This window comes from Papaver somniferum, unplaced genomic scaffold (genome assembly GCF_003573695.1).
Source record: "Papaver somniferum cultivar HN1 unplaced genomic scaffold, ASM357369v1 unplaced-scaffold_21, whole genome shotgun sequence".
NCBI classification, from domain to species: domain Eukaryota; kingdom Viridiplantae; phylum Streptophyta; class Magnoliopsida; order Ranunculales; family Papaveraceae; genus Papaver; species Papaver somniferum.
The window spans coordinates 3,867,987-3,933,576 of NW_020631041.1; the positions used below are offsets into that span (position 1 = coordinate 3,867,987).

The 65,590-nt window shown below is 36.4% G+C and overlaps 2 protein-coding genes and 1 long non-coding RNA gene across 3 annotated transcripts; 2 read left to right on the top strand and 1 right to left on the bottom strand.

Moving 5' to 3' along the window:
* Window positions 1–4,811: 4,811 nt before the first annotated feature.
* LOC113339456 (ABC transporter C family member 10-like) lies at window positions 4,812–9,876 on the bottom strand. The gene is made up of 12 exons (XM_026584723.1): window positions 8,961–9,876; window positions 8,515–8,894; window positions 7,986–8,306; window positions 7,814–7,900; window positions 7,077–7,673; window positions 6,812–6,976; window positions 6,407–6,701; window positions 6,023–6,237; window positions 5,629–5,934; window positions 5,442–5,505; window positions 5,124–5,363; window positions 4,812–4,918 (listed from the first exon to the last, which is right to left on the bottom strand). The coding sequence occupies exons 1-12, from the start codon at window positions 9,874–9,876 to the stop codon at window positions 4,812–4,814; spliced, it is 3,693 nt and encodes a 1,230-aa protein (XP_026440508.1).
* Window positions 9,877–37,394: 27,518 nt separating this feature from the next.
* Window positions 37,395–38,829, top strand: LOC113339979. The gene is made up of 3 exons (XR_003355219.1): window positions 37,395–37,472; window positions 38,514–38,583; window positions 38,685–38,829. It is a non-coding gene; the product is annotated as an uncharacterized LOC113339979 (long non-coding RNA).
* A 3,793-nt stretch (window positions 38,830–42,622) lies between these two features.
* LOC113339977 (indole-3-acetic acid-amido synthetase GH3.6-like) lies at window positions 42,623–44,672 on the top strand. Its single transcript, XM_026585191.1, has 2 exons — window positions 42,623–43,869; window positions 43,956–44,672. The coding sequence occupies exons 1-2, from the start codon at window positions 42,642–42,644 to the stop codon at window positions 44,534–44,536; spliced, it is 1,809 nt and encodes a 602-aa protein (XP_026440976.1). The 5' UTR covers window positions 42,623–42,641; the 3' UTR covers window positions 44,537–44,672.
* The last annotated feature ends 20,918 nt before the right edge of the window (window positions 44,673–65,590 follow it).

Below are 65,590 nucleotides of genomic sequence, written 5' to 3' on the forward strand. Positions count from 1 at the left end.
TGGTTCCTCCAACCAGGATTATAGGTTTCTGAATATGGGTCAAACTTCTGACGATTATCAAACCTAGTGTAATTATATAGAGCATTGGCTTGCTCTTCATTATTCTGGCCTTCCCAAAAAGGCTCAAATCTACCACTAGTGTTACCCACTTCTAAATCTTCTAACCTTTTCGCTATAGCAACAATTTTGGCATCTGATTCATAGCCTCCTTCTACCCTATTAACGTTTCATCTGCCGAGAAGAATTGTTTTCTGGGGTCCCCTACTACTTTCCTATTGTTGGGTCTTTTCGGAGACTTCATGCAAATATGTCATCGCGTCATCAACTGTTTGGTTCTCAAATCCACCTGTACACATAGATTGTACTGTGGTTGTGGTGGGATAATCTAAACCCTCATAAAGGATTTGAACTAACCTAACCTTCTCTAAACCATGATGAGGACATTGGGCTAATAGATCATTGAACCTTTCCAAATACCTATACAAAGTTTCTCCCTCATGTTGAGAAAACGTGCAGATTTGCGTCCTAATAGACGATGTTTTGTGCCTAGGGAAAAACTTGTTCAAAAAGGCAGATGTAAGTTGTTCATACGTTTCGATTGACCCGGAAGCCAAACTATATAGCCACGATTTAGCTTTATCTTTCAGGGAAAAGGGAATAACCTAAGTTTCAAAGCATCATCATCTAGGTTTCTAATCCTGAGGGTACTACAAATTTCCTCAAAGTCCCAAACATGGAAATAGGGGTTTTCATTTTCTTTCCCTAAAAAGATTGGGAGCAGCTGTAAGGTCCCAGGTTTAAGTTAATAAGTTACTTCCGTCTCATCTAACCTGATACATGAGGGGTGAGTAGTCCTAGTTGGATTCAACAAAGCTTTAAAAGTTGCCATTTCTGGCGCTATCGGAGCAACAAGGATTCTCTCCTCAGTCAAAGGACGTTCATAAACAGACTCTTCAAAAGTCGGCCTCTCTAGATTAAGGTAATCGAGACGCTTCGAACTACTAGGTTTATCTTTAACAAATCTACATATTGCGTCTCTTTTACGTTCATGCATACAATAGAATTTTCTAAATTGGAAGGGTAAGCAAACACATATCAAGGACGACTCAACCAAATCAAACCTATTGATTTCTAGCAAACAAAAAGCATGATGGCTCCATTTAGATTGTTTCTAGACCAGCTTCTAATCCTTCGAACGGGAATTCGTTTCAATTTAAGCAAACCCCTACGGAAGCAATCCGAGTTAAAGTAAGTTGAATAGAGGCGAGGGAAGCTCGGTAGAGCTTTGATACCCAAGGCCTCATCGGTATTACAAGACGGCGCAGTCACGCATTCAACTTACGGAAACCGTCAAGAACTTCGAAGTATGCTTAAAAGAGTAACCAATATTTTTCGAATGACTTTCTTATTAAGCTCGTTACCCTATCGTTCTCGTTCTATTCAAAATTTTAGGCTTAGGTTCGCGTAGGTTACGTGTTCCTAAAACGGGCAAGAATAGAACGGTGATGAAATCCGAACCCTTATCTTGTATGGCCAGGCCTTGCTCTTTACTAGAAAAATAAATGTTTGTATTCAGTCCTCAACATATATGCTTACGAAGGAGTCCAGTAACTCGCTGACAGGGGATTCACGAGTGTTTAGAATCTTACCTCCCGTTCCAGACGGGGGATGGATCGGTTGTAGTCGACTCGGGCCACTGAATCCGATGTCAAGTGTACGAACCCAAGGTGTAGAGACAATATCGTAATTTTCCTCCTTCTCGTAATTTAAAGTACCCTTCCGTAGGGTAATAAAAAAAATAATGTCCCAAAGTCCAAAAGTCCAAAAGTCCAAAAAGAAAAGAAAAATTACAAAAATAATAAACCCTAATACAATTTTTTTTTGTTTAAAAGAAAATAAACAAACCCTAAACTAAAATTGTCTAAAATAAAATTGTCTTCTTTTCTGTTATTTTTGGTTTAATCTTTAGCTCGAAGTCTTTATGAAATCACCAAACTCTTTGGCTCAATTTTCTTTATGATCCGGAACCTGTAGACACAAGATAAATACCTAAAAACATAAAAAAGAACAAAAATAATAATAATAATAAAAAAATCTAAAACCCTAAAAACAAGTCCGCGTCGGCGGCGCCAAAAACTGATGTGATTTGTAGATAGTGGTAAAAGTGGTTCGATTCTCAGACTTGCGGAAGGATAAAATATAGACTTAAATTCTAAAACTAAAATAGAAAACACTCTAAAAGTTGTAGCAAACTCAATCAAAGATGATATCAATATTAAAAGAATACTGAGGCTAAGATTCCATTATTTTCCAAGTTTAAAGTGATTTAATCCAATCTTTGTATTCATGTAATTTTCTAGTTCAATTTGATTCTTACTATTGCAACAAGTAGATTCTCAAAAACAATAATTGTAAATACCAAGTATGAAGCATCAAAAATCTTAAACTAAGCATACTCCATCAAAATAGATCACAATTACTCAAATAAAAATCATATTCGATATTAGTTCAAGGCAAATAATCATAATAAAATTGCAATAAATAGATAAAAGAGAATATACCACTTCTTGTTGGAAAAATAGCATCCTCTAGCGCCTCAGCAATGGGGTTTAGATCCTCATATTAACCATGTTCTCAAAATATGTTTTTATATCTCAAAAGTGTACAAGGAGGTGAAAAAGTGATAACACAGCCGATTCGCAACAGTGTGAAGGTGTTGCAGAATCTCTGTTACAAAGAGGAAACAGTAGCTAAAGACCTAATGCAATTACTGTTGATAAACGATAGATGGGTTCTGTTGTTGAATATCGATAGTGTTCTGCGACAGATACTTGTGCGTCAATGTTCTTCGTGTTCTTCCTCTTCAGCAGCAGCAACAGAATATTGTATTTTTCGTGCAACTCGATCTCTGGAGCTCTGTGGTGTTCTAAACTTCTCCTAAGGTTTCGTACCCCCTATATGAGACTCGAAACAACTTATATATACTCTACATGTGACGATATTTCGAGAAAGATTTCAATTATCTTCCCGTTCTTTTCTCTGCAAGTCACGGACTTTTCTTCACATAAAGTTACGAATTCTTTCCCTTTTCTTCTCTGGTTTCCGTCGTCAACCCTCTTCTTAGGATAAAATCAAATCCAACAGGTGATATTCTCTTCCCTTTCTGTACGTATTTACTAAAAATAAATCAACTTCCCATAATTTCTCTCTTTCCCTGTTTTCACGAGAACCACATCACAACTTCTCCTGGTTCGATTCAAACTCTACTACCACCCTTGTTTAGTAGCAACGGGCTAATTCGAGTCATATCCATGAAAATATCCAGCATAATCCACATAACTTTTCAACAGCAAAAAACCCGAGATTATATCACTTTCCTGTTTTGCTTCATACTAAAAATCCATCCCAAGTTCATCGAATAAAACACCCATACACGCCCTGTTTATTCCACTGAAGCCTAACCCAAGAGAATTCAGCGGTTGAATCTCTCCATAATCGTTCCAAAATCAAACCCTAAAATATGCTCCGCTGTAAAAATAATTCCTGCCAGAACTTGAATTTGAATTCTTGAAGATGACCTCCCCTTATCCTCTGATGGGGTGTAAATAGCATGCGGCAGCAAACAGTAACAAAATAGAAAATCGAGATCAAAATAGACACATAAATCCGTCTATCATCCAGCCATAAGCTTAATCCGAGAAAATCACACTATTTTCCCATGTTTTCATCATGGGTTGTTATTAAATTTTTGTTCTCTTGTTCTCATACACTTCTATCAATCATCTTTTGATGAAATTCCAAACCCTAAATTTTTATTTTTTTCAGAGCCAATTAAATTTTTATCAATCATCTTTTGATGAAATACCAAACTCTAGATTTTTTTTTTAGAGCCAGTTAAATCTGGATTGTAAATCTAATCCAAGGGAAAAGAAGCTTTCATGATTGAACGGTGTTCTTCTTGTTTTTGTTTCAGTACAATAATGAACCCTAATCTACCATTTCCCCATCTAATTTCCTGATTTTCGCATGTACTAATTAGAAAACCAAATTGGTTTATCAAAAAATTTCAGCACAAACAGATCCTGATTTCAAACGATTCACACTATCAGAAAAGCTTTGATTCTTCTTATCTCTTTTCATGAAATCCTGCTTTCAGTAAGAACTAAGAACTATGTCTTAACCTTATTTTTCACCTATTCAATTTTGATGCCTACAAAGGCAGTTGAATTTCTAGGTAGTTGGTTTTCTAGGTTGTTTGAACTAGCTAGAAGTTGAACTCCACTTGTGCCAAACGAACCCTTATATATTTTATGGGACCCACAGAAAAGTTTCAATTTTTATTAATTTATAAATTTGGAAAATCATTAGTTTAGCAAGTTGTCCATAATTGGGAACGGCAAAAATTTTATTATTTTATTTTAACATAACAGTTGATTTATCGGGATTATTTTATAAAGGTTCTGCTTATATGTTAACAATATCTGGATCGACTATGTCCAAGATTAGAATTGCAGGAAAAGCAATATCGGTTACTGAGTTGGACCTTAAGAAATATCATTTTGAAAGGTCCAGTTGTTACATAGTTTTTCGCTTGTTACATAATGCTAAAAAACGTTATTCTTTCAAAAATGGGAAAAACAGTTATAATGGTAACTGTCTTTTTGGTAAATAACGGCCAACCTTAAGTAAGCCACAGACGTCCGTCTGAATCTGATTCGGTTGAATCTGACTCTTTACATCCAAGTCAGACATAAAAAAAGCTGAAATCAGTTACCGAGACAGATTAATGTGTTTAAGAACCCATTTTATCATTAATATGCAGTGTGGCTGTGAGACCAGTATTCCTTCACAAGTTGCCCAAACAACGATCCTTCATCCGCGATCAACTTCACTGGTTCATCATACTCCACAATTTTCCCTGTACAACAATGGAAAACAGTTCAGGTGATCAGTTATAATCACATTACGAATCTCTGATCATCCATTACTGCTATCCCGTTGGCATACGGGTAGGATTCACCGGAAGAAGGTACCTCTGTCTGACTTGAACTGTGAACATTCTAAAGAAAATTCACTTAATGTAAAATTGTATTTTGCACACTACAAGAGTGTATAAAACCCACCATCACTTAAGCCGAGAACCATCGTACTGTCCATAACCGTAGGTATTCTGTGGGCCACTGTAATAACAGTACAATTTTCGAATTCTGTCCTTATGGTTTTTTGGAGAATGTAGTCTGTTGCGCTGTCGATTGAAGCAGTAGCTTCGTCAAGCACCAATATCTGGCTTCTCCTTAACAGAGATCGCCCCAGACAAAACAATTGCCGCTGTCCCATGCTCCAGTTTACACCGTCTTGTTGAACTGCACATGCTGAAAGATCATAAACTGAAAGAAATGAAACGAAATGAAAGAGATTGATATTTTGCTCTCGATAAATACCTGAACTATCTAAACCCTCATCTGCGACTTTTACAATCTGTCGAAGCTGACATTTATCAAGAACCTGCATACATGTATCGGAACATCCTACTAGTCATGTGGTTTTCGAACTAAATATAACATCTCCTCCAATTTGTAAAGAAATAAACACAAGCAATGTATACGTATAAGCAGCGACAATATATACCTCCCAAATTTCCTCGTCCACATGTTGAGATAGGGGATCTAAATTGTATCTGACAGTACCATTAAAGAGTGTAGGATCTTGAGGGATGATCCCTAACCGTGATCGTAGATCATGAAGCCCAATGGTTGAGATGTCAATGCCGTCAATGATGATTTTCCCCCCTACTGGTTCTACGAGTCGAAACAATGCACCTATTAGAGTTGACTTCCCACTTCCTGTTCTACCAACAATCCCAATCTTGTGGCCTCCTTCGAATATGCAACTAATCCCTTGAAGAACAATTGGAGTATTCAACCTATACCTCATCTGCATCAGGTTTCTTAGTATACTGATTTTTCAATACATGTGAATTTGCAAATTATGGACAAATTTAAGATAATTTTACGTCACGTACCTTCAGATCGTGGATCTCCACTCTACCTATCGCAGGCCAACTGGGCATGGGTCGGTTTCCTTCAATGAGTTCTGGAGCTTCACTGAGAATGTGCATGTACTGGTTTAGCCTTTCTAGAGAAACCATATAGTTTGCTAGTGTGCACTTGTTTTGAACAGCAACAACTAGGAAATGGTTCAATGAAAGACCATAAGACAGTGCCATCCCGATAAATCCTGCCATAAGAAAGATTGGTCATGGAAGTGTTTCACAAACTCCCATATAAGATTTTGTAGTTGAATTAAGAATCTTCATTTTTATTGAATAGTAAAACGTTCACCATTGCATTAATCATGTACATAAATGTGTGAGAACGACAGGCATAAAAGGTAAAACCAAACCTACCCGAACCGAAAATTTTAGTAGGAAGCAGAACTATCACCAGGGCTGAGCAGCAAAGAATAATGGAGCAAAGTGTTTCCAAACGCTGGATCAACCACTCATTTGCCGAAAATATATGAAAAGATGGACCACAGTTTTTGTCAATGAGATCAAGATTCTCTGTGAAGAATCGGTTTTCCTGCTCAAAAGCTCTAATTGTCATAGCTCCTGCTATAGATTCACCCAGATGGCTTGCTAGCATTGACTTGGTAGTTCCACTCATCCGCATGAACTCTTTTGCAGAAGCAGAATAGTATCTCTATCGGGTTTAAGGAAACATTCTGACATAAGTTACTTATGTACCAAAAACAAATGCATTCAGTCAAAATGTAAAAAGGATTTATGAAGAGAAATTTGTTGGATTTTTACCTGCAACAGAATCACCATATATACCAACGGTATAGAAACGACTAAAACCTGCCATGTAATAACAGCTACTACTCCCAGATTGAAACAAGTATTAGCACTACTCATAGCAGCAACAACGAAGGTAGATGGAAGGTCAAGGTCTACAATACTCAGATCAGAAGAAACCTATACGAACATACACAGAAGAAAGACATATGTGTCATAAAGTTATCGATCAAAAGAAGAACTATTGATACGTCATTCTAACTAGGGGCCTCTTACGTACCCGACTTAGTATCCTTCCCAAAGGTGTAGATTCATAAAAGGATACTGGAGCATGGAAAAGAGATTTCAATAGCTGATCAAATAGTGACTTGGAAGAAATTATGCCCAAAGCAACTGTAGAAAGAGATCTAAAGAGTACAAAGAACATTGAGCTACATCCAATCAGAATGTACACCAGGATCAGTCGCAATTGGGTGACGTGAGGGTTATGAACATTAGCAGCCATCCAATAGTTTTGTAATACTTGGCCAACAAAAAATATGATTTGGCTTAGGACAGCTACAGAGAAGTAAATGAAGCTTTTGTTTTGATTCAAATACTGTATATATGGCTTTAATCCTGCAGTGTCCCTGGTTTCTCTCTCTTCTTGCTCAATCAGCTGATGCTCAACTGACTCATTTAACTGATTTCCGCAATAACTTTCCCGAGTCTTTCCGGAATAGGTTTCACACTCACCGGAAGAAGTTACTAATTGAATGTGGGGTCTTTCAGAAGTAGTTGTAGCTTTGTGTGCATGGACAAGTTCACGAAATGCTCGACTAGAAGACAACAATATTTGATATGAAGCCGCATGTTGGATTTGCCCACCTGACATCAACTGGTAGGAAAATAGAAACTGTTCAAAATATGATATGAAGCCCCATGTTGGATTAGCACAGATGCATTGGTTGATTTTGAGGCAGTTGAAACTTAAAACCTGCAGGTTGAACCGTTTCAGTAACTAATATTTGTACTAACCAAAATAGAATCAAATGAAGGAAGGAAATCAACTTGATGTGTAACAAGTACGACCGTCTTCTCCGATAGAGCACCCATTATATATTCCTGCATTAAAACCCAAGTTAGATTTCCTTAGGATCCAAATCGAAACACACAAGAAACCAAAAGTATCCCAGAATTGGAAGATCACATTAAATATGTTTATAGCAGTATGGGCATCGACAGCACTAAATGGATCATCTAGAAGATATATGTCAGCATCCTGATAGAGTGCGCGAGCAAGTTGAATTCGCTGCTTCTGGCCACCACTCAAATTGATTCCTCTTTCTCCTATTTCAGTTTGATCGCCGAATGGTAGCATGTCAAGGTCCTTCACCAGTGAACACTTTTCTATTGTTTCTTGATATCTTTGCTTATCCATGGGGGAGCCAAACAGAATATTGGCTTGTATGCTTCCAGACTGAATCCATGCCATCTGAGAAACATAAGCAATCTTCCCATTAACTTGAACCTGTATACATCAAGGAACTTGTATAACAAAATTAGACCAATTCATGTAGATTAGCGTCCATGGAAAGAAAGTAATTTTTTTTTCCAAGTGCTTAGTCTCACAGAATTAACCTCCTAACAAAACTATGATGAAGCCTCTGAATATAGAGTATGCCCTGATAGCTTCAAAGTTCAAACCAGAGAAAAGGTCTGGGGTGATGAGAACTCACCGTTCCCTCCAACTTAGGAATTTCTCCAAGTAGTGCTGCTAACAGGGTTGATTTACCTGCACCAACCTCCCCACAAATGGCCACTTTCTCACCAACTTTAACCTCTAAGTCTATGCTCTTTAAGTTAAGAATTGATGAGTTATCTTCCCATGAGAGATTAGCTGAACTGATATAAATGGCGTATTTATCTTGCTTTGTTCGTTCCAGCTTCCTAACTTCTTTACACTCTAACTCAGGTGCTGCAAGAAATTCTACAATACGTCTAAATGCAACTTTTACATGAATGATCATTGCAATGATCTCTGGAGTCAGTCTAATGGGTTCCTGAACAATGCGTAAAGTTGCCACAAAAGTGAAGACATTTGTAGCATTGAGAGGAACTCCAATAATATAACAAGCAACAAAAGTTGTAGAAGAAACCAATACGGGTGAGATCCAAAACACACATACAGTATATCCCATCAGAAGCTGAGTAACTTTCAAAACCTTGAGCTCCTCTTTCCTCAATCTTTCAATAACAGATTTGAAAGACATCTCCCAGGCATAAAGCTTCAAAACCTTCATGTTCAAAATAGCCTCTGATATAGCCTTCAGCCTTTTATCTTGTGCCACTATAAGCTTACTCTGAAATTTTTGCTGTAATTTGGCTAAGGGAGTATTGCATAACAAGGATAATAATATTACAACTAATGATGCAACTGATACAAACCCAACTGTGCGGTAAAGAATCGCTAATCCAAGACATAATTGAAGGCATGATGTCCATATATGGTGCAACCAATAAGGGAATTCCCCCACTCTATAGCAATCTACAGTGACAAGATTGATTATTTCGCCAGCTGAATGCTTTGACTTAACACCATTAGAAAGCCTAAGTTGCTTTCTATAGATAGATGCTGAGAGCAAAGACCTGACTTGCACTCCCAACAATCTACAGCGGAAGTACCACTGCCTCTGCGACAGCGACTCAATGAATTTGGTCAAAAACAATAATATAGCTAGCATGTAGCCCTCGTGCTTAGAAGCTTCTTTTCCTTCCCAAACAGAAATGAAGGCACCAAGAAACAATGGGGCTGATGAAAGAGTGATTACCTTGAGAAATGCAAAGAGCCCAGATATTAGAATCTCTTTCCAGTAACATAAAACAATCACTCGTGCAATTGATGGCTTGATTTGCTTTTGTTTTTTCAGTTGTTCGGTGAACAATAAGTAACATGATTCAGCTCTATCTATCTTTCTTAAGATTGGTATATCATCATCTTCAAGTTTTTTTTTCTTACCCTTCTTCATCAATGGATTTAGCCACCAAAACGACATTCTACTAAGAAACCCAGCTTTAGCAAACTGGGTCTCACACTTCATACTGTAAGTATCTATGCTTTCTCTAATTCGTTTGGGTGTCTGGGTTTCTCCATTGAAATCATGTAAAAGAGCAACTCAAGTGCTTGATCACTCTCCGTCATTAAAAACTCAAATTGATCAGAAGACTCAACTGGTGCAACTGGTGCATAAGACAAATCATTCAATGGCAGGGTATTAATAGCATAATCAAAATGAAAAAGTAACTGAAAGTCTGAAACCAAAGAATCTTAATATAAATTTCTTTCATATGATCCTAATTGGATGTCAACAAAGCAAACATACACAAAAAAACATAAACCAAAACTAATAAAACCAAATGCAGTGCTATTTCTCGTTCTCGATCGACAGGGCCAAAAGTGATCCTGAATTAAGAATACCTTGCCGCCTCGGGTTAATCAAAAAGCTTTAGCAAGAAACTCTCTACTACAAAGTTAGATTCAAAAATATGCATAAAAATAAAAAAAACATGCAAGCACGATGGGTTAATTTTTTAAAATTCATGCATGTTCTTTTAATGCTAATTTACTAGTCAGTCTTGTATCTGACAGAACACTCGACTTATCTCAAAATTAACAATACCTTTTTTTTTTTTTGGTTGTGACAATCTTGTCGAATCTGTAAACAACATTGTTTTTTGTTTTCCAATGTTTGGTAACTGATTTGTCAATCGGTGAAACTGAACATAACTCGGATATAAAGTAAACTGAGTTAGTAATGAGGTGGGAAAATCAAAGACACTAGATTTGTGCCCGTGCTATGCATCAGACATATTTTTCTTTTAACTTGTTGTGGGCAGGACTTCGTCCCACCCCGTGCCAATGTAATTTTGATTTGGTGTGTGCGGGGCTTCGCCCTCCCCATATCGATGTATTTTTGATATGGTGTGGCGGGCAAATACATTAAATAGGTTGGAGAATGTGTGCAAATTTTATTTAGTTTTTCCTTTTAACTTGGAATGCGCGGGGCTTCACCCTGCCCCGTGGCAATTCATTTTTAATTTGGTGTGCGTTGGGCTTCACCCGCCCCGTGGCGATGCATTTTGTATTTGGTGTGTGCGCGGCTTCGCCTCGCCCCGTGGCGATGTTTTCTCTATTTGATGTTGTGGGGAAAATACATTAAATTAGTGGAGAATATGTGCATATTTTATTTATTTTTTCTTTTTATTTTCGCAGAATATATGTGTATTTTTTCCCCTATATATATTAATTTGGAAAAAAAAGCCCTAATATAGTAGTTACTCGATTTCCAAATTGAATTTGGATTTCCAAAAAATTCCACAACACAGTAAGTTAGGTTTTCCTTTTTAAGTTTGTAATTTTTAAACCAATCATAAGTGCCAAGTGTCCTCACCTAAATATTGCCATGTCATGAGTTCCAAATTGAATTTGGTTTCCTTTTTTTAATCTTTTTCCTATTTTTTTTTTACAAATTTAACCCAATCGTACGTTGCCAAGTATCCTCACCAAAACGCTCGTTTCACAAAACTCGAAAAAGGCCTATTTCGACCAATAGGAAGCGAGGGTTTCCTCACCGTTCAACGTGGGAGCTTTATTTGTCATGGCCTTTAAATCTTTAGATGTTATCTAGCTAACTAAGATTTTTTTTACTACAAATTTAATACTCCGTCTGTTCCACTTTAGATTACTTGGGAGTTTTCACGTGATTAAGTAAAGGCAAGAGATATGAAAAGATTTCATATGCCCTTGAAAAATGTCTCGAAACATTAATTAAAATTACCACACATTTAAAAATAAACCTATAGTTCCAGGACAATAATGTTATAGCTGTCTTCATGGAAATCCAAAGATTTCCATATTCCCTTGTAGACAGTCAACGTTTGAGTCAACCGTTATTGACGGACATACTCAACTTGGGGCTCCTGGTTGGCACAGGATCGGTGCGAAAAGACATTCTAGTCCCTTAAGATGTTAACTTAACCGTGTATGGGTGGGTTAATATGAACCCGGTGGCTAACTTTCCTAGGACATCCTTTTTTTTTCTTCTTTCCCCCTTATTTTTCTTCTCTTCTTCGCCGGGTGAAAAACCTATCAGAAAGTTTCAGGCTTGTCTTATTAACCAGATCTCTAGTGTAACTTCAGGTACAACTCTATGTCACCGCGAAATTTTTCTTCATAAGTTGTGAGAAATTCAAATACAGTTCTTTCTAGTTTATATTGAAATTTTCATCTTGTAATCATCTCTACTGTAGGATTAAGTTCATGTTGCACTTGGTTCTTTATTTGATGTCAAAGAAGAAATAGAGGAATAACGAGTTATGTATCAATGCATCATCTCGCATTTTCTTCGTTATATTGATCTGAGTATCAATTCTTCATGTCAGGGATTTGTCTTTCAATGAGACATATGGGAACATACCATTTTCACTATCAAAGAATCTGAGACATTGTAAGCTTCTATTTCCATTGGGTGGTTCAAATTTATAGTCTATTGTTCAGTGATTTTATCTGTTGGTGAAATTCTTTCGCATGTTGAAAAGCAATCAGCTAACTGGATCGATTCCTTCAACTTTGTCACATATTCCAAACTTGAAAAGCTTAAGTTTCACTAAGTTTTCATTTCTTGGCAATTTAATATTCTCTATGTTTTTTTACCGAAATACAAATTTTCCGGACCTAGACTTATCTACTTGAATGAAGCTCTACAATATCTGTAAGTTTATGAGTCTGTGTTATTTGAATGCTCATCTCATTTTTGACTTACTGTAAAATCCTTGGTTTGTTGCCAGTATATTTGGTTGGTGTATACAGTTTACCCATTTTTTTAACCTTACTTCCTACCTCAAGTACCTATTTTAATTTATAGAACTGCCAAAGTCAGTAACCCATTATATTATATAGCATCCTAAAAAGTAAGGTACCCATTTTAATATATACGACCGTGTTAGTAAGGTACCTAGTACATTTTATACACCGTCTGAAAGAAAATATGTACTACTTTGCTTACAGAGAAGTGAGCTTCGCAGTAGGCACGCTACTGACGTTAAATGATAGCTATTCAGGTAGGGACTACGCTTGAAGCTGCTACACTTTCCCCCTTCCTTTCCCCCACCCCTTTTCCTATTAGGTGGGAGCGATCTTAGCTCTTGATCCCTTGGATTGGAGTTAACAGGGGGTCCTTTTATGTGGCATTACACCACTATCTTCTTGACACCGGTGGAAATGGGGTGGGGATGGCCAGCATTTTCGTACTATTCTGCAGTTTCAGGTCATCACGATCCTATAATTAATTATTTAACAGATCTAAAATTCAACTCAAATCAAACTGTAAGTTTTATTACTGTTCAATGTCTTCGTTTAATACACACTCATGTTTATTATCTATGGATTTGAAACCCCAAAACAACAAGGAGCATTCACTAACCCACACACCCAAGACTTGCCTAAGAAAGATTTGGAAAAAAAAAACAGTACAAACAAAAATGTTCAACCTAAATCATAAGAACTCCGAAAATTATCAGTGAAGCAATACAATTCAACTAAACCGAAAAAGGACAGTAGCTTTAAACTCGTGTTGCCTGCAATATCCTTGACGTAACCACTTCAAAGTCCTGTTTAAGTTCCTTAAAAGCATAAAGTAGGACTGGTAAGAAGAGGAGTAAAGGGTAAGAAACACTCAACTGCAACACTCAATTCTGAACTTTCGTATCCATTTCCTCCAAACTGCTTTTTTACAGAGAAAATAACTTTGATGAAGAAGAAACGATCTCAAATTTCAATTTGTGGTTAGCAAACATTGGTTTAGCACCTAGATGATTAATTCAATACTAATTCTTCACCACAACATGTCTATATCTAATAGTATTAGCAGTTGCAGCTTGAATAAACTCTTTTAAAATGTTCAAATACTAAGTCCAAGTAACTTACGAGCAAACATTTACTATAAAGCTAATATTTGGTCATCACTATCGGATTGTACAAATTCATTCTTAACAACAACAACTCAATTAACATAAAGTTTTTCAAGCTACTATTAACCTGAAGCTCCCACAATAAAACCGTCTTCATCGGCTTTAACCACTTTCGAGGTATCAATATCGCCATTCCCTGTACTGCAAAAGCAAGGATTTATAAAACGATGCGAGCTCGGTGATAAGGTAATTAATTAAGGATTATTAATGATGATTTTCTTACATGGGATTGTATATAGACCAATGAGTCAGGCATACTGTGCTCGTCATTTCTGAAGAGTGAAGAGCAAAAGACAATATATTAATATGTTAAACCATAGTCCTAAGATTTTAAGAAATCTGTTGAAACTAGCAGAAACAACAAAAATATAGACAACCTTTTTGTCACAACTCAAAACTACGACTTTCAAGTAACCACAAAGAAAAACCTAGAAATGGAGCCTACCTTATATCTTGGAGAAATTCCACGAATTTGACTGTACCATCTTCCACAGGTAGAATATCCTCAGCTCTTTGAAACTACCCAATATTAACAAAAGACCCACGCAGTGTCTTGTTAATCCGAGGTATGAGGCTGAGACATCGAAATGGTTAGTTCCAATTCGAGAAAGTGTCTATCTATGTCATTTCAAGATTTGAGTTTTGGTTCTAGAGACTCGGATACCCATGAAGGGGAAAACTGGCTTTCTTATTTCTTATGATATTTCTCGGTATCACTCACGGCATATCATTCCATGTCTCACTGACTCTATCTACTTACTGACCTCTGCTTTTTCTGATGAATTCCATTGACCTGCCATGGCTAGTATAGAACCCTCATATTGGAGAGAGACGAATTTGGTAGAGGGAACTAACCGAAGAATAAGTTAAAGAGATATGAAACCCCGAAAAAGCAATTTCAAATACACCACCAACTTTATAAAATACACAAAATTGATCAAAAAGACCAAAACAGAAATTTTTTGGGTGAAATAGATTGTTAGCTTTAGATACTGTTTATATAGCCAAAAAAAAAAAAAAAATACTGTTCATTTAGCCAAAATGGATATTTGGCCCAGAATATTTTTTATTTATTAACCTGAAGAGATAAATATGTCCCTATGTTCTACAAATCTTTACTGGTCAAGTTAATGCATGTATTAAGACGAAAGCATAGCCTCCTATGATTCAAAATAAGAAGAAGCTGGTTGCTATTTCATGACTTCCAATTAATTCCAATGGAGAGAATCTGAAGCTGGCAATTGGACGATTAGGATTTTAAGTGAAACACGCGCACAATGGATTGTACAATTAAGATGTTTTTGCTCCAACTGACTAGTCTCTGGCAAATTGCTTCTGCATTGCTTTCCTGAAACATCAATGTAATGCTTAGATCATAAGAAATAAATTTGGAAGATAGAGAACAATATTTGACATGAGGTGATATCTAAAATAGCTTCACAAAAGTTATACAACTCATAATATTATAGATTTATTAGTTAAAAAGTAAATCATTATGAACCGAAGTGTACTGGTCCTACAGGAACATGATGGTTACATACTACATCGGACTAGACGTCCATTATAACATCACCAACAAACTTCCCTCTTTTGCTCTCGTTCATTCTGACTTAATACATAGGGCTGGGTCAGTTATTGCTACTATTGGACAAATTGGCAAGACAAACTAAACTATCCAAATGGATCCAGGGAAAAAGAATCCAAAGTTGGCACAAGAGATAAAGGTCAAGCCAATATAAATGCTTCCATTTCTTCAACTTACGTGCAAAAGAAGACGAGATGTTGCATTACAGAGTTGGCCATTTGTCCAAAAGCAACTGAAAATAGTCCACTAGGCAGCTGTTACAAACACGATACAAGCTTATGAGCATCCATACCTATAAATACTAATATTTTCAAGGTTTTGGTGGAACAATTAAGAATTGATAAAGGAGTTTTTGAAAGTTAAGATCCAAAATGGAAGTTACTGTATATACTTCTTTAGAGTCTGGGAAATTCGAAATGAAAAAGGCTTCTAGGTCATTGGAACTAACCTTTATCAAGTTTTGTATCTTGAAAAACTACAATTGGACTTTTACCACCAAGTTCCATGGAGACAGGCTGCCACAATCGCAAAACCAATGAGAAAGCTCGAAAAATTTACAAACTCAAACATAATCCAAGGTAAAGCGCTATAACATACCTTGACCAGTTAAGCTGCAGAAGCCATCGCCTTAGAACCGGTTGCAGAACTTCCAGTAAATGCAACCTGGTTGAGGGACATACTTTCTTAGTGCTTATTCAACATGAAATCAATAATACCGGAGATGCAGAGATAAAACATCAAATATTGATGCAGAACAGAACCTTGTCCACCTGTGGATGACATGCCAAAGGAGCACCAGCTTTTCTGCCCAGATTTTCTTAGTGCTTATTCAACATGAAATCAATAAAACGAATCCTTGATTTAGTTTTTGTTTTATAAAAAAAAAATATACAAGCACAAACGTTAACAGATAATAAAACATGGATGAAACCAGGCTCATCCAATGGCAACACATGATGAAACCAATTTCATCCAGTAATAACACATGACGTACAAAGGTTTCATCCAATGAAAACACAAGATGAAACCAGTTTCATCTAGTTGTAACCAACAAAAAAACATGTTTCATCCAGTGGAAATACATGATGAAACCAGTTTCATCTAGCGCTAACGAACAAAAAGCTATGTTGTCATCCAATGGAAATACGTGATGAAACTAGTTTCATCTGGTGGAAACACATAATGAAACCAGTTTGAATGTATCAGAGTATACACTAAGATGAAAAGAATTCAAACAAAAAAAATGTAAACAAGGATATACATCTTAGTGTATATGTGAAACCAGTTTCATCAAATACATTTTCATTACGACCTAATCATTAAAATTAGGACCGCCAATAGATGTAAACTAGATACATCCTAACTTAAGTCTAAATGAAAACCAGTTACATCCTATCTTAAATGAAAACCAGTTTCATGTAATACAGATAACCAGTTACATCATTACAACAACCAGATGCAAACCAGTTTCATCCAATATAACCAACCATAAAAATACAATTTCATTCAATACAGCTAACAATCCAATACAACAACCCAATGCAAACCAGTTTCATCCAATACAAATTCATTACAACAACAACCTAATTTTCAGTAAAGTTGAATTAGAATATCGACAGGTACTTCAAATATACCTAATTTTCAGATTCATTACAACAACAACCTAATTTTCACACCAATTTATACTAAAATAAACAAAAATAACCAAGTTACACCCGGGTACTTACAATTCAAAAATTAATCATGTAATTTTGAAAATAAATTCAAAACAAAGTTAGGGTTTTGGAACTTACGAGTTCTAGGAGACATTTTGTGAAATTGATCAGCTCAAACCCTAATTAGGCTATAAATCTTCCATGATGAAGTTTGTGTCGTTGTTTGCAGAAGACGGAGAAACCAATTCTACCGATGGTGTCTCCATTTTCAACTACAAAGACGATGATACTATTGATTTCGTCGTTGGTAAGCAGAAGGTGGAAAAACCGATTCCAATAATCGTGATGTTGAAAGACGGAGGAGAAAGAGAGGCGGTGGTGTGAACTGCTGGTCTTTTCTTTTTGGAGATGGTTGAGGAAAAAGGAAAGACGATGGTAGGGTAACAGAGAAGATATTTGTTCTAAGGGTATGTTTGTCTGTTTCACATAAAAATATTTCATGTCCATCTGACCCATGATGAAAGTTTACTCGTCCATCTGAAACGGAAAACTATTTTTTTTTGGACAAATAACCCATTTTCTGTATAAAATATAGCCTAGTAACTTTATAAATTTGATTTTGAGTACGATTTACACAAAATAAGGAGCACTTCCAACAGGCGAACGCCAATCTCAAGGAAAACTGGAGACGTAATTATAGGGAACATACATGAATACAAGTGCATATAAAGAGTAAAATAAACAGATTAAAAATGACGAACTTAAGAACAATAAAGATAAGTAAATGAACAAAAAACATTATAAAAATATCTATCGGGATTTAATTTTTAATCGAAAATCATCCATGTCCATCTGTATTCTAGAGATTTAGTTTCACGATGTCGGGGCATCGCCAGCTTATTCGAAAAAGAAGGCAGGAATGAGTACAGGAAGAAAAAGAAAGCAGTTTTAAGTTAAAGCGCATTGTTAGCCACCGGGTGAGTACATGAAGACAATTTTTAAACAAAAGCTTTGTACCCACTAGATCATCAATTACCTATTCTCGTGTCTTCATAAATAAATAATAGCACAAGCGAAATACATAAGGCTGGAGAAAGTCAAAACCAGTGCCAATCTACAATCACCAATAAAATAGAAAGGTAAATGACTGAAAATGGAAAAAAATGTTTGTGTGTGCTCAGACCTCAATAGATACATGTATATATAGACTCTATACCAATTTGGCTTATACCAAGATCATAGTTACAAGACACACAGACATTCCAATTAATATACTCAATGTTTGTGCTTAATTTGATAGGATGTCCAAGAGTTGTTGGAAAAATATCGCCTTCCTCTTGTTTCATGGCACCAATTCCTCAAAAAAAAAAGAAAAAACAAAGTTTCAAGTGGCAACAACCCTAAAACAGATATAAGGGGGTTTAGATGAGACTGTAGATGTAAATATAAAAACTTCAAGGACAAAAACAACTTCAAAAGGTAATTGTCTGGTAACCTTAAATGTTGTTGCCATTTTAGACACTGGCCAGTGAGAGCCATTAATCGTGATGATAGCACAATAATAGTGAACATCTACTGCAGCTACAACAGTTTGGATGAATACAATAGTGTGAATACACAGTCAGAAATGGCGGTTGTTTTGATCTGCAATATAGTAAAAAATAACTATAAGAACCACAAGCAAGAACAATACTGAAAAACAGATAAATAGCATAAACAAAACCTAAACCAGTGATATATCTAACAATCATGAACCTCTTAATTAACATCAAATAAACCTATCACCAGTTCATAGACAACAAAAGAAACAAAGACCACTGGCCTAATGAAGAACAATGCAAATGTTTAATAAACACCTTCCTGGAATTAAAACTATTTGGACAACTTATTAGAAACAATTGATTCCACGTTTCACTGAAACCCTATAATTTTAATTCCATATTAAATTTTGGAACCCTATATATCAATTTTGAAATAAACTGATAGAACAATATAAACCCTTCATAACGAAAAACATATAGAAAAAAGATCAAACCTTTTTTGAAGAGATGCTAAGTGATATCAAGAGCTGATTGCGTTAAATTTTGAACTCACCATTGTATGCTGATTCTTCTCTACTTCAATTGAAGATAGTTATAAAAACATGAAAAACAATAACAGTAGTAAGTGATCATAAATTGGAGATAGTTAAAGGTAATTGTTATCGTTAAACAATTAAAATTGATCCAGAACATAAATTCTTCTCTGAAATCCAATCTCGCAAAATGTTGAACAATTATAGAAGGAGGATATAGTTTACTCTAACCTAACTCGACCAGGAAGGTTAGTTAAACTGGTAAAAATATGACTGAGGGGTAAACTTGGAATAAAAAACAAAACTTAAAAAACATGGACGGACAACGGATTTTTTCCGTTTATTTAGCAAGTTTGAAACCTAGTCTGTCTATAAGGCAAAAGAGAAATCTTTGGATTTCTACAAGGATTGAATGTTAGGGTATTGATAGTAGTTTTGTTGAAAAATATAAAAAACTATCAAATAATGTGAAACAAAAAACAACTTTAGAGCCTCTTCTAAAATGGAACAGATGGAGTATGTAACGATGATTCGGCAATGACTCATACTAGAATTGACGGTTCGAATCTGGCAAATTGAATCCACGTCCACGATGGACTTGCCAGATTGGAAAATCACATGGCACGCCATCAGTGGTAACTTTGATGTTTGATGTTTAAAATAGTATAGAAGATGAGTAACTCTACGTTGACGAGAAATTTTTTGATGGGGGTGATTTTGGATGGGGGCATGGGGGACCAGTAAAAATTTGTCAATCTCAATTAATTGATTTTATCTAGTTAATTTTTGAAGAAAGGGTATCTAAGGAATTTTCTAGTAATTAATCTTCCTCTTGTCCGTGAAATTCTGAAAATATTACTAGAAAAATTAGCATCAGGAAAATATAAATCTTAAATCTTAATTAGTTGACGGTGGTTTTGTTTTTTGATCGGAAAAAGGTTAAATGCTTGCTAATTTGATTAACGATAGTCAGAGAGAGGACCTTGATAATATAAAGAAAACTAAAAATACCACCGATGATATTTCTACTACCATTTACAATCGTCTTGTGATGATAATCACCATTAATGGAGAAGTAAAATTAACATATATTTCAATTTTTTCAGCAAAGCAAAGCTTACTGGTGTACTCTTTGATCTTAGAAAGAAAATATCGCGGCCAAAACTAATGATTGTCGGGACTTTGCTGGAATCAAAGAATCTGTCAGGATCAAAATCAAATATCATAAAAGTAAAACCTAATCTCTTAATTATACATTATAGTTTTCCATAGTACAAACAATACCCAGAATCGGTAATGAACAATTAGTAAATAAATTCCAAATCCAACTCAAAACTTTAGTCTTAAAGTCATTTGGATTTTCTTCGCCTGTTTGACCTTTTTCCCTGTTCTATGTTATAACCCGATGAAGATGAAGAAGATGAAGAGAGGTTTTCCTCCTTCGTATTTCTTTCATTAGTATTAAAAACAAAAAATGGAAACTAATTACTTATGTTTCCCTAAACACCCTTGTTATAAAAATCAAACAAGTATTTAGTTAAAAAACTTACTGACAAATGGCAATTTTCTACTAATCCCCCATGCCCCCATCCAAAATCACCCTATCAAAAAAAAAAAATCTGCGTTGACACTCAAATATCTAGAGTATTCTCTTGTGGGAGGATCCAACCACTGAAAGTGGGGCGCTTCCAGCATATTGAGATGGTAAAAGGCTGAAATAGGACCCACTTTCTACTTTATATTTACACATCGGGATATTTTTCCGGAGATATATGTGTTTTTAAATAGAAGATAGCGAATTAATGTGTCTTGAAAAGGAATCCGACTAACTGTTGTAAATTTATGATTATAATATCATGCATAATAGTACTGTTAGAACAACTCTGTCTCTCAGGATTCTTTTTTGTTTCCCGAATCAGTATTGCTAAGAATTTTCTTAATGTTTTTGAAAATTTACCAAAAATATTTTTGTTCTAGTCATAGAGTACAAATTTGGGTAAGCCGCAAATTTGCTCATGTATAGAAGTAAAAACTTCCTCGCTTGGTGAAGCCCTTGGAGGGACAAGCATGTTGTAGCTAGACTTGACAATGTAAGTTTTTCTTTTTTTGAGTTCAAATTCCACTGGAATACATCTTCAACATTGATACTAAAATTAGAGAGGCTCTCTTGAATTATTTCAAACTCACTATTAGAATTTTCCGAAAGTCTTTTAGGAAGCATAAGATTTTGAAAAAGGTCTGACAGATAACCAGAACAAACTTCATCAAAAAAATTCGATTTTGACCTCGAGTCTGCATAAGATAAGGAAAAATGTTACAAAGTGCATCACCTAAAATACACATGTCTTCCCAGAACCTTGTTCTTTCACCATAATTAAATTTAACCCTGAACCGTAAGTTTTTAAGAAAAAAATATGTCCTTTGCGTAAGACCCTTGCATACAAAATAACCTTAAGAACCTATCGGCTGCTTGGACAACTAATCCACCATAGAAATACAAAATTTCTCTTATATACGTCTTCAAAGAGCATCGAATTCATTAGCAAATCTCCATAACCATTTAACGGATAAAGCGATGTTCATAGACTTTAATTTTTGGATTATTTGATTTTTGGTTCTTAGGTTTTGAACAAAACCTGGATTTGGACTAACATTTGTCCAACTTTTGCATTTGGTTTAAAGAACAACGTTGACCCGCCTTGACTCCGTCAAGTGACGATGTGTTTAACTTTTGACTTAATTAATTTTTCTATGGCCCCTTGAATTATAAATCATTTTCTTATTCCACCTCTAACTATTTCTGTAATCAAATATGGGCATGGGAACAATATGTTGTTGTAGTAGTCTCTGCATTGGAATCGAGAGGGGATCTATTGAGCTGAAATTAGGAGATGATGGTGGAAATAATTGAACAGTTCCTGATAATAATTGATCAAGAAAAGAGTAACCACAACCAGAATCATGTTCACCATCAGAACAACACTATAATAGTGGTGGTGGAAAGACTCATCCGTAATCGTTAATTGAATCAACTAATATGTAATCATTAATGATTGGCTCATTTGAAATCGTTTATTGAATTCCTCCATGGAAGCAGCTTTAGTTGCAGCAGCTTGAATATCACGAGGAGAAAGAGAAACAGGTCGAGGAAGTGAATCACTGATTTTAGGAAAATTAAGAATCGCTGAGTTACCTTTGATACTTAAAGTTGCAACATCATGAACTCTTGCTGCCATTTCTGGTGTTTGAAATGTACCAAGTCATATTCTTGATTTCTTTCTCGGTTCACGAATTTCAGATACCCATTTCCCCCACCTCTGTATGTCGGATGCTTATTATTGTTATGATTACACTCTCCTCTACTTGTCTTTGTTCTTGCAGAGAGATGTGGTATTACTAATTGATTGATACGGGATTTATTTTTCATAGGGATTTCTATTTAATCGATTGATATTGGATTCATTTGATTTTTTCGGTTTCTAATGGATTGATACTGGGTTCAATTGTTATCCTGAACTAGTACATCGACGAGTGCATCATTATCATGAGCATCATAAAATGAAGATACACCATCATCAGGTCAAGAATTTGCTCAATTTGGTGCTGGTTGATTATGGGGTATTGAATTAATGTGTTTAATTTTCTAATTTGGTGTTGATTTGATTAAGGATTAGGGGGTCTTAATTTCAGCAACATTTTCATTTTTAGGGCAAGAATTTTGTGGGCTGTGTATCTTGTTTGAATTTGAGTGGAAATTAAAATTTAGATTTGTAATGGGTATCCTACTACTACAACCCTTAGATCTGTTCTATTATATAAAGGGAACTCCCCTTACTGAAGCAGAGTGAAGCTGCAAAAAATGTTTTTCAAATTTACCCTTCATTTTATTTTTTTCATTTAACTATCCGTAAATAACTAGGGCTACAAAAGTAATTTAAGGGGATTAAAATCACCTTAATAAAATCATAAGAATCACTGAATCACAACAAAAGTCCATTTGATCAGAATCAAACAATTTCTTACCCCAATTCCATCACAACAAAAGCCAATAGATCACAACCTTACGTATTCCATCAGTTCGATCGAATACCCATAAATTACATTAGCAAAAAAATGAAATTGAAATTTATCTTCACAGCAAACTTAGATCTGAGTGGACGATTCTTCTATTAATTTCTTCAATCGCATCAGACAAGGAGATAACAAATTACAAAAACTAAACATTGCCAATTAAAAGGACGGAGAAGAATTTGGAAGAAGGGGGAAAATCAGCAGCAATGGTGGAGGTAGGTGAAGATAAAATACTGCTTATGCTAATAAGTCAATTAATTGACCAAAATGACCAATTATTTATTCCACCTGTTGAACATGCATGTTCGGTTATGGTGTGCTCCGTGCACTAAGATGGGATTTAATTAACCTACTCCAGCTGATAGATCTTTTTTCAGCCATTGATCGAAGCACTGATCCTGTACACTAAGATGGGATTTAATTAACCTACTCCATCTGATAGATCCTTTTTCAGCCATTGATCGAAGCACTGCGTATGCACGTGCGTAACATTCTTGTAATCTATACAATAAACTAGGAAACCATCGTGAAGAACACTTAGAAGAATTTTTATTAAGTTTAGAAATCAATACAAAGAAGTACAGTAAAACCCTTGACTTGGGGAGCAAACAACTTTCTCTCTCTTAAAGTTCTATATCTACTCTTAAAAAGATCTCTCCCTCAACACAGTGGTAGTTGGTCCTATATATAGGAGTTTTACATAGTGGAAGATAGCTAATAAAGCCCCTATTTTCGGGTTTGTCGTGCGATGTTCTCGCACGCTTACATTTGGATCTTCTCGCACATGCTCTTGGATATTCGCACTGACTTCACATTTTACTCGTGACCTTATGACGTCATTAGCTTCGTCATCCGGAATATACTACGTGCGAGTATGTTTGCCCCCTTATAATAGTATCCCTTCGCATGATACCTATGGGTGCGATATTTAACCCCTACATTTTGCCTCTTCTCTTAGCGATCTTTATTATGGAATGAGCGATGAGAGAAACTGCTCTTAAAATCCTCTTAGCACCTTTTATGTGATTTGCCGCACCTCATCAACCTTTCATATTTCTTAACTGACATTATTCCGAGATCTCGGACTTTAACTTCTCCACGTGTCGTTCTTATCGATTCACCTTTGGACACGTTGCGATTAATCCATGTAACTGTCGCTTCATGTCCTTTCACTCATAAATGCGTTCATAAAATTGAATTTCGTGGGGATGAAACGAAATCTTTTATAAGGATTCTTCTCGTTTTTATTCTTTTCTTTTTACTCTCTTCCTTCAACCTCTGCAACTTTTATTTTATTACCGTAGTTATTTTTCTGTTTGATCTTTCTTCGTTCCAACTGTTGTTTCTGTTTCCTGTCTGTTGTATTATTTCGCCCCTTTGATCATCTTAGCTATCTTGACTATCTTGATATTTATAATCCCATTATAAAAGATCAACAATGGGGCACAAACCAGGTTGGAGAATGGTAGAGGAGTTTGATAGGTTAGAGGTCGAATTCAGGGATAAAGGCTTCACACTAACCGCTCCTTCTTCATCAGGGCCTACTTTGACGCTTAACCTTAAATGGTTCAAGACCGACCAATGGAATGATCAGAAAATCATTATCTCTGTAGAGAAGCTTCTCGCTGGTCTGCCTATCCCCCTCTTGGATCCGCGAATTCCTCTGTTTTATAGAATCCTATCGCATGATAAATTTAGGCGTGTGATTTTTCAGTTGACAGGTGATGCTATTAGGATCATGGTGGATTTCTCTCGTCGTGCCGCTGGATTATGATCCCTTTATCCTAGAGAATACAGGAATGAAGCATATGCTGACTTACAAATTATTCTTTCTGATTATACTGTTGAGAGATTCTTTGCTAACTACGAAGTGGTGATTATGAAGTCTGAGTCATCTCGCGAGGCTGTTCGCTTGTCGAGGAAAGATGGCCTCGTAGAGAATCAAAGGATTATGCGAGACGTTGATTTTAACGATAAGACTAATCGCACTGCACGGAATTCTAATGACAATCGCTGGGATGTTTATCCTGTTATTCTTGAGGGTCCATATATCACCGGTTATGGTGACTATAGGTCGATAAATCTCCTTCCCGAGGGATTTTCTCCCTGCTCTCCTTGGGAGTTTAGTTGGATTGAGGAGGACAAAATGGTACATCTTTCTAACCTTCGCCCCTGCATTAATATTTCTTTATTTTACTTTTCATTTTTCTCTGTTTCACTGGTTTCTTCATCTCCAAATTGCCAAGTTGAAGAAGGACTATAATGCTCATAAGAAACCAGGCACACTGGAAGCTCTAAGTTCGATCACTGATGAAGTAAGAAATACTTTTTAATTTTACTTTAACAATATTGTTTCCTCTATTTCTTATCTTTATCTGTGTGTGAAGGTGGAGGGGCTAGAAATTGGTGGCACTGATGATGAAAGATCTTTTAAGGGCGAGGAGGAGACTGCTACTCGCCTGAAGTCTACTAGCTGTGCGAAGTCTAAGGGAAAAATCATTGTCTCCAAGTCTTCTTCTAAGAATTCTAACAAGAAAGATAATCCCAAGAAGAAGAGAAAGATTACATCTACTACCTCGTCTCATAGTCCTTTAGTTCCTTGCTCTCAAGGAAATGAGCTACCATTCCCTGATGATTCTACTTCAGCTTCCCCCATGACCCAATTATCTCTCATCTTCAAAGACTCCTTCGCAGCTGCTGGTGATGATAACTTAGTTCGCACCTGCCAAATGATTTCTTCCATATGCGATGCTCCCACTTTGAGTCATGAATCTCTGCGAGGATCTGTCTCAGCCATATCTCCAGAGTTTTTATTTGCTATGGATTCCGTGGTATATCTTCTTTTTTTCTTGTAGACTGGGGTGAGTTTAAGCTAATAATTCTTCCTGGTACTTTAATTATTTGAATTCCTTTGTCTTCCGGTCCTTGCAGGTGGCGCGAGCTTCTCATGCGGTTTCCTATGACTCGCAAAGAAAGAATCATTTCTTGGAGGTTGAGTGTACGAAGCTTAAGAGGGCACTTTTGAGTAAGACACATGAGGAGGATACTCGTCGTCGGGGGAACAATCAGCTAGTAGGTGTGTTTCTTTTCGCTCCCTCATACGTTGTGAACTTTTGTTGTGTCTTTATATTTTTTATATTAATTAAACCTGCAGAGCTTTATAACTTAACCGAAGAGGTGGCTAGACTTCCCGATGATAATGATGCCCTTTTATAGCTTCTTAACACCTCGGTGGACAATTTCCCCATGCGTGGTCTAGACAATCTTAGCTGGAAGGAATTGAGGCTAAAATACGAAGCCCTTATTTTTGATCATAGACCATTATTAATTTGTAATAAGGCCCTTCAACGCGCGCCCGTGATGATAAAGAGAGAATTAAGATTTTAGAAGCCAAAAAGAATACTCTTATAACTGAGAAAGATCAGGTAATCGCTAATGATGCGAAGGCTTTGAAGCACTTTCATGAAGCTCAACTCAAGATTCATATAGAAAGGGATTGTGCCATAAGTGAGAGGGATGATCTTCTCGCTCGTGAAAATAAAATTCGCTCTCGTCTTCTAATAGAGAATGATACTTAGTTTGAATTGGATGCTAGAGTCCTTGCTAATGCTAGGTTGGGGTTGGCTACAAATGTTAGTTTAGAATCTGACCATGCATCCCTGATTAAAACCATAATTTCTGAAAAAGAAGGTTTCTCTTTTTCTTTGTTAATAATTTCGCTCTTGCTTTATCTCTTGAGTTATGTGCGTGCGATTTTGACCCTTGTTCTTATCTCTTCGCAGCCGCTGAGAAGGAATTTCTTGAAAATGAGCAGAAGTATCAGAGAGATATTGAAAGCTTACAGGTAAAGTCTTCTGCTGATATTGAAAGGTTGGAAGCAAAATTTGTAGTTCGTGACACCAAGTGTCGTCGACTTAAGAAAAAGCTCAAAGCCATCGTTTCCAATCTAACCAAGGACGCTATTCGCATACGTGACGGAGCTATTAAAGAGGAAGTAGGCAAGCTTTGCTATGAACATCACATTCCCGTCTCATTATGAGTTTGAGGCTCCTTCAGAAAAAGAAGAAACTTCCGAAATCTCAGATAGTGATGCTGAATATGAGGATTCTGATGAAGAAGATCATGACTCTGAGTTTGATGAAGATAATGTTGGCAAGAAGTAGTTGTCAGCTTCTCTCCTTCTTTCATGTTCTTTGTATTATACCCTCGTCTTTGTACATATACTGAGTATCTTCCATCCTTTAATAGATTTCACCTTATTTATGCTTCTCCCTCCTTCTCCTGTTTGTTTATCAAAAGAAAGATATTTTCTTTTCTAATAATTTGTGTTAGTTTCAGCGTAACTTATAAAAGCAGATATAATAACCTATGTGCGTGAATTTATCATACGGTAAAACATGTGCGTGAGTCCATCATGTGCACGAATATAATAATACACGTGCATGAGTTTATCACATGTGCGAGTATACGATTGCTATCATGTTTGACACGAGGAAGTTATGCTAGTGCGAATAACATATATGATTTTATCACATGTGCGAGTATATGATTTCTATCATGTTTAACACGAGGCAGTTATGCTAGTGCGAATAAAATATTCATATTATGTTTATAATCCCATTCTTGCCTCTGTTATTCGCGTGAGTGTGATTGCCTATGTCAAATCCTCAATTATGCATGTTACCTTTGTAATTCAAAATCATACCTTTGTATTTTATGGTGTGATCATACCTTTGCCTTTGATTTTATTTCATCCTGCAAAAATAACGTTAGTACGGTCTTTTGTGTCTGTTCGTGAGGTCTTATTGAGCCTCCCTAATTAGAGGTCTTAATCAGACTCCCCTGTTAATAGGACTTATCTTTGCCTCAGGTATTCATTTTGGTCGTGCGACGATATCGCAGGATATATCTACGCTTTCGCGCAGAGTCCCATTGATATCGTCTTATCATCTTTCATATTACTTCCTACGCAGGATTTTTTATGCACCAATACGACTGGTATATACTCTTGTTTGAGTTATAGTCCCATGATATTGACGTCTTTTGACACAATTCAGCTCCCTAATGGAGGGTGTCGTTCTTATCTCCCCCTGGTTGCCCTTTCAAGGAGGCGTACCCCTACCGGGTTGGGGTTGGCAACTCACATCCAGTGATGCAACAACCAGTTGTTTTAGCGGTCTCTTTCGAGACCGCACCCTAATTGGGGTATCTTGAGGACCGAGTGTATCATATCCAGGAATTTCCAAGAGCGGAGAGGTACGCTCCAGACGCCCCCGACACCCTTGGCTCAACCGTGTACCGCGGCGCCCTGATCGAGTTTCTACACTCCATGATAGAGAACTTAGTACCTTAGTCTTTCAACTAAGGAGTCCCTACCGGATAGGCTTTTATTTCTCCCCCAATATCCATGACTCAAGTTCCAGGAATGACATGGTTTTTTCCCGAGCCATGCATTACTAGGATTTTCCCAACTGTGACACGCGTTAGGGCTTATCGATATTGCCTCTTGCACAAGTGCGAACTAGGGTGCACGCCACAATTGGATACCTAGCCTCCCTAGTTAGAGGTTTTAAATTTTGTTTCCCCCTAGTGAGGTCTTATTTTTTCCTCGTTTTTTCGCTTGCATGCGAGGAGTATTCATTGTAGAAGAAATAGAAATTTTCTATTAATAATCTTTTCTCGTACAATTCTGATTTTCCTTTCTCTTCTTTATTCGCACAAACAGGAATATCTTTACTAATTTATAATAATCTATTAGCTACTTCACCCCTTTTCAGTTCTTCACCCACTTCTCATATAGGTAGTACTTTTGAATTGGTTTTGTCGTGCGTCCTAACTGTAAAACTGCTTCAGATATTTCTTGTTATAAAGAATATTCTCCATATTTCTTTCGTCTATTTCGATTAACTTGTACACCCCATTACCAACATATATCTTTACCACATAAGGTCCGGCCCATGTTACTTTTCCGTTCTTCTTATTCGCTTGTTTGCTATATGGTGGTACTTCGCTCATGACTAATCCTCCAGGTTGGAACTCTGCCCTTTCAGATTTCTTCGCATATTCATGCTTTTTGCTATCTTGAACGTCCACATCCGAATTTTTCTTGTACTAGTTCCTTCCTGGTTCTTCTTTTCGATCACAACATCTTCTTTCTTTGACAATTCCTCACCTTTATGATAGTCATCAACTTCTCTTTCTTTTTTCTATGAAATTCACCATCAATCTTTCGCACGCTTACTTTCTTATGCGTCACACTTCCAATTTCTTTTCTTATTCGCACGCCCTTCACTTTTCTCAACATCAATTTCATTGCATGTTTTCGCTTCATTAACATATGCTCAGATGATTCCAACGCCTTGTGGTAACGAAAACCTGATACACTGATGATATGCGAAAGCCACACCGAGAATGCTATGTAACCACGGTCTTCCAATTAATGCATTGTATTGATATTCGATGTCCACGACACAAAAGGTTAATTCTGTAAAGATTGCCTTAAGAGGGATTCGCATGGTAATCTCCCCCTTTGGCTTGTTGGCGGATCCATTGAAGCCGTATATTTTATAAGTTGAAGGAATGAAATCTTCATCTTTTCCTCTCATTATCTTATATGTATGATAAAACAAAATATCCACCGAGCTCCCAGAATCAATTAGTATCCTATTTATCTCCCATGTGAGATCCTTTTCACCTTCTTCCTTGACCGGCTTTTATTTTGGTATTATTTCTAACTTAACTGCCAGTGGACTCTCATAGAGTTCGCCTCCTCCAGATACTTCTTCTGCGCTAAATGTGATTGGTTGTTTCTGCCATTCTTTGAGTTTTGGTATCTTTGCTAGGTTTATTATCTCATTCCCTTCGGCATCCCTCGCAAATACGCGGCTTAACACATTTTTGTGGAAGTCTTCTATACTTTTGAATGAGTGTATTATTGAGTTACATTGTATATTTTTGGAATTCTCTCCCACTTCTATTATAAAGGTGTTTTTTCCTTTGTCCTCTACTAACGTCTATCCACCTGTTGTTGATTGCGGTTGTGGTGGAGGTGGTAGTGGTGTATCTAGGAAGTGGTTAAGCTTTCCTTTCCTAATCATTCTTAATATTATTCGTTGTATGTTTTTACAGTTATTCGTTGTATGGCCATAAAAACGATGATAAGCGCAGAATTCTTTATTTCTTCTTCCCGATGGTGGTTCTTTCCCTAGATTAGGTGGTGGTATTATATCCTCCATTAATATAATAGATTCCCAGACTTTATCCATTGTTGTGTTAAGAGGTGGCATCTTGACCTCCTCATAGGCTCTGTAGTTCGTGTATTGATTGTAATACCTCATATTTCCTCCATATACGTCTCCATGATTGTCGTATCTTGCGAATTTATTGTTTCCTCCATGATTATTATATTGCCTCTCTCTGTATTCTTTCTCATACATTTCTTGGTCTCTGCTACTCATGGATACCTGCTTTTGTTGATCTTATACGATTAACTTCTCTTTGCTTCCCTGCGAAGTGCTTGCAAGAGCGTTCGTCATCCTTGGTAACAGACTTGCATTTTCTATTCTTTCGCTCGCGACTGCAACTGGGTAGGACTCCATTTCCCTCTGCTTTTCTTCAAGAGCGATATATTCTTCTTGGTATTCGCACAGCTCTGCCATCGTTATTTTGTCTTTTATTCTGAACAGCTGTGTGAACAACAGGTCATTTAGAAACAAAGCATTAATGAATGCTAGGATGATATTTTTTTCATCCAATCGCCCTGCCATTTCTCTTCTCATTGTCCTCCATGTGTGGGTTATATCTCACAGGCTTTCATTCCTTCTCCTTCGTAGGATGAATGCTTTTTCAATTCCTGTCTTTAGCATACTGCTGCTAATGTATTATCCCAAGAACAAACTCTGCAGAAGGTCGAATGATTTTATTGAACCCACTGGAAATCCATCAAACCAATTCAAGGCTTCTCCTGCGAGGCTTGCTGGAAAATACTTGCATAGGACTGCGTCGTTATCCTCATACTGTAACAAAGCTAAGATGTATGTCTTAATATGTTGGATCGCACATGTAGATCCATCAAAGATTCTAGGAAATGTGGGTAGCGTGCACTTTATTGGTATTGTTACAGAATGTATTTGACTCGCGAAGGGTGTCCTTGTTTCTTCTAGCTGCCTCCTTCCTCCTTCTTTCCCTTTTGTTACTAATTCTCTAAACTCTGTTATTTCTCTTAAAATTTCGCCATTCGGGAATATGTCTTCTTCTTGTTGTAGTCTATGTGTTTTCAACCGGGCTTGCCTCAATCTGTTTTCATGCCTGCTTTGTCGTATGGCTTCTTCTATTTCTTTCCGTTCTTCATTGTCTCTTCTTTCTCTTCGCCTCTCCCTTTCATTTCTCGAGTGCTCCTGTGAAGCTTTATCCCTCTCATTTTGTTTCCTCAGCATCTCTCGCTGCTCTTCATCATGCATGTGTGTTCATCCTATCATACTTAGACATACCGATATTCTATGCGATGGCGTTCGTGCTCCTCCTGCGAGTTTTCGTTCACTTGAAAATTGTCATCCAAACTATTATCCATAAATTGTCCATGTGTATTATCTCCATGCTCAAATCTACTTCTCCTAGTGGTACTCCTGCTTGTTCTCGAGCTCGCACGTGTTGTTCCGGATCGTGATTGTGACCTTCGCTCTTGTAATCGCTGATTTTCCACTCTTATCTCATCAATTTGTCGCGTCAAGTTCGCGCGTAGTTCCTCTTCTCTTATTCTTTCCTCAGCTAATCGCTGCCTTAGTTCTCCAATGGTTATGTTGTCTTCATTTTGTCCTATTGCTCCTTCCTGTTATGTTCCTTCTTCATTTTCTTCTGTGGTATATGTATCCGTAGTGTGAACACTTACTTCATCAAGATTTCTTTGGATGTTCTCCCTTGGTTCCTGCTGGATCTGAGATCTGATCGGTTGAGGTATGTTATTCCTCCTTCCCATTCTTGATGTCTCTGCAATTTCGCCTCTTCTTCTACCTGCAATTCTTCTACTCCTCCTAATTGGTGTTGCATTTTCTCCTGCAGATGTTCGTCTCGCCATCTTGTGTTCCTGAAATAAAAAACCCTAAGCTTATGCAAATCCAAAACTTCATTCCTAAATGAAAATTGCGTTTTAAATGAGTGAATCCAAACGTCTAAACTCCGAGAAAATAATCAAACACTTTCACAAAAACAAGGACAACAAGAATTTTTTCAGGAAATCAACTTAAAACTTTCACAAACAGGTACAATCCCTTTCCCGAGATGTATTCTAGCGCCAAAATGTAGTAGCAGAAAATCCTACTACTACACCCCTTAGATAATCTATACAATAAACTAGGAAATCAACGTGAAGAACACTTAGAATTTTTTTTATTAAGTTTAGAAATCAATACAAAGAAGTAAAGTAAAACCCTTAACTTGGGGAGCAAACAAATTTCTCTCTCTTAAAGTTCTATCTCTACTCTTAAAAAGATCTCTTCCTCAACACAGTGGTAGTTAGTCCTATATATAGGAGTTTTACATAATAGAGGACATCTAATAAAGCCGCTATTTTCGGGTTTATCGTGTGATGCTCTCGCAGGCTTACATTTGGATCTTCTCGCACATGCTCTTAGATATTCGCACTGACTTCGCACTTTACTCGTGACCTTATGACGTCATTAGCTTCGTCATCCGGAATATACTACGTGCGAGTACGTTCTCCCCCTTATAATAGTATCCCTTCGCATAATACCTATGAGTGCGATATTTAACCCCTACAAAAGTGAACTCATTCATATCTCGATCAAAACCAACTGCATACATATGACTTTTTGAAAAATTTATTCTAAGGAAAGAAAGTAACTCAAAGCATAAAAGCATTTGACGTATACACTGAACCATCTAATATTTGATGTTTGATGAGAAACGTGGTATGAAAATTGTTTTCACCTTTTTTTTTTTGAAAAGAAAAAATTATATTGAAGAGAAAAATATTTACAATATCAAAACCAGTTCACTCACAAGCATTACATGTAAATGACAGTGTCCCAATGAATTTGGTTAATACTATAACCTGTAAACACCTCATTCTCAAAACACCATAAAATAAGTGTGTTCATAATGCCCATAATTATCTCATCAACGGTCTTGTGTCTCCCCCCAAACACTCTTGAGCTTCTCTCCTTCCAAAGAAGTCAAAGAATAGCATAGTTAACCAACCACTAAAGTTTCCTGCTTCTTCCTTGTAGATTATTCGTCCTCCAAGCTTCAAAGTGATCCATTACAGTTACAGGGAAAGTCCAACACACTTTGAAAGCCTTAACAAAGAAGTTCTAAACCTGTGTATCATAAGAATTTTTTTCACCGTTATAAAGGTCTTTATACACATCTATACCTATTATTAGAGGCGTAAAATTTGTGGTGCCAGCACGAACACGACACAATACAACACGCTAAAATTAGAGCAAACATGACATAGCATGTCACCTGGCACAAAACGGGGACAACATGACAGTGTGTCGTGTTGTGCCAGCCTAATCGTCAACACCGACACGATACAACACGCGACACAAGATAAAACTCGACATAATACATTATATTATATGTATCACAAAAAATATTTATTCTAGCTAATTTGGGCCCACTCCATTTTAATTTATAGTAGTTTTATTTCTTTCTCTCTCCTCTCTTTTCCTCCTCTCTCTCAAAAAAAAAATCCTTAGCCTCCATTAATTTCTTGTTCAGATAAGGACCAGATCTGAGCAAGATTTCTTTTCCTTTTTAAGTTTTAACTGAATAAAAGAAGTTTTCTTTTGTTTTTGATGTCATTTGACATATTTCTTCGCTATTTTGAGTGATTTTTCTTCGCCATTTGGGGCGAATTTCTCTTTGTTTCGAGGACGATTTATTCAATCCTTGATCGTTGGTTCGCGAGTTGCTATTCTCGATTCAAGAACATCAACAATCCAACACGGTATTGCTTAGAATCCATATTCAATCCAAGGGATTTAGGGCATCCGGGTTCGTTTGGATTTACAAGATTTTGGGAAAATAAATCCTTTCTTATAGGAGTATATCTTATTGAAGAAGAACAAAATCATATTAAATGGTTGTAATTGATTCCGGATTATACCATCATTCTTCCCTACTACGTTTACAAATATTGGTTTTCTTTACGGTATATGTCTCTTTCTCTTTGCAATTTACCTGTAATTGATATCTTCATTCGTATTAGGGTTCTTATTATCTTGTATTTTTGATGTCTTTGTCAATCTTGTAAGCGATCATGTAATCACATTTTGATTTGAATAAATTGAAATTGTTGATTGACCAAAAAAAAAAATAATTTATTTTGCTAACTAATCTATACGACAATATATAGAATTTAAAGATTTATAATAATTAAAATATTTAATTGTAAAATTGATGTTTTAAATATATAATTTCTAACATTCAATTCATAGTAAAATAAATAATGATACAACTTCTACGTATATTAAATCATATACTCGTTTTTTAACTTTACGAATAAAATTCATTAATTTTGTGTGATAATGGTTTGTTTTGCAAAATTTATAATAATTATTAAAAATCCATTAAAATACTCGTTGGATATTATTAAAAAATATTAAATTAGTATGTAGGCAGTCCGCAAGGCACAACATGACACGTCATGATTATCCGTGTGTTGCACTCGTGCACCATGCCGTGCTTTTTTCTCTTTTTTTTTTTTGACTAAAATGTACATCACAGCGCAACACACCTTAAATTAATCCTGGCGGGACACATCAAGGCACACCAGATATGTTTTTTCGTGTGCCGTGCTAGCACAACACGGCGCATTTTACACCTTACCAGTATGGACTTTTTTGGATATCTCTCCTCCTTTAAAATGCTAAGTCATATGATCTCCCACGTCGCACGATGAATGTGACACCCCCTTAAAATTAAATTAGACAAAAGGTTTGGGGCATTAGTAATTCTGGAGAGGACACTTGGCGAGACTCTATTGGTCGGGACATTAAAACTTGGATTAAAATCTGTTTACACCCTGTATTTAACTGACCATTTGTAACCCCGTTAGCAAAAACGTGTGTAGACAATACTTTTGTCAGAATTTGTGCCTAAATAATTTATTACACTCTGTTTATACCGAGTACTTAACTGGATGTTTAGTAACACCGTCAAAGTGGACGATACTCCCGTGAAAAACTACACCAAACCATTCTTTTTTTTTTGGTAACTAAACCAAAACATTCTTAACTGGACGAAGCTACTCTTCGTTGTTTATTCTTCTCCTCCTCCTTATTTGTTCTTCTTCTCTTCACCTACAATTGAAAATCGAAAAATAAATGGAGGATTTGAGATCATAGAAGGAGGGAAATGATCACGAATCGAGTGATAGTGATTTGTGAGTTTTTGTGGTTGATTCAACATAAAAGGTAAGTCCGGGTGTATAATTTAGGGTTTCTTCTTTGTTGATTTATTTATTTCAAAAATTGATTATTGATTGAATAGTTAGGGATGGGTTTTAAGAATATGACATGAAGAGGAAGGTTATCATGCTAATTTGAGGGTGTGAACTGAGAAATTAATGAATTAGGATTGCGGTGTTGAAATAGAGAAATTAGGGTTCATAGATTATAAATTGCAGGAATTATAATGGTTGATGTATGTTGATTTATGTTTGCTTTGTGTTCTTGATGTTTGCAGGAAGTTTATGAGGTAAAGTTTGATTAAAAGAAGATGCAGAGGAGAGGAAGAACAATGTAAACATGTGGAAACCCCAGATTTTTAAAATCTGTAATTTAAAAAAAAATCAGATTGAGTTTTAATTTGGTGTAGGTAGATTGATTAAAACCAGATTGAATTTTCAGAGAAAATTTAGCTTCTGTTGATTTGATTGAGTATTAAAATTTAGCCTGATTGAGAGTTAATAGCTAAGAACATTTTGGCTTGATTTGATTTGATTGTTTGTATGTATAAAATGATACCCCAAAACAAGTTTTTAGAATTCTTTGCACCATTTTATTGACGGGATTCATCACAACTTTAGCTACTTTAACGGCCCGACCAGTTACCCGAGATTCACGACTGTTACATTTCTTAATGTTAGCAATGTACAAAGGTCAAATATGACCCTTTTCTTCTCAAGAAGATGACCAGGGCTCAGATGCAGAAAGCAAGTCAAAGTTTCCATTAGCAGTTGTTTGTGAGTAATGGAACTGGTAATTGGAGCTGGTGGTGCTATGTAAGTTTATGACCCGTGTTGCAGTAAAACCTCCTTCATGCTCATAAAAACGTGACCCATACTATCAGTTTTTATCCGATGATCAGGATACAACTTGCCATATGGAACAAAAAATATGCCTAACCTGTATTGGAAATGCTAAGACTTTATATACATTAATCTCAAAAAAATCAATAAGAAATATCCATTAGTGGAGGTATATCCAAAATATCTTTTATTTCCGAAGGCTTGTAAAGATGATCTACCACTGTCTTTGAATTTATACCATCCATGCAAAAGACATTCTTTAGTGGAGGTATTTCCAAGGTGTAGATGATCCAGCACTGAAACTCCATAGTACAACCTTTAAATCCCCATTCCGAATATGAACTTTCTGTGATAATTTGATCACAAATTACACATTTCAAAACAAACAAATGTTCACTGCCTAACATCAGGTGGTGATGGAGTCTGCCGAAGAAACAACACATCAAATAAATCAATTTTAAGGGAACAAAAACACAAACCCAGACCTATATTCCAGTGGTGGTGGTGGTTTTTGTTAAACAAAAAAACCCTAAAAAAATTAAAATAAGAAATACAAACCTTAATCTTTTCAATCTTAGTGGTGATTCAATATATACCTCAAATGTGTGTCAACTTGAATCGAACCCATGAATCCCCAATTACAGCACAACATCGAACTCAAAATAGCCTCATATTTGTTGTTGTTAACTGCCATCTTCATCCCCCTCAACATGAACCCATTCTGCAATTGAGCTTCGTCTTCGTTTTATGAATATGACATGAAGAGGAAGGTTATCATGCTAATTTGAGGGTGTGAACTGAGAAATTAGAGAATTAGGGTTGCGGTGTTGAAATAGAGAAATTAGGGTTCATAGATTATAAATTGCAGGAATTATAATGGTTGATGTATGTTGATTTATGTTTACTTTGTGTGCTTGTGTTTGCAGGAAGTTTATGAGGCAAAGTTTATAACATTGATTTAGGAGGCAAAGTTTCATTACAAAGAAGATGCAGAGGAGAGGAAGAACAAGGTAAACATGTGGAAACCCCATATTTTTAAATCTGTAATTTTAAAAAGAAATCAGATTGAGTTTTAATTTGGTGTAGGAAGATTGATTAAAATCAGATTGGGTTTTCAGAGAAAATTTAGCTTCTGTTGATTTTATTGAGTATTAAAATTTAGCCTGATTGAGAGCTAATAACTAAGAACATTTTGGCTTGGTTTGATTTGATTGTTTGTGTGTATAAAATAATACCCCAAAACAAGTTTTTAGAATTCTTTGCACAATTTTATTGACGGGATTCATCACAACTTTAGCTACTTTAGCGTCCCGACCAGTTACTCGGGATTCACGACTGTTACATTTCTTAGAGTTAGCAATGTACAACGGTCAAATATGAGCCTTTTCTTATCAAGAAGATGACCAGGGCTCATGTGCAGAAATCAAGTCATCTCTTAATTTAAGAATTAGTTTCCATTAGCAGTTGTTTGTGAGTAATAGAACTGGTAATTGGAGCTGGTGGTGCTATGTAAGTTTATGACCCGTGTTGCAGTAAAACCTCCTTCATGCTCATAAAAACGTGACCCATACTATCATTTTTTATCCGATGATCAGGATACAACTTGCCATATGGAACAAAAAATATGCCTAACCTGTATTGGCAATGCTAAGACTTTATATACATTAATCTGAAATAAATCAATAATAAATATCAATTAGTGGAGGTATATCCAAAATATCATTTATTTCCGAAGGCTTATAAAGATGATTTACCACTGTCTTTGAATTTATACTATCAATGCAAAAGACATTCTTTAGTGGAGGTAAATCCAAGGTGTAGAGGATCCAGCACTGAAACGCCATAGTACAACCTTTAAAACCCCATTCCGAATATGAAACTGCCGTGATAATTTGATCACAAAATTACACATTTCAAAACAAACAAATGTTCACTGGCTAACATTAGAAGTTGTTTGTGAGTAATAGAATTGGTAATTGGAGCTGGTGGTGCTATGTAAGTTTATGACCCGTGTTGCAGTAAACAAAAGGTCGTTATGTTCTCTGTTGCAGAAAAAAGGTTGAAGTGATGGGTGCCTATTGAATCTTCATCCAACAGTGATTCTATTACAATTTTTAAAAGGTGAAAATTTAGTTTGAAGTTTTTCTGTTTCTTGACACTTTTTTGGAAAGCTTTTAGTTTGGTATACCTGTTTTATCTTGACCTTGATGACCCATGTTTAGGTATTAGAGCAATCAAATGAAGATGGAGCTCAAACTTCAGGAACGTTGAAGGGTTAAGTGAGTCACCAAAGAAAATATACGTTACTAAGCTAACTTGCTTCTTTGTACAGAGGGATTTACCGCTATGAGTAAGATTTCATGTTGTTTCATTCTTTGTCTTATAGGCTGAACAGATGGGCATAGTTATGTTAGACTGAACAGATGTGCATAACATTGTCAACGAGCAGGACATTATTCACAATGACAGAGAACCCTTTGATTTGTGACTTGCAACTTAATATACAATTAGAGACTTATACGATCTATGCCAGAACCTTAATTTGTCTTGAAAATTTGTGACACCAGTATAGCTAATCTATTATTAATGACCAGTCTGATACTTTCATTTTTGTATGGTTAGCAGTCTAAAGATTTTGATTATTCAATTTGACATAATATAATGCATGTGACATTATACGTGATAACTTTTTGATAATAGGAAACAACGTTGTGAGATAGCAGACTTCAGTTTCAGCAAGTCCTTGAGGTAATGTCTATTTCGGTGTTCTTGCTCTGGGTAAAATAGCTGTAAGCAAGATATCTTCAACTTCACTAGATTAGGATTCGAAAAATGCTTTGTAATTTTAACTTTCTTGAGTGTCCTGGAACATTGGTTAGATATGCACTCTCTTGCGGAAGTTGGTATTCACCGGCATTAAGTTTATCGTTACTTTAAGCATAATGTCAAACATAATCATTTGCTTATGGACTCAATTTTTTTACATCATTTGAACGTGTTAGCATTGGAACAACCAATAAATGTTGTTATATTGTAGATAAAATTGTATTGAGCAAACTTACGATGCTTGGACAGTTCATGGAATTAGTTTTTATTGTGGATGCTTATGGCTTGTTGCTTTCGAAGTTGCAACTGCAATGACGATTCAGTCATCTTGGGTTAGTGGTGAATCTGAATTATGAGTTCAGATTTCAGTTGAGGACAAAAATTTACGGCACTCAGATTAGGGACGTTGTTGATCTGTGTTTGTTGTGGGTTTTAACTGATTAGTCAAGAGTTGGTTGGTCAATAGACACAGGCGGTGATAGATTGAATTTGCTGGTGGTAATGGGTTTTATATACATGAGTCTTTCAAGATAACTGAAGATAAATTGTTGATGTTGAAGGAAGTAATGGGTGTATTGTCCCTCGATGGGGTTAGATGAGTGTTCAGAATTCTGGGAAGTTTTGATGAAAATGGAGATGTTCGTAGTGACAACAAGTATAGGGATCTTTGTAAATAGAGTATGTATACATGAGTTACTTGGAAATACATTATTTAAAATAAGTTTCCTGTTGACGAGCCTCTGTTAGTTTTTGTTTTTGTGATTGATTAGGACAAGTGATGGATATATATTCTATGACGTGAAGTCGGATCCGATAAACATGTACCAACCACTTTTGGTTCCTCAATCAAAAGTGTTTATTTCCCATCTTTGTAATTTGCGGTTTTTAGTTCCATTAAAGGTATTTATTTTCATCTCTTCGCCGAGCACATCAAATCAAAAATCTTAAGCAACGGTGTGAGGCGAAGCCGAGCCATAAAAAAAACAAAAAAGCGACGGTGTGAGGTGAAGCCGAGCCATAACAAAAACAAAATGTATCACGATGGGGTGGGGCGAGGCGAGGTTATCACGATGGTTAAAAGAAAAAGATGCCAGATGTGTAGCGAGGGCATAATCAAAAATCCTAAGCGATCGGACGAGGCGCAGCCGAGCCACACCAAATAAAAAATGCGCATGTATTGGGATGAGGTGAAGCGAAGCCGAGCCACGCCAAATGAAAAATCCTAAACATGCATTGAGACTGGGCGAGACGAAGCCGAGCTAAACCAAATTAAAAATCTTAAGCATGTATCGGGATGGGGCGAGTACGCCCGGTGCGTAGCAAGGGAACAAAATCTAGCATTACTTAGTTCAAGCTATATATTTAAATGATACTCCTTGATTGTAACTTAGTACTGTTAACAAGTTAGAAGGTAACGTTAGACCACTCATTTGGTTAGAAGGCAAATCATAACTTCTCCATCTGCTATTATTTATTTTTTTTTGAGGAGAAAGGTTAATTGTATTAGAAAGAAAGGATCCACTACAGAGAAAAAAGAAAATAAAAGAAAAAAAAGAAAAGAAAAAAGAGAAGCACCGAAAAAAAGCACAAACAAGTGCTACAAAGGAAGCAAAGCTCTAAAGAGCCATAGGCAAGGTCGATTACAGACCAAAACAACATCCAACCAAGCTGAACATCACCCACTGGCTAGCAGGCATCTAATTATTTCTTCTTTGCCGATTTTCTTTGACCTCTGCCTAGCTTGTCAATGTTTGGTTCATCCTTCCATCCTAGCTTTCCAAGCTCCATATCCTTCCAAGATTTCTGATACTTATCATTTAGCGAGCAAAAGATGCTCGTCTCTTTTCCGCTAGTGTCTCCTAGCAAGCCATAAATTTTATCAATAATTGTAAGGGGTTTTACCTGAGCGTCATTCTTATCATGCTCCCTGCTCTTTTCCATCTCACTGTCTTCATCACATAAGTTTGCAAAAGATAGTTCTGAGTCAAGAATACAATAAGGATTCAAAACATCTGTAGCCTCCACTGTCTTATCTCCTTTTTTTTTTTTCCAGTTTTCTTTTTCTTTGGGTTTTGCCAATTTTCATCAATTGGGGTAGATACCCTCCTCTCTAAGTCCTCTGTTTTCACTCTTTCCCCAGTGACCTCATTAGATTGAGAATATACCAACTCATCATTTTTCTTTATTCCATCCGTGGTCACCTTTGTAGTCTGAGTTTCAACCACCAGAGGGATTTGCTCGACTCTGTCTTCATCTCTATCCCTTGTGTTAGAATTCAATCTTGCTGCCTTAGATATCTTCTTCGTGGAGATCGGTATCTACACTTGAATCTTGAGATCGTGAAAATAAGAAGATGGATCTTAAGATTAAAAGTGTTTATGCTGCAGCTGGAGAAACAATCTAAGAGAGGATAGAAGAGGAGATCTAGAGGTTTTTCTTTTTCCTCTCAACAGGTAGAAGAAAGTCGAAGGAGTGAAAAGAGGGGAGGGGAGGGGAGGGGACAGTGGGACACGTAACTGATGGGAGTGGAACACGCGGTGGAGAATGGAATTACGGGTTAGCGGGTGAACTTGCGAGTTTCACGGTCCGGGACGGATTAACCCGTTTACTCACAAGTCGACATTTTTCCAACACTAATCCGCTTTATTTAGACACCAGCCGAGCCGGGTACGGATTTTTTACAGGCCGGTCCGGATAAACCCGCGAATTTTAGCTTGTTTGCTAGCTCTAATGTATACCATATATGTGATGGATCATCAGCTTTGCATTGAATTAAAAAAATAAATGAAATAAACTGTAAACGTGGGTGGACCATGGTCGCAATGTTCGGCCTTTGTCGACTATCAGCATCAAATCCAAAATCGGCATCAAAAAGATTGCCTCGTGGCTGTATCGTGTATAGCAGAATATGGTGATTTGCATATTTAGAGTGAAAAAGAGAATCCGATATCTAAATGAAGTCATAAAAAAATGATTTTCTCTACATTAGTCGGAATAATGACTACTCGTGGGGTTGTTTATGGTTTACAAAAGATTGGTTCATGGAGACACAACCATAAAAATCACACCACATGGCCCGTATATATATTTTTATTTATCGTTGCCCGAAAGTTTGATACTAGCTGGCCACACTAGAATATATGCACATCACGCTATAATAATTCAAAAATACAAAATCAGAATGAAATCTTGGATAACATTAACTAGTATAGAAGTTACATATGGCCGCTCAAATTGCTTTCGTACATCATCATATGCTATAATTCTGTAGTTTCCTGTAGATTTAATTCTTCTACTAATGACACAAAAATAAGTAGTTAACGTGCACCACGAAAACACCACTACCAGATGATATGGGTACTACTACTACTAGTATCTACGAAATGATCGAGGGGAAGAACAAGAAAGCACTAGAATTCATTGAAGAAGTAACGACTAATGCTGAACAAGTCCAGAAGAGAGTTCTCTATGAGATTCTATATCGTAATGAACACGTCGAGTACTTGCAACGACATCGTTTAAATGGTCACACAGACAGTGAGACCTTTAAGGAGATGGTGCCCATAATCACTTATGAAAATCTCAAGCCTGATATCGACCGTATCATCGCTAAAGGTAATACTTACTCACCACCAATCCTATGTGCACAACCCATTTCCAAGTTTTACTGTACCTCAGGGACTTCATCTGGAGTGAGGAAACCAATACCAATAACAGAAGAAGACAATGAACGAAGAGGGTTTTTCCAAAGCCTTCTACTGCCTGTCCTAAATCAATATATACCTGGTTTAGACAACGGGAAAGCGATGTTCATTTCGATTGTACAACCTGAAGATCCAACCCCGGGAGGAATAAGACTTACGTCATCTAGTACAGGCCGTTACAAGTCAACATATTTTATGCAAGACAAGAACTTTACTAGCCCCGTGGAAACCATTCTTTGTGAAGATTTATATCAAAGCATGTACTCTCAGTTGCTTTGTGGTCTTTGTCATAACAAAATAGTAGTCCGTTTCGGAGCAGGTTTTGCTACTAGATTGGTTCGAGTCATAACGTTCTTAAAGGAACATTGGACTCACCTCTGTAATGATATACGAACTGGAACTATAAATTATGCACAAATCACTGACCCATTAGTGCAGAAGGCAGTGTTGGAAGTACTTCAGAAAAGCTCCAGTCCGGAACTTGCAAATTTTATCGAGACTGAATGTATGAGAGATGAAGCATCATGGAAAGGGATCATATCAAGGTTATGGCCTAACACTAAATATATCGAGGCTATTATAACTGGGAGCATGTCTCAGTACATTCCAACTATTGATTTTTACAGCAATGGTCTACCAATCGTTTCATGTAGATATTCCACTTCCGAATGCTACATGGGTATAAACCTTAACCCTCTATCTAAACCTGATGAAGTATCCTACACCCTCATCCCTACCATGGCATATTATGAATTCTTGCCAGTGCATGATGACAGCAGAAACAATTGCGATTCCCTAAATCTAGAGAAGGAACTCGTTGATCTTACATCTGTTGAACTGGGAAGAGAATATGAGCTCGTTATCACGACTTATACCGGTAAGTAACATAATATTGATAATTTGATACGTCTAGATTACTGTACTGTTATTGTTCACTCATCTTTTTACTGTATATTCTCATAGGACTTTATAGATATAGAGTTGGAGATGTGCTAAGAGTCTCTGGATTTAAGAACAATGCTCCTCAATTTAAATACTTGGGCAGGAATAACAAACTGGTGAGTATTGCTACCGAAAGGATTGACGAAGTGGATCTTCAAAATGGCGTGAACATTGCTGCAAACCATCTTATGAAATTCATTCATGTCTATCTTGTTGATTACACTTGCTTTACTGATACTACATCAACTACTCCAGGACATTATGTACTCTACTTTGAAATTCAGTACTACGACATTGGCAAAACCTCAATTTCTCGGTCCTTGGTATTTGAGGAATGTTGTCTCGCATTCGAAGAATCTCTCGGCAGTCACTATTGCTGTGTCCGTCACGAGGGGACAGTTGGACCTCTAGAGATAAAGATAGTCGACGAAGGAACGTTTGACAAGCTTATGAATTATGCAATCAGCCAAGGTGCTCCAGTTAGTCAATACAAAACACCACGATGCGTGAAACTTGCTCCCTTTGTTGAGCTTCTCAATTCTAGTGTTGTTTCAAATTACTACAGCCAGACTTGTCCCAAGTATAATGGTATGCAAGTATAGGGATCAACTTTGTGGCATGGAATTCTCTTGTGAATGTACTTTCACTATCTAGAGTTATCTCAAGTTTGCAAAAGATTACTGATTTGGAGATTTAGTCTTTTTTGAGTTTTTCATCCTTTCTTGCCGTACAAGTTCCCAAGCCAAATGAGTCTGTATAACTTATTGTTCCAGTCAGTTTCTTGATTAATAAAGCTTTATCTATCGTTAACTGTAGATACAAAATACCGCACACTAATAATGTATCCGAAGTAATAGTTATCAAGATCGAGCAAAGACGATAGCGTACAGCTTATTCAGAATGACGCATCGGGTGACGTCATCTTGATCACGAGTAAAGTGCGAAGGTCGTGTGATGTTATAGAGTATGTGCGAGAAGAGTCAATGTAAGCGTGCATTAATAACGCATGCCAGATCCGAAAATAAGGGCTTCATTAGCTGTCATCCACTATGTAAATCCCTATATAAGGGACCAAGCGACCTTGTATTGGGGGATCTTTTTGATAGCTTAACCAAGAAATTTAGGAGGGAGAAAGATTATTTGGAGAGAAAGTTAGGGTTTACTCATTATTCTATATCTAATTTTAAGATCTTAATGAATGTTCTTGTGATTTTATGATGATTACTTAGATTGTTCTGTAGATTACTCTAAAGGTGTAGTTGTAAGATTTTCTGCAACTACATTTGGCGCTAGAAACAGGGATGATGATTATCCTGTTGGTGAATTTCTTTAAAAACAAGTTAAGCACTATTCATAATCTTTCTCCTCTGCATTAATAATCTTCGAGAGTTTTGGAAATTTAAATCTAAAAATTTGAAAAAAATGTTTCAATTCAGAACAACGATTTCAGTAATAAAAATTTCAAGTGCATAAAAACAGATGGTGAGACAAGCGTCTACAACGGTAACAGATAGAGGAAGTGTAAGAATAGCTGGAAGAAGAAGAAGTGAAGTTTCTCAATCTTCAAAGATGGGAGAAAGAAACAATCAAGAAAATCAGGTCCAACCTGAGATGCAACATGAACCGATGCAGAATAACACCGTTGATTTTGACAGAGTAAGTGTTCATACTGCAAATACGGATTCAAAAGAATAGGATGAGCAAAGAACTGGAAATGAAGGACCAATAATAGATAATGAGGAGAATATGACCATAAAGCATCTCCGACAACGATTAGTAGCAGAAAGAAGAAGAAATACATGTGGATCTGACGCGTCAGAACAATGAGTTAAGAGAAGAGAATATCAGATCGCAAGAGAGAAGATCAAGAAGTGCAACACGTACAAACTCAAGATCCAGAACAAGAGGGAGTATATCAAGGCGTAGAAGATCAAATCGCAGAGATTCCAGACAAGAACAACCCCTAGACGACATTGCTGAAAATTTTCAGGTAGATGATAACATGCAAGATCAACGCGGCGGACATCGCATAGAGCAACAACAAGATGACGATCTCTACATACCGCTGGGCGTAAATTACCACATGGAACAAGGTCGCATAGGCAATAGGAGAGAACAAGCTGGCGAACCTTATCGCACAAATAATGATCAGGATGATGAAGATGACTTAGAGCAGGGGAGAATTATCATGAATGGAAGAGAAATGTTGAGAAATCAATGTCACCGAGAAGAGGAAGCTGAAAGGAATAAAGCATTACAAGAGCATGAAAAGCTTGAAAGAGAAAGGCGAAGAAGGAGAGAAGAGGCTGAAGAGAGAGAGATACAAGAGGCAATGCGACAAAATAAACACGACAACAGAATGAGGCAATCAACGTTGATAAGACCCATGCGACAAGATCTAGATCAAACTATGAGTAAGGATATCCTCAGAGAATTAGCAGAGGTAAGAGAAATGATGACAGCGCGAAGAGATGGAGGAAGACGGCAATTTGATGAAGCAATAGAGGAAGCGGGGAAGACACCATTCGCAAGACAGATACAACTCGCAGCAGTACCATCTAACTGTATTTACTAACATTTTTGATGGAAGCACATGCACAATACAGCACATAAGAGCTTATAGCCGATCTCTTTTATAGTGAAAAGAAAACGATGCAGTGTTGTGTAAATATTTCCCTGCAAGCTTGACAGGCGAATCCTTGCAATATTTTGAAGGATTTCCAGTAGGAACAATCCGATCATTTCATAACTTACAAAATATCTTCTTAGGACAATACATCAGCAATAACATGTTAAAACCAGGGGTCGAGAAGGTGTTCAGTCTGCGAAGACGAATCAATGAGAGTTTGCGCAACTTAACCACGCATTGGAGGAGTATGTGTAGTGAAATGGCAGGACGAGTAGATGAGAGAAACCTTATACTAGCCTTCGTTAATGCACTTTTTCCTACAGATTTACTGTATACGCAGATCTTCAGAAAAAAAGATACAATAACAATGGCAGAGTTACACGAGTTCCAAGAAGAATACATTTCCATCGAGGAAAAACAAAGAGAAATGAAGTATTACCCAGTTGCGATAACAAAATCAAGAGAGGGGAGTGCAAGTTTACTTCCAAGAACAACGAATGTTGTTGCAAGTACACCTCAAGGGAGTCAAGGAAAGAAAGTAATGGAAGAAGGGAAAAAGCTAGTAACCATGGGTAGTAGAGATCAGGAAGAATTTGAAAGAGAATACAAAGAAAAGCAGTTCAAGAATCATGGAGGAAACAATAAGATTCAAAGGCTTGATAATCAACCAGAAGGCTATGGAGGGCAAAATCAATATCATAACCAAGGTCGGAGCTAGCAAAGTAGTTTGGGAGCACATAAAGATTCCGCATCTAAACACCGCAATAGACAAAATCTGGGAAGCTGTAATCTTAATGTAAGACATCCAAGAACCACCAAATATGAGAAATGAGCCACCCCCAGGGAGGAGGAGTAGAGAATCTGTGCTTACGATCCCTTCCATAGTCATACCACCAGCAATTGCAGAAATGTAAAGAAAATCATACTCAGAATGATTGATCAGGGGAAGCTAAACCACTTTCTAGTGCAACCAAAACAGAATCTACCACCATCACCAGAAGGACATACACAAGGTATGAAAGAAGGAAGGAATACATATTTTATCGAAGTAGGGACAAAGCGAAGAATCTATATTGTAATTCCATAATACACTCATTCAAAAGCATAGAAGATTTCCACGATAATATCCTTAGTAAAGTTCGCAAGATATAGTGATGGAAGAGAGATACTCAATCTTTCGAAAGTATATCCATTGAAAGATTGGCAGAAACAACCTATTTCATTTAGCGCTGAACAAGTACCAGGAGGAAGAGAACCACACGAGAGTCCACTGGTGGTAAAGCTGGAAATCAATCCAAAATCAAAAGTTGATGAAGACTCTGTTCTGTGCGTGATTGATCACAAGAGATTCAAGTGATTGTGTACAGGTTTTTATTGAAGATTTAAGAAGATTTGAAGACAAAGAAGATATTGAAGATCTGACTTGGGTTTTACAATCTTTGGTGTGCACAATACTTGTTTCGGTAAAAGAGGATCCAATGTTTATCCTTGTAGTATATTGGATTGATTATTTGAGTAGATCGGCATCACCATGGTTCTTCGGATTAAAAGTGTTGTTGGCTTAATCTTAATCGATTACCTTTAGGTGATTGAATATAAGATAGATCTAGACCTGACGAAGGATTTTATGTTGAGATAAACGGAAGAGACTTTGTCCAACTCACATCACTTGGTTGAATAGAGTTGATACCAAATAGATTTCTTGTTCCTTTACTGGTTGGAATACGAACCAAAGGGACTAGAGCTGGCAAACGGGCGGGCCGGGGCTGGCTTGTTACGGGTTACACGGGTACGGGTTAACACGGGCCCAAGCTTGCGGGTCGCTATTCTTCACGGGTCGTCATTTCTTCAACCCGCACCCGTAACGGGTAAAGCTTGCGGGCTCACGGGTTAGCTGGTTTCTGGAGAGTCAACTCAGGTCAACGTCAGTCAAGGGTTCAAGTGGGAGAGAGTCAGTTGGTGTTAGTCGGCTGAATCCCCGAGTTAGTGTTCCGAGTCGCACCTGAACTGAATTCGGAAGAATTCAGTCTGTTTCTGGTTAGTTTCCGGCTTTTTTTTTAACAGCTCTTCCCTGCAATCATTCAACATCCTAAACATACATCTAGTTCACAGTTCATTCCATTAACAATAACATACTCAATCACTCCCTTCTCATCTTCCAAAACCCTCTTCAATCTATTGCACCTGCACTTGCTGTTTCTTCTCAGTTCTTCTTCACTAAATTGAACACAAGTAAACAACCCATGTCTCAACATATGCCAACTCCTTCTCCTCCTTCCATGATTTCTCTGAAAACTCGAATTTCACCATCTCAGCTCACCTTAATCCATTAACAGTAATTTCATAACACCACAGATCCATTTCTTCAAGATTCTTCGATAACTGCTGAAACCCATCTCCAATTTCTTCAAAACTAGATACCCATCACAAACAACAACATATTCAAAGATCGAAACGTAATTTCATTCTTCTCCTTGTTGTGAATCTCAAACCCTTGATAGCAGCATCTCTTATATTATTACCAATTTCTTCGTTTGTTCTTCGTATCACGACCTTCATCCCTGATTTCTTAAGCAGCACCGCCAATTTCTTCTTGAACCAATTTTTTTTTTAGCATTGAGCAACTATTGTTTTGTCCGTCAGGGAAAGAAAATAAGAAGAAAGGAGAAAAGAAGAAGACTATTGATTATCAGAGTATTAAAAATAATCAGATCTAAGAATTAATCATACAAATACAAAAATTACAGAAAAAATCGAATAAAAACTCCAATTTAACACAGAAATCCGAGTTTCTTAACCCAATAACTTAAATTGAATCACAAGTTCACAACCCTAGTCTTCTTCTTCTTTCATTAACTCAATTCTCTTCTCAATTTCATAAAACCCCAAATTCAATTGAAGCCCTAATTTCTTCTGGATTTCTCAATTCTAGTTCTTCACTGAAATTAACCCTAACTATTAGTATGATAATCTTCTTCTACATATTCTACTTTTGAAACACACCCTTAATCACTCACTTTTCACTTCCAATCTCCAACTCAGAACCCACATCAGTTAGCCAACTAAAACTCAGCCCAAAAACAGAAAGAAAAGAAAAGTGAAGAAGCAAATCCCCACATCAATTAGAGCTTAAATCCATTATTGTTAAGCTTCAATTCACACATGCAAAGATCAACAGACTCATATAAGAAAGTGTTTTCTAGGGTTTTTTATTTTGAGAAGGCGCAAAGAGCAGAGTGGAGAAGAAAGAAAGAAAATGAAATATTCTAGGGATTTTTTTGATTTTTATATCATAAACGAACAACCATGATTAGATTTAGTAATCATACGGTGGAAATTATTAGGACCAGACGGGTTGACGGGTTTAATCCGCGGTTTTGCGGGACGGGACGGGTTAGCCCGTTTACCCACAAGCTAGCATTTCTCCAACCCTAACCCGGCTTGTTTAGACACCAGCCGAGCCGGGTGCGTGTTTTTTACGGGCCAGGCCGGATAAACCCGCGGGTTTTGGCTTGTTTGCCAGCTCTAAAAGGGACTGATCCAAGTACGTGACTTATTTATAAGTTGGAGGTTTGGGAATACAGACGGAACTAGGTGAACTATAGGGTTAGTTACTTGGTCTCAACTATAAGAAGTTAGTGTAATTTTGTGTAGCGGCTTAATCCTAAGAGTATTCAATTCTGGACTAGGTCCTGAGGTTTTTCTGCATTTACTTTTATATTCCGAATTATAATTGTTTTATTATAATTAAAGTAAATTACACAAACGTTAATTCCTATTTACTTGATAATCAATCCTATTGTGTTTTGTTACCTTTGTATCAAGTAAACATACTTCGTTGTGGTATTGTCTCAATCTCGTATCCATAGAAGATCACACGAAGTGTGAACCAATTAGTTGTATTATCTCGACTCAGTCCATAGACAATCACTTTCGGAGAAAGGACTTATAGGTAGGAAAAGTTTTAGCTTGAGGTATATCTGGGTACCCTTGCCTTTTCAGATTTGATTCAAGACTAACGCTCACAGCTAAATCATTCCTAGCATTATCTAAGACTCTAGCAGCCCAATCAAATTCAGCATCACTTTCTATAGGAAGTCGGGAACGAATCCAATTCCCTCGCTCGATAAGTGCATTCTTCTCGCTTATGGCTCGATCTCGCTCCATTTGAACTTGGAGAATGGTTTCTTGAAATTCCTTTAAAGCTTTCGCACCTTTAAGAGCAACCTGATCTTTCTTAGAAATAAGAATGCTAACCTTAGCTTCTAAAACCTTAACCCTTTCTTTGGATTCCCAAAAGCGACGTTTGAAGCTATTACTAGCAGTTAAAGCACTCTTATGGTCAATGCTAAGAAGTTGATGCTTTTCCTTGAGCTCCTCCAAGGAAATAGTTCTTATTTCGTCATCAAAAATATTATTTAGAGAAGCATTAAGATGATTAAGAAGAGTATCATCATCAACAGGATGATGAAGGGAGCGAAATAGAGAGGATGCCTCATCAGTAAGACGGTAAATCTCTGCAAGAATACATAATTAAAAGGGAACGAAAGTAATGAACCAGTAAAAGAGGAGACGGAATAAAGAGTTACGCACCGACTAACTGATCATTCCTATTGCGAAGATCGGATATATCATTCTTAAGAGTGGAAACCTCAGCTGTAAGTTTAGCATTCTCCGTCTCAAGCTTGCGAAGTTTTATTTGATAGTCTGAGGAAACAACATAAGACATGCGGTCCATCTGCGAAGACATAAGGTAAATATCAGACATCACCAAAGACATCGAAGCGACATCTGAGTGAGTGCGAAGATGTAAAAATTACGAAATAACCAAGTGAAAATTTATAACTTGGATTTAACACTGAGGAAGCTCCGCGAAGGGATTCATGATCCAGAGAAAGGGCATCACATATTTTTGAAACCATCCCAAAAGTGCGAACTAGTTTTTCATTACCAATTACTGACATGGAATCAGAGAAAACACCAGATAGCTGCCCCATGGAAGATGTGATTGAGGGGTCTTCAGTGAGAAGAATATCATCATCACTAGAGTGGGAACTTGAAGAAGAGGGATAAAATGTTTTTCTCTTCTTGGACAGACTCTGGGAAGAAGATTCAGAAGCGGCTTTCTTGTATCTAATCTTACCCTTACCCTTGCTTTTAACGCCCACAGCTTCCACCTACGCGAATAATGAGAGATAAGAAACAGAGGCAACAATATTGTGAAGTTTAACAAAGGGTATTTCTTACTTCATCATCGTTCGAAGGTGGCACATGAGGCAATTTTTTATCCTCCTTCGAATGTTTGGCAATCTGATACCAAAGAAAGTGGTGAGAGAAAGGAAAAATAATTATAAGAAAATAAAAAGGGAAAGTTAAAGGAAAAATACCACATCAGCTTCCTCATGCCATCTGAATACCCAAGGATCATAGGCAGATAACCCCGCAGGAAGGGGAAGAGTTGAGCCATCTCCACTTCTACAAGTAATGTAGAGACCCACTAAAATGATGGGATAATCCAACCATTGGGTATCATTTGATTTGCGTGTGGTACGATTCGTAGAGTCATTAAAATCGACATCTCGCATGATTCTTTCATCCTCCGAGAGACAATCCTTTCTTTCCAAGAAAATACCCCACTTGGATGACTTATTCTTCATGATAACGAAATCATAGTTCTTGAAAAAATTCTCAAGGGTGTAATCTGCAGGGTTGATTTCCTTATGGGAAGGTTCGGGTTTCCGTACTTCTACTGGGAAAAGAGATCTTAATCCTGCCGCCCTACGAGCATGGTTATTCTAATAGCATCACCAATTAGTTGATAAATACCCCGCGAGAATTTCGCGTCAGATAGAATTTCATAAATCAAAGGAGTCTGAGGACTATAGAGAGGAATAGGAAGACCAGCGAGAAGTTGTCCTATATAAATAATAATATTCTCTTCACTCCATTCTTTGAGTGAAAACCATTCAGGTCCAAGTGTAGATGAAGGTTTTGATCCATGGGGGACGGACAGTGAGAAGCCTCTTTCACCAAATTCTCTCTTCAATCTTTTGAATTCCATTGCATTCTTCCAACCATCTAAAGGCATCTTTAGAAAGGGAATGAGGGATAATGAAAAAATAATCAAAGATAATCAAATAAACCAAAGCACGAGAAATAAGAAACAAAGTGCGAAGACAAAGAGAGGAAAAAGTGGAGAGAATGATGAATAAAGAAAAGGCGATAATCTACTAAAACATTCAATCAAATCAGAAGAACATCAGCAGAAAAAATTCCAGAACCGAAGGAGAAAAAGAAGAGAGTAAAAAGAAGAAAGAAGAAGACGATTAAAAGTAAATAAGAGACTTACTCCAAGATCCCAAGACATTTAATGCGATGATTGAAAGTGAACGGATAGAAAGAGGCGGTTATGAAAGACGTGTCAGATAACAAATGGTTGAGAGGACACACGTAAATTAAAATGCCTAAATCGCGGAAACATGTCGACAGATAAGAATATGAAAAGATTAACGGGTGCGGTAGAATGAATTAAAAATTTCTCACATCATTGTCTTTACCAAAATAACGATATGAGAAGAGGCAAAATGTAAATAAAAAATACCGCACACCAATAATGTATGCGAAGTAATAGTTATCAAGATCGAGCGAAGAAGATCACGTACAGCTTATTCAGAATGACGCATCGGGTGACGTCAGCTTGATCACGAGTAAAGTATGAAGATCGTGCGATGTTATAGAGTATGTGCGAGAAGAGTCAATGTATGCTTGCTTTAAAAACGCACACCAGATCCGAAAATAAGGGCTTTATTAGCTGTCATCCACTATGTAAACCCTTATATAAAGGACCAAGAGACCTTGTATTGGGGGGATCTTTTTGATAGCTTAAACAAGAAACTTAGGAGAGAAAAAGATTATTTGGAGAGCAAGTTGGGGTTTACTCATTATTCTGTATCTAATTTGAAGATCTTAATGAATGTTCTTGTGATTTTATGAGGATTACTTAGATTGTTTTGTAGATTACTCTAAAGGTGTAGTTGTAGGATTTCCTGAAACTACATTAACCTTTCAGAAATTTATGGAAGTTTTATCATTTCTTTGTGAGTTAAGGTAATTTTTTCTTAGAGAACCTCGGCTATCTTTGAGATCAACCAGTTAGTTTCTTTATTTTCATTAATATCTGGTGCATCAATAAGTATGGCGCATCAGTATCTTGAGGAGTTAGCTAGGCCTACTGTTAATTTTTGCAGTCATTTTTAGACTGCCCAATTTGAAAAAACATTTTTTTTAAATAAACCCACAAAACATTTGTGGTCCTGCAACAGATTTCGCGATTTCATGCATTTCCTCCGTGTAGAAATTAACGTTTAATCCCATATTTGTTGGGCTTTAGACACTCTAGTTCAGCGTCTTAGTCTTAGTACTCCGTAGTTCAAAAAAAACCCGGATAAACAATTTGGTCCAAATTTTTAACGAGTTAGTCAAAACTCGTAACGATTCAAACTAATTCGGTACCACAATTACCCTTCCATATAAGGATGCAGGAGTATGAATGATTTTTTAATTTTTAGATCTCATATTCAAAACAGGAGAGAGACGGAGAGATATTTTGAGGCGATTTCTTGGTATTAATCGTTTCTTCATCAGATTTCGATCTCAGGTTAGAGACCTCAAATTTCAATCTCATCTTTTATTTGATTTTTTATTTTCGATTATGTGTTTTTGATTATTTATTTTTTGGAGTGCATGAGATGAAATTGATTTTGTCTTTCATCTTTCTTTCTATCTTTTGATTTCTGTTTTGCTTTTGATTTTGTTATTTGTTAGGTTTCGAATCTCATGAAACTCTTTTGATTTATGTTTTTCATTTTGATCTTTCTTTTGATTTAATTTTGGATGTATGATATGAAATCGATTGGATCTTTGATTTTTTGATATTCCATTTCTTCATCTGTTTGTTTTATTAATGGTTATATATGGTTTACATTGATGGAGTAATTGATTTCTTTTATTTTTTGACTATGCAGATTGTTTACTTTCTTGTACACTGTATATGTTTCAATTTATTGTGATTTAAGGTTGATTCGAAAATTAATTCTCTGATACGTTTAAATATGATTCAGATCTTTAAATGTTACATCTTTGTGTTACTGGATTCGATTGAGATATTTAGATGTGACCCAATTTTTTGTTATTAGTTATTTGATTTACCATTTGTGTGTTGATTAAACGTAAGAATGTTATTTTTTGAGATATTTTGTATGTGCTTTAGAGCTTTGATGTCTTCATTTATGTGTTTTTGATATATGTTTTTTGTAATATGCAGGTTATCAACCATGTCTGAGAAGATTGGGTATGCTATCTTGAATCAAAGTGAGCATTCGGCCCTATTTGGTAGACGTGTATGTATTTGTACAGTGAAATTATCTATGATGAATGCTTGGGTTGTATTGTTTGAATCAATGCTCTATTTTGTTATTTTTGTGTAAATATTAATATACTTGTACACTAGTATGTTCTATGATGAATGCATGACCTATTTTTTTGGTATATATGCTAGATTTTGATATTATTTTGTAGATGTGCACTTGTTTGTACACTGAAATGCTATGTGATGAATATATGTCCTGTCATGTGGGTATGGATGCTATACTGTGTTAGGTTTTTATAGAGGTGTACATGTTTTTCACAATGGGATACTCTTTGATGAATGCGTAGCATGTCATGTGGGTATGATGCTAGAATTTGTTAGTTTTCTGTAGAGGTGTAAATGTTTATACACTAGTATATGTTTCACTTTATATAGCATGTGCATGCACTTTAATGTACACCGTATATGTTATTGATATATGTTTTTTTTGTATATTTATAGGGTAACAACCATGTCTGAGAAGGTTGTGTATGCTATTTTCGAATCATGATGATCATTTTGTCCTATATTGGTACATGTGTGCATATTTGTACACTAAAACTTTCACTCTGATAAATGCATGGGTTGTTTTTGTTTGAACAAATGCTTTATTTCTATTGTTTTCTGTAGATGTGTACATACTTATACACTAGTATGGTCTCTCATGATTTTATGTTCTATCTTGCAGTATGGATATTGGATTAGTTGGATTTTTGAAGGTGTGTACATAATTTTACAACATTGTGTTGTCTCAATATTACATGGCATGCTTTATTGGTATGGATGTGGGATTTTTGTACATATGTAAATAGGTGTACATCATTGTGCTTTCTCATGATTTTATGGTCTGTTTTCTGAGTATAGATGTTTGATTAATTAGATTTTTGTAGAGTTGTACATGTTTGTATACTAGTATGCTCTGTGATGAATGGATTGTCTGTCATGTGAGTATGGATGCTAGAATTTAGTTATTACGTTTCTATAGAGGTGTACATATTTGTACACTTGTATGTGTTAGAGCACTGATCTGTCGAACTCACAAGAGTTGCTATCTCAAGCTTGTTTGTCAAGTTTAGTTGCCAAAACTATAAGTATTGATTTCTATTCTACTTATAGCTAAGTCTCGGATTAGGATAGTAAGTGTAGTTGAGCTTTAGACTCCACGGCGTTCATCGAATGAAGAAAAAGAACTACTCAAGGGAACTTGTGGAACATCATCAAAAAAAAGGTATGTGGAGACTTGAAATAATCTATCACTCAAAAGTATATCTATTCTATTTCCTATTTGATACAGAAAGTCGTATTTCTATATAGACTTCAATCATACACATTTGGTATTTCGAGCCGAGTTTATCTCGCTTATTTATTTCTCGAAATATGTGTTGATAATCTTTCTCTTTAACAAAGTTCATCTTTTATTCTTGACGAAAGTCAAAATATGATCATGTGAAAATCGTCTTGTAACATCGAAATATGTGTTGATAATCTTTCGCTTTAACAAAGTTCATCTTTTATTCTTGACGAAAGTCAAAAGATGATCATGTGAAAATCTCCTTGTAACATCTTACATGATTTGTGTGAGACAGTCATTTGATGTAGACTCGGAAATTTCGTATTGATCATTCGATCACTTGAAAATTGCATTGAAGCTAATAGTTTGTGTGAGACAGCTATTGTCGTCTTCCGAGAATGTTTCAATGATTGAAATGTGGGTTTATAACTTACAACAATATTTGGATATAAACATAATGTGTGTATTCACATTTGTGTAAATTCCTAGTCCGGGAACCATGGTATGCGTCCCCGTACGCGTACTAGTTGGTTGATGGAAGTTCGGACTTAAGTATACACACCCGTACGCGTACTAGCGAAAGTTCAAGTCCGTGAATTTCTGCTGGAGTTTGGAAGAGTACTAGTATGCGTACCCGTTCGCGTACTGGTGAAACCTGAACTCAGTCTGGCTACTTAAGTATGCGTACCCGTTTGCACACTTGAGTAGGTTATATTCTAAAATCGGTTTTTTCATGAAATAATACATTTATATAATAAGGAATGCAATCTTTGCAAACCGTGGCTATAATGTTCATGAAATGATTCGAGTGAATCAAAATCGATTTTGCTTCAATTGCATCCTGTATACTTGTATGAGAATATAAACAATTGAACAGCTCTCTAACTAGTTTATTTGAGTCATTTGAACTAGTTATGATAAAGATGAATTAGGTTGATATGAAAGTTATCATATGGATAACCATTGGTTAACTATTGTTGAACCAACTAAGTCTACATGTTTAGGTACGTCTACCTTTATCTAAATGATGGTACATTTCATTTGTGTATAATAAGCTAAGTTCGATCTAACGGTTGAAAGATATTAGCTTGGATATAATCAGGATTTCATCTAACGGTGAATATTGAATGCTTTGTTACCAAGGTAGCGTTGATTGCAAACCTTGATTTGGAGACTATATATAAAGGAGAACTCTAGCAACTTATAAACCTAATCCCATACCTCCTGTATGATAGTAGTTGCGACTAGAATAGATTCTCCTTTAACCTTAGGTTTTTCTAAAACCCTGTAGGTTAACGACTTAAATTCATTGGGATTGTGAAGCCAAACCCAACTATTTTCTCCGTAGTTGCTTGTTCTGATCTTGCTGTTTTCTATCGTGATTGAGTACTATCTTCTTTAAGATTTTCTCGAGATTTAATCTCCGATAAGAAATATTGAGAAGTAGTCACAAACATCTTCGTCTCATCGTTTGTGATTCCACAATATCTTGTTTCGTTAATCGATTAAGATTATTTTGAAGTGATTGATAATACTAGGATGTTCTTCGGGAATATAAGTCTGGTTTATCAATTGGTTCCTGTTCACCTTGAATCTCTTATATTCAATCGGTCCCGCAAATTCTTATTTGATGATTGCGGATTGAATCAAGGGATAGAGATATAAAACTCTTCGATATACTTTTTATAGATTGAGTCTAACTGTCTAGTTGATTCTCTTGAAAGTATATTGGAGTTTGTCTATTCAGATTGCCAAACGAAATATTGGGTGTGGTTGTTAGACCCCCGCTTTTTCATTACTTATCAAAATTATTATTACTTTTATTATTATTTATAATTAGTCTTACAATATTTTTTATTATTAATATTGATGGTTTGAACTATTATTATAACTACTCTTACATATTGAGTCCCAATAATATTATTAACATTTATGTGATTATAACTGTTGATTCTACATATAAGTCAAGATATTCAATAACTTTCTCTGTGACTGTCAAGATTCATCAATAATACTAATCTCACTATTTTTAGTATTGAATTTTCTACGTGTTTCTGCTTTTTATGATAATTATTCTCTAATCCTTATTAGCTAAAGTTACTGGTGTACCCTACAATTTTTTACTTCATTACAAATACAAACAATCAAACAAACAAAGTGGTGTTCCCACTTTTTATGCTAATCTTAATCACAAAAAGGCGTTGGAGCCCAGATTGTTGTTAGGCTATCGACCAAAAGCTTTGTATGATTATTGGTATCTTTTTTTATCAATCAAATAGTTCTTTTAATTATCGATAGCTTTTAGTGGTTAAGATTTATCTCACAACCCAACCCATTTTTAAACTAATCTAGTTCACTAACTGGCACTGCTTATTTCTATCTTTTACCATGTAAGATCTAATAGTGAGCTCTGATACCAACACTGTAGCGCCCCCTAAGCTAGCAGCTGACTAATCCAAGAGATTAACTAAGTAAACAGGCACTAAGAATCTAAATCAATTACTTAAACAATCAATTAAGAAATCTGCGACAAAACTTATCTCAAAACTAGCCCCGCTCAGAAATATATATATACAAGAACTTCTCTCAAATGATACATATACGATAGTCATTTGGTTTACAAATATAATATGCAACATAATAACATAGCCGAAGTAATCTAACAAACGGACTCAACTCCTTGAAGCTTCCCCTGCGCAACTCTGATCTGTCTTTGAAACTGAAAGTGAGAATGGGTGAGCACATCATCCCTAAAAGGGGTGCCCAGTAGGAATAACATTTAACTTTCAAGTAATCATTGGCATGATTTCGAAAACAATACATGTTTTCCTAAATATTAAAAGACAACCAAACCACTGAAATAAACAATCATGTATATGGACCTAAACTACTTCTTTAGTTTCTGCAGTGACATTTACACACCTGATAACTTTCTGTGGTGACATTTACATACCGTAATATTGATGGCCATTATAGTCTGTGGGTGAATGTAAACACACATAATATTGATGCCAATTCCACACCGAATAAAGCACAAAAGTAAAATAACGAAGGAGCGTATCCGATATACCATAGTTGGAACATTTCCCAAAGACAATCATAAAGACAAACAAAGCATTACAATTCCTTTCCAAACAATGCAAATATTAAAAGAATCAACAATATCTTCAAAATTTAAAACAAACAATGCATGAAATACACAATCATGCAATGCATGAGTTTGTTAAACAAAGACTTTTATAAAAGAAACAACAACAATGGTTACAAAAGAGTTGAAGTATTCCCACCTCTTTTGATGACAAGCCACGCCTACCTCGAGATCCACGATCCACTGGTTCATCCTTTGAATCGATCGTTGTTAATACAGACTAACTGTTAATCACATAAACACTCTAAGAATTTATCCAAAAGGTTCATACATAATCTCATACGAGCTCCAATTATACGCTAAGTGAATTATTTAATGGTTCCAAGCCCATTTATGATTCTACACCTTTTATTTATCTATCTTTAGCATATTTAAGAGTTACTAATTAAATTAGGTTGATTCTAAAACTCATTAGTTAAGTCTTAAGAATATCTACACCCTTATATAAGAAACCAAATGCTAATTCATACCGCTAAGGTATAATATATGTTCATTTGGAAAACTGACTGTAATCCCAAGTTCACTAAACCAAGTCCATTATACGAGGCCCATTCCACCTAAGTCAACTAACTGTCAATAACAGTCAGAGAGGTCAATTAACAGTCAAAGTCAGTCAACTGGTCCAGGTCTAAATAGATGAATCGGTCAAACAGAGTCAACTCAGTAACCAACTCTACTTCATTAACACCTCAATTCTAAACAAATTCATTTAAAGAAAAATTTATAAATCAAATACAATTACAAACTGAGTTTACCTGCAATTGCAGCTTTAATCTTTTTACAACAATCACTAACTATAAACCTACAACTTCCATCTTAGTTACACCTTTCCTGCCAGCAACTCTCAAAAGAATGCCATCCCCCTCCATTATATTTTAGTTTCTCAAGTCTAGTATCTGCAGTTTCATTACTAACTGCAATTCATACTTCTTCACAAATACAACATCAAACCCGTCTCACATCTATCAAACAAACAACCATCCACTAATCTGCAAGACCAATTCCTCTTACTTAACTTCTACCTGCACATCCAAACTTCAACTGTTGCAACCAAAGCAAGATGTTTCTACTTCAATTCAATTTAACACAATCACAATTCACCAACAAACCAATCCACTACACCCTGAATATATTCAACACCACCAATCTGCAACTGATACTTTACCAAAATCACCTTCTCTGTAATATCAACATCTTCACCATCGCAACTAAACTCATCTCAAAAATCACACATCTTAGTTCATGGCATCTCATAACTTCAATAACTATAAATTGTGATAAACTAAGATTACAGAGAAGAATCATTACCTCAACCATTTAGTCTTCACTAACAGCTTCAGATGTATTCAAGACAACACACATATCCTGCAACAATCGACACACATCCTCAACTGACCTCAACAACCACATCTTCCAACATCTACTCCCTGTCATCAACATAACTCTATCACAGTTCCATTCCACATCATCTTCAAATCATATCTCCATATCCACAATCCTCAAAATAAACCCTAATTCACTGATCATTCAAATCTTCAATTTCGTCTTTAAACAGCTTCACGACATCAATCCACTGACTACCCCTTTATACTTCATCTATCTGCTGTTCTAAGTCACTATCAATTCTACTCAAACCCTAATTCAATTGGAAAGAACAGAAAACCATAATCTTCTCTCAAATCGAAACTGAAACCAAATAAACAATTCTACTTCATACCTAATCAAAACCCATCTCGAATTACTCAACTGTTCAGTAAAATTCATACAATTTAACCTTCAATTCAAAAGAACCCTAATTTAACTTTTTATCTTGATTCTTCATCACAACAGTCCCGTAACGTCAATTCATCATCAACCCATTAAATCTTCATCTACCATCAACTCAATATAATCATCAGTACTTCACAAACCCAACTTCAAATCCAAAACCCTAACTTATCTTCTCTAACTCGTCACTTCTTTTAACTCAGAACCTACCACAACACAATCATCACCACCAGGAACCTTCCTTGATCTTTCTACTCTTAATTCGATCTCAAAATCCTCACTTTTGATTCTCAAACTCTCAACAGATGAAGAACATGGGAAAGAGAAATAAGAAGAAGAGAAAAGAAGAAATGAGAGTTTATCCTCTCGAGTTGGGTTGATAAGGTCAGACGAAGTTTATGGAACACCCGCTGAAAGTTAAGGGAAGCCCCAGTCGGTCTAATGTCAAAAGACTGTTTTTTCCCTTCTCACTAATTCGATGATCACTTCTTCGGTTGGTATCCGATTGACACGTTCGAGTAGTCCATTGCGCATAACTTATCAAGATCTATCCAGCGGTACTAGTTTCATAACTAAATCGTTGTTAGATTAATTTTTATTAATTAATGTCCGTGTTAAACTAATCAAGTTATTAGCGGCCAAATCGTCTCTTGACTAGTCTAATAGCACTGACGTGCTTTGAGGGTCCTTACAAGACCCATAGATGTGGGTATCATTTGTAGGAGGCTTGTATCCAAACTTGCTGCGATCAAAGTAGGTAAAGATATGTCTGCATATTTGGGAGACTTTCAATTTTTGGTGGGAATACCATGCGGTAGTGAAAGCATTCTAAATTATGTTAATAGAATAATGGAATTAAAAGGTGATAAAACGGATACCTCTACGCTTCTCATCGACTTTACCAACGCTTTCAATATGGTAGATATAACTGACCTTATTCAAGAAGTAAGGCTACAATGCCCAGCTATTGCAAGATGGGTCGAATTCTGCTACCGACGGCCTGCCAAGCTATACTATAACGACATCACCCTATCTTCGGCACAAGGCGTACAACAGGGTGACCCCTTGGTACCCCTACTACTTTCTCTCACACTTCATCCTATTGTGAAGAGTATCGCTACCCAATGTAAGATGGACTTGCAAGCGTGGTATCTTCACAATGGAACAATTATCGGAGACACCATGCAGGTATCCCAAGCCTTGTGCATCATTCAAACAGAGGGTGTTGGAAGAGGTCTTCATCTAAACCTTACTAAAACTGAAGTGTTTTGGCCCAAGGCAGGTGATAGAAGTTTCGACCCAGATGTTTTCCCTAGCTGCATTGGTAGGCCTTCTTCCGACGTTAAACTATTAGGAGGGGGCTGTCATCCTTGACCTACAATATTGCAAAGACATGGTATCGCGAAGAGTAAGCAATACCATTCAACTTATGGATACTGTCAGGAAGTTAAAAGATCCTCAAAGAGAATTTCTTTTACCACGCAACTGCGCCGGAGTCTCCAAACTATACTTTACTATGCGCACTACGTGTCCTGCTGCATTGGAAGAAGTTAAACTCTAGTTCGACAACCACTTATATGTGTACTTGAGGTATTTAGTTACTGCTGATGGTGCAGGATTTGGTCCGCTGCAATCCAGACTGGCGACCCTCCCCCTTAGAGATGGAGGTCTCGGAATTTACTACATGACTGACACGGAGAATTATTGCTACTTGGCGTCTCAGTTTCAGACGCGTCAGATCCATCAGATCATCTTCGGAAACAACTTTCCTGCGGATCCAAGTCTAGCATGCCAGCAAGCCTTGTTGACATACAACCATGCCTGTGAACTTACAACTTCTTCACTCAGATTCAATGTCACCTCCCCTTGTTCCATGCAGTCCATGCATGACTTGGAAGTGAGCTACTTTGAAGTTGTGAAGAGGAAAATCCCCACCAAGTTTAATATGTCAGCACGGGACAGTACACTATGGCAGAGCAATCATATGAAACACGCTCAAGACTATCTTCTTGTTATACCTATAGACGGTTTGAACCAAACTCTTGGCCCTAGAAAATTCCGAAGCGTAATATTCTATCGCCTTGATGTTCCATTTTTTCCGGAAATAGCCGCTACACATGTTTCCATAGGGATATGGACATCTTCAGGGACCATGCATTACATTCCGCCAGCGAAGTTGGGCTGAAATTCAGACACGATCTCGCACGCAACAATTTAATAGACATTTGCTTCAGGGCGAATGTTCCAGCGAGGAAAGAGGTGGATCTAGGCCTCCGATCAGTTGGGAACAATACGTTGCTGCCATCCGACCTACTTGTTTTTAATTGGGAGAACGGGAAGGACACATGCTTCGACGTTACGGTTGTTACCCCATTCACGAGCGACAATCAAACTTTCATTCTAGGTCAAACAATATCTAAAGCCGTTCTTCGCTAGCGGAACAAGTATTTGGATGTATGTGAGACACACGGCTATGGTTTTGGGATCCTTGCATTCACAACCTTAGGCGAACTTGGGGAAGACATAGTGGCATTCGTGAAGAGTCTAAAAAACTGCATTGCCAATAATGATGCAAACTGTGACACCGTTTTTTTTCTATTTCATAGAATAGGTTTGGCTATTCAAAAAGGAGTTGGGGCTCAGCTACCAGCTAGACTACCATCCAACCCTGTGTAATCAGACTTATATTTTATATCAATAATAATGGCCATAATAATAATTCAAGGTTTACTAGTAATAATACTTTTGTAAGAAAGCTAAGAAACATAGTTGTCAAAAGTTTAAGAAAGTTACAAACAAGTTAAGCAAGTTTTAAACAGAAATCAAGTTGTTGATCTCCTACTTGCACGCTAATATTGGTATTATTTATCTTCTACGATATTCTACAATTTGGCAGGACTACCGACTGGTTTCTGCAGGTTTTATTGCTACCATCACCAATAAGTATGTACACACTTACAAAAATCATACAAATCTAACTTCAAAAATTATGAAACATGCCATATATCCATGAGATAACTTACTAGTGTACTAGTATGTACATCAAAAAAATTCAACTTCGAAAATTATAGAACCCAATGACGTCCGTACTCATAGAAAAGATAAAAAATCCATGACATAACATACTTGTGTACAAGTATCTACACACCTACAAAAATCTTACAAATCCAATCTTCATGCCCACACAAGAAAGGTCATATGCCCATGACATGATACTGCAGTGTATAAGTATGTACATACCGATAAAAATGGCACAACCTAACATCCAAAACCACAAAATATGTCATATTCTCATGAGATGATACATCGGTGTACAAGTATATACACAACTACAAAAATTTAACAAATCCAACATACATGCTCACACAAAACATGACATATGTCCATGACATGATACAGCAGTGTACAAGTATGTACTCACCTACAGAAATGGCAAAACTACAACATTCAAAACCACAAAATAGGTCATATTTCCCATGACATGATACATCGGCTTACAAATATGTACACTCCTGAAGAAATCTAACAAAAACAACATCATGGCTACGAAATAAGCCATACATCCTTGAGCTATCATACATGTCTATAAATCTATACACAACCACAACTAATTTAAGTAAAATAGAATTCGTACTCACATTACAGTATATATAGCTCTGAAATAGCATGTTGTTGTACAAATCAGTGCACAACTACAAAAAATCGAACAAAAACAACATTCATACCCACATAACATTCCGTATACCCCTGAAATAGCATTGTAGTGCATAAATTTGTACACTACCACAACACATCAGTACACTACCAAGATTCATTCCCACAGAACAATCCATACATCCCTGAAACAACACTGCGGTGTACAAAACTTTACACTATCACAAAAAATCTAACAAAAAATACATTCATATACACAGAACAATCCATACATCACTGAAACATAACTGCGGTGTACAGATCTGTACACTATCCCAAAAAATCAAACAAAAACAACATTCACACACATAACAAGCCATACATCCCTGAAACAACATGTCGGTGTACATATCCGTACACTATCATAACAAATCCAACAAAAGTAGCACTCGTACACACATAATAGGCCATATATCCCTGAAACAGCACGTCGATGTACAGATCTGTAAACTATCACAACAAATCTAACAAAATAGCACTCGTACACACATAACATTCCAATATATGAAATTATCAGATGATCTTACCTTTTATTACTTGAATAGATGTTGAATTTTCATTTGTTATTGTTTTTTCTTCTTTTAAGGTCTTGATTTCTCTTCAATCGCCGATTTCCTTTTAGATAATGATGGTTATGGATCTTTTGCTACCTGATTAGATGTTGAATCTAATGCTTGTTGTCGTTTTGTCCTTTTTGAAGCTCTTAACTTGTTTGAATTCA

Coding starts and splice junctions, on each gene's coding strand:
- LOC113339456 (XM_026584723.1), bottom strand. CDS start 9,876: ATGAAGTGTGAGACCCAGTTTGCTAAAGCTGGGTTTCTTAGTAGAATG. Junction 6,702..6,811: donor ATATGGTGATTCTGTTGCAG/GTAAAAATCCAA, acceptor TAAACCCGATAG/AGATACTATTCTGCTTCTGC. Junction 5,935..6,022: donor TGGAGATCCACGATCTGAAG/GTACGTGACGTA, acceptor AACCTGATGCAG/ATGAGGTATAGGTTGAATAC.
- LOC113339977 (XM_026585191.1), top strand. CDS start 42,642: ATGGGTACTACTACTACTAGTATCTACGAAATGATCGAGGGGAAGAAC. Junction 43,870..43,955: donor CGTTATCACGACTTATACCG/GTAAGTAACATA, acceptor ATATTCTCATAG/GACTTTATAGATATAGAGTT.